Source organism: Limanda limanda, chromosome 14, assembly GCF_963576545.1.
Source record: "Limanda limanda chromosome 14, fLimLim1.1, whole genome shotgun sequence".
NCBI lineage: Eukaryota > Metazoa > Chordata > Actinopteri > Pleuronectiformes > Pleuronectidae > Limanda > Limanda limanda.
This window is the reverse complement of record NC_083649.1, coordinates 11878598-11950686: the sequence shown is the minus strand read 5'-3', so window position 1 is coordinate 11950686 and position 72089 is coordinate 11878598. Positions and strand designations below refer to the sequence as shown.

The window sequence follows — 72089 nt, the reverse complement described above, 5'->3', positions numbered from 1 at the left end:
CCTGACGGGGCTCCAGACCACTCGTAAGGTCAACTGCACTCAGATCAGCCACATCAGTGGAGAGGAAAGCTTTCAGCTCTTCAGAGTCGGTGTCTCAACAGTTAAATCATCATCAGCAGAGCGGCAGTCCTTTTCACATGATAAATATATAAAATATCTGCCTGTTCATCACATGAAGATGAGCAACATGGCAGCTTCCCAAAACTGAAGCCAAAGGATCTTGATCACTCTTTGCTGGATGGCTGTAGTGTAGGTCCTGCTCCCTCCATGTTAGTGAATGGGACATGGACCAAATTCTTAAAAAAACAGTATGCATCAAATAAACTTTTTGCAAAAATGATTTCTGTTTAGATTGTTCTTATCACACTGACGAATGTTTACTTTTTATTTTCCTGCTTAGTTTGGTTTGAGTTAGCTATTGTATGTTATATAATGGGCTAAAACATCCTGATTGCCACCTGGGACTAAAGGCTCTTATATACTTCTACGTATCCGTTTCTCGGAGAGGTCTCAGCGGGGGGCAAAGAGTCTTTTTGATTTTTACTTCTCCGACGACTATCCGTCTAAAAACAATTCCCCGCCAAACCCATAGGTGGCGCAACGGAAGACGAGCTCAGAGAAGCCTACCCCATTTGGGAAGAAGAAGTCCACGTGTCTCTGTTTACATGTTAGCCTGCCTCCCACACACTGAACCATGGCAACTAACAGAACTAAATAAAGTGACACCCAATGGGTCAAGATGCTGATGTAATCGTTTCTTAGCGCAGCGGTTCCCCGGTCTTGTTTCCGAACTGTGTTGCTGATTCCACAGCTTGAATCTGCTTGAGGCTACATGTAGCTAGAAGCTACCCGGAGCTAGCTCCCCCCCAGCTTCCACACACAGTCAGCAGGGACTCCCGGCACTAACAACTACTATCCAGTGTTTGCTTCTAACCTGACGGTATTATAGAAACAGTGTCATGATAGAAGTGGAATTAAAGTCGTGATGGCGGGTTCTTGCACTGTTACCACCGCAGTTAGCATGGTGGCTAGCCTAGCCTGCTAGCGCCGTTTTGAAAGCCCGTTATAACCGTATGTGACCGTGCACACATGCCCTCAGTGCTCTAACGAGCCACCGTCAGCCGGACAACTCCGCTGGCTTAACACACATGTCACATTAATCGTAGAATCATAGTTGTGTTCGTGTTTGTTGCTACAAGTAAACAAGAAGTTTGAGGTCCGGAAATACGGAAATGACGTCATACGGAAATTATGTCGTTCGCGGACCAATCACAGCCAAGAGCGGTCCGTCGGGTCTCCAACATGAAGACGGATAGTTAGAAAAATCAGACGTGTACGAAAAGCTGTCCGAAGCACTCGGAGAGGGCGTTTCACGACGGATAGGGCGGTCTTATCTGTCCGTAATACAAAAAACGGAGAGGCATAAATTGGCCTTTACTCATGATTGGTCGAACGAGTGTATTGGCGAGACCTTGATCCCAAGGCTCCACCCCCCCGATCGCTACTGTGCAGACTCTGGCTCCAAATGACGTGTTCAGAACAAGATGACAGTGCATGTATCCTGCATGTTTAGCTCCATTTCTGGACAGCTTCACATAGATTTAGAGTCTATGATTCATCCCAGGTAATTTACTTTATTTACTAAATGTTGAAACAGCTTCTTATTCAAGCTGTTGACTTATCAGAGTTTATCATTGAATCTATAGAAGTAGCAGTCTTTTAATCACTATATCTTTCAGGTTGTCAATGTGAAGGGCAATTAAGGATTAGTTCATTTGGAACAGTTTCCATAAAAATAACACTTGAGGTTTGATAAAACAAATTAACTGCTGAATGAACCGGAATGTTTTTCTGCCTCTAAAAATGTGCCATTTAGTTTTTTCCAAAATCAACACAGTTGAACTTTAACATTTTGGTAATGTCCCCTTTCGTCTGTGTTCCATTTGCAGTTGTTTAAAAGAGCAGTTGCCGCCCGAGAGGCTCAGTTCAGGGCGAGGTAATAACAGCAGTGTTTGGACATAAAGTGGATTTAAAGGAAATTTGACTGGTTCAATCAGGACTGGTAGGGTTGGTGCTGGATTGCTATTGTTAGACGGAGCGATCAGGATAATTGTTACTGTGTGGAACCACTGCACAGATTGGACTCAATTCAAGGGAATGAAAGGTGTCGGTTAAACTTGCCTGAATTAATTTCCTGTGCTACTGGCTCCTCTGTGCTCATCTTAAAGTTGAGCTGAAGTTAAAGGATGTCTCCACATCTTTGTACTCGCAGAAATGAAAAAGACAAGTTGTATCACAAGTTGAGAGTCCTGTGAAATTGCACAGAAGTCAAAGAACTAGTACGTAAAATTTTGAAAGTAGTCTGTTGAAGTCTCTGCAAAGGTTGCTGCCTTTAATCTTAATAGGCTGATTTTCCAACAAAATTATATATATATATTATATAACAATAATATATACACCAATAAAAAATTTATCTGGGTTTCTGCAGGTTTTAATTGAAGACTTTTCAGGAACTTTTAAAAACTATTATGAATGTGAGTTAATACATAGTTCATGTCTATATGAAGGAGTCCCAGAATTACTTATCTTTAATTTAATTCAATTTAATTTAATTCTTTATTCATATTCAACATGAATATGACTACAGAGAACTGTGTCTTCGCAAGGGTAATGAGAGAGGCAAAGTAAGTTAGGGTAAGATATGTTAAAGTCTGTTGAAGGAGGGGAGGATAGCATCTAAAGGGAAAAGAGGAGAGAATGTAAGGATAAAGTGGAATAGGATTACATGGGGATAAGCTTAGATTGACATGGGATAATATTCAGGTAGGATTCAGGATGGACATGGGGATATACAGGTTTTTCAAATGGACACAGAAACGGTGCTGGAGATTAAATATTCCTGAGGATTATCCTACAGAGAAGATGAAGAGACAGAGAAGATGTGAAAATATCACCATAAAGAATAAGTGGCCGACCTTGTCAATTAAAACTATATTTCACTCATGCAGACTCACTACTAAAATGTTGGAACCATTGCGAACATCACAAAATAGTATATCACACAGGGAAGCATGTATTTTTTTAAAGCACTTTCTAACCTTGTTTGTACTTTATAATGTTTTATTATTATTATATTATAAGAGGATGTACAGGGTGAAGGATGCCATAATGACACTTTCCTCCTCAGTGGTTTTATGAACATTAAACACTAATGGCGGTCAATTAGATCGGAGGTCGAGCAGAGCGATAAACAGCTTAAGTATCAACGTGTCACAAGTTGTGTGAGTGGGGCCATTCCATATAATGGCTGATGAAATAGATCTTTTCTAATATTGACTCTTATATAAACAGGTCAAAAGGTGTAGAAGCTGTCGGCTCAATTGGACGAATAAAGGTTAAAAGCATTGAGTCAACTGAGTCATTTAATGGAATTTGTCTTTCAGCTCCCACCCTCAGTGAATCAAAGACCAGAACTAAAAACAAAGCAGCACACGGAGGTTCATTACGGCACAGAGAACCAATTGGCCACGCTATCGTTTTTCCAATAGAGCTGGCTAACCACTGCTTTGGGTGATTATAGATTTATCTATCTTTGCTTCCTCTTCACCTCTTCACACATCACAGACTCTCGCTAAATGTTTCCCTTTGGGGATGTAGCGAGGGAAGTTGATAAATCATACTCGTGTACGAAAGGCTTTTAACTGATCTCTGTGAATATCTGGCTGCAGAGAGTCACCGGAGCATCGCCAATGGATTTCCCTCATTATGACTATGTCAATATTGTTGTTTATCATGTTCATATTTTTATGTAGAGTCGTCTAAACTTGGGTAGTCCCATGAAGATTAAATATCTCCTTTTCAGCTGAGATGTGGCAAAAAAAAGAGAGAAAAGAATCGATAACAGCAATAAAAGCTGCAGCCAAGAAACATAAACAACTAGAATGGTACTCAGTCGAGCAGAGAGCTCCACCAAGGCCAAACAATCCCACACATGATTGTTTAGTTCTGATCGTAGAAATATAAAAGAAAAAAGGAAATGGTCTCATCGTTTAGATTGATTTGTTCCCAAGTACCCAACGGTGGACATGAAACAAAATATGTCTCGATAAGCTGAAATTCAACAACAACATTTTCAGATGATTTTCAGAAATATGAAAATATGCAACAGTTGGCTTTTTGGAAATAATCTATATGACAGTTATCAGGTAAACAATAACACACCAAACTGCAAACGCTGCCCACTGCCAAGTCTGATATGAAACCAACAACCAGATACAGGTGAGGTAATGATCAAAACTGCAACTTAACAGTAAAGGCACCTGCAAAAATTTAAATTATAATAGGAGAATTCAAAGTTACATTTATCAATCTACAGTTCCCCCCTCGCAAAGTGTGTCAGCGTCTTTCAGCTCTTTTGTCTTAATATGTTGTTTTTACAGTTTGTGCTGCAATATGGTACAAAAACTAATATATTTTGCTTTATTAAAACAGCATCTATCTGATATCAAATATGTTTGAATTTATTTTGAGTATTGAAATTAGACAATTGATGATTGGACTGAGATCTGGTGTTATTTTCCACAAAGGCTTTATTTTAAATACCTTATTTTAGAAATCTTGATATAGCAGAATCTGTTATCTGGAGAAGAGAAATATAAAAAATGGAGTCACAATGTGGTTCAAACAGGTAAGAATAAAGGAGAGAAGAAAGGGTTATATTCTCTGATAACTATTTAATACTTCAAAATCTGTTATGTTACTATTTTGAAACCAAAGGTAATTGAGGGTAATAACTTCCACTTTAGCTCCAAAAACCCTCGTTCAGTGAAGGCAGCTCTCAGGATTGTGTAATAGTAAAAAACATATTTAGAATTATTTTTTTTCTCTCTTTGCATTTGAACTGCAGCAGAAACACTCGACCTCCTTCTGCTGCTGCTCTGCCATCGCCTCCATTATGAAAATGATACCACCTCCTCCACCCCTTCCTTCCCCGGTCTCCACCACTTTCCTCCCCTGCTCTCTGGCTGCCGCGACGGCCCCCCTCATAACTCTTCCTGCTATATGGCTGCCGTCAGGTGATGAAATGGATTCCTTGACCAGAGCAGGGCCTGGCAGTTGTTTTAGTGTTTGGTTTTTAGCAGAGCGATAAAGCATCGCTGGCTAACCCCGGCTGACAGAGAGCTATATCTAATAGGCCTGTCCCTCTTGTGCCAAATCGCTTGCTACATTTCAATTAAGGGTTTTTCTGGAGTGAAAAAGGCAATATGAGGCAGAGTGTGTGTGTGAGTCTCCATAAGTGCTACATGTACACACACACACACACACACACACACATAAGGGGGCTGTAGTTCCTTGTGAGAGGTTATGATGGTAACATCCAATAAAACAACAAACTTTGAGCTGCTGGGTCTGTTTTAGCTAGTGTAATATATATATAGTGTACGATAGTCATAAAGCTTTAGGTTGTCGGTGAGACACTCTGTGGGTCCACTACTTTCAGTACAGATAGTGATATTCTCCAGGTAACATTAACTTCCTCAATCCAGGAGGTTATGTTCCCCCCGCCCCCCCCCCCCCTATCCATGAAACTTGGTGGAAAACGGGACATGTGCACGTATCTGGACCCCAGGGAATTTTTGGGGAAATCCACTGGGGTATCTACTGCTCACATGGTCTAAGTTGAACATTATCTTGGGGGCTGGCAGGAGAAACTCTGGAGAAACTCTGCAGCCTCTCATTAGGCCATTTCTCTTTACACAAACAAGCCTTCTGGATAATGTCAAGAGATTGTTCATGTTCCATGTCTGAAAGCAGTTCGAAGGTTTGTAATTTGTTGCAGTTTGATTAAATTTAAGGAGAATGTTGTGCCTTGACGTAGGTTTGAGTATCATTCTAGCCGCACATTTTCTTTCTTTCTTTTCTTTACGTTGAGCCATAACAGTGAGCTCCTATAGTTTGTGGTTCATAAAGGGAAATTTATTCTAAGCTTGCATAGTGAACATCAGCAGCTCTCTCTCCTCTCCTCTCTGCCTCACTTAACCTTCGTTCTCTCTCTTCTTCTGATCCAGAAAAGCTTTATCCTCTGTACCTTCTGTTCTATTGTGCAGTGACGGCGCCCTCATCAAAGTGAAGCAAAGGGCGAGGAAGGGGTTCAGCATCCAGTACAAAGAACAGGCGCCGCAACAGTGTCGTGTGTGTGTGTGTGTGTGTGTGTGTGTGTGTGTGTCTGCCCGTGTGTGTGTGTGTTTCAGTCACACCATCCAAAAGACCTAATGCCACAATATTTTTCTTCATCCCTTCAGTCGCATTTATAACTGTAATAAGCTTGATGTTTAGGTACAAAGTTATATCTCGTGAGAAAGAAAAAAAACAGCAACACAATCAATAAAAGAACTATAGCAAAACAATACGAGTAATAAAAATGAAAAATAAAAGCAGGCTACAGAGAGGAAAAAGTAGGAAAAGAATAGAAACTTTGGGATATTAATCTGAAAGTCATTATGTTTATAAAATTGATCGTAGAGATGATTTGTCGTTGTTTAAATACTTCATAGCAGTGCAGTGTGTCAGAGTGACTTATAGTGTTTATTATGTTATGTAAGATGTGAGACTTTTGTTGTCACATACGGTGACAAATCTTGATTTGAAAATCAGGTTGGAGGTGTAACATTACAGCTTTTATTTATTGCATTTAAAACATATAAGATAACTTTAAAGTCAAGCCTGAACTTTGTCGGAAGCCACTGTAAGAGGTGTAGGTTTCACAGAAAGTGACAGGAGAAGAGAGAAGGAGACGTTCATTAACAAGACGTGAATGTGAGGGAGAGGAGGAGAGAGGTGCATCATGGGAGGTGTCCCAGGGAGTCGAAGCCTATAGCAGCATAACTAGTGGATGATTCAAAGCAAGCGTGAGCCAGCTCCAACCATCAAAGAAGAAAGTGTTAAGCCTACTCTTTAACATAGAGAGGGGGTTCTGCCTCCCAAACCCCACCTGGAAGGTGGCTGCATGGAGTTACACCTGAATTACTCCCATTCTCCTGTGGGAGACTTGGAGTCTTTAGGATATGAAGTGTCTGACCTTTAAGAGCTTTGTAAATGAGGAGTGGGGTTTTTTAGATTTTATACTGGGATTCACAGGGAGCCAGTGCAGTGAAGCTATGGAAGAAATCAGGTCTCTGTCCATGTTCTTGTCAGGAAAAGCGCGGCTTCATCCTGGATCAGCTGCAGAGTCTGAAGGAAGTTGAAGGTCCTCTAGGTCTCTAAGGCTTTTTCAGATGTTTGAACTGTAACTAACTGGGTGGTTTGCAGGCTTCACTGATACATTGGCTATAAGTTGCTTAACAATGATGGTTGATGAATTGTTTGCAAAAATAATCACATAGTGAATATAGAAAGTGAATAAAACTGGATTCCAGACCCCTTTGCTGAAATCGCTGCTGAGGATTTTAACCCTTTAATCATGTGACAGCTCCACGATTTTGTTTTAGCTTGAAAAACATTTGGTTGCATGAAGGACCATGATACCAGCACTTACTCTGATACCTCTTTTACACCAGAATTAGTGTGCATATGTGGTATTTTTAAAACAAAGCTAGGCCTGTTAAGAAAAAGCTGCTTCCTCTTTGCAAGAAGAGTAATTCTGTTGTTTCCCTCCAATATTCAATGTCACGTATGTGCCGGAACATGTCAGAAACCTCACTGTCATGCCAGTGTTGCATCTTGGACAATACAAAGAAAAAAAGTTGATGTAACAGGCGTACGAAAATACACAAACGTTCATAGCTATTTGCACGCAAATGCCTTGAAGGTCAACTGATGATTACACCCTTGAAAGTTCACTAAACAGATCCAGTGGTTTTCAAAGTCACTGACACTTGATTTAACATTATGAAGACTGGGATGACACACCTGTCGCTTTGCAAAGACATTAGCTTGGATGTTGAAAGAAAATCTACACATAGTGGCTGACAATTCAATTTAAGGCCCATTGTTTATTCGAGCAGATGTTTCTTGTGTTACTTTATTAATCTTAACAAGTTTTTAAAGCAGCCTTATTTTTCTTCTTTTATTTCAATAGATCACAGTCAAAAAAAAACATAAATGTCAAGTAGAAGTCAAAAAATCACAACATCTACTTCTTTACAAAACCCACTCTAATTAAAACATTGCCCTGACAGAGAACACGGTGTAAGCTAATGCGCCCACATTAATGAGTACTACAAAACTACTCGGCTAATTACCCAAGAGCAGAGATGTCAGATCTCCCACAGAACCATCTTGGAGATACTTTCATCGCCCTCAGCAAGGACTCCGCAACTGAATCCTCTCTCTCTCTCTCTATGTCTGTCAGAAAACTTGGATCGGTGTAACAAAAGCCTGGAGGCAGAAATCTCGTACAGAGGGAGGATAAAAGCACGAGAATGTTTCCTCCAAAGCCGAGAAGTACTGTGGAGAGCGAGCCTAATACAGGAAGGCCAATTAATGCAAGAATGTGACCTACCTCAAAATACACACACATGCACTCACACCCACCAGACAGGGGCCGTGTCCCACTCAGGACTGAAAGGACATAGTACAAACAGTTTCCCAAAATGAAAGCATGTCTGAAAAGATGTTGGTTTCGTCCACTAGTTTCTGGATTGTAGTTTCCTGTTATAATGTATTTAGTACACTCACAAAATTGTAATTATGACTTAACGTATTTTAATTACGTATTACGTATTTCCATGTAACTTTTTAACACAAGCTCAGGGTCACTTTAACTAGGGGCTTTCTAACATGTTGAGCTGGTGTGAATAAATCAAATTACTTGTAGGTGATTTGAATAAAGTTGAACTTATACGTTAACATATATTCAACAGAAAATGTATTTATTTCCATCACTCTACGTTACTTGATAAACTCGCTTTAACTAAACATTAAAACCCTTCATTAAATGTGACCCTTTACGTTAAACTTATGCAATAAAGTTACATGGAAGTTGAATATGTAATTAAAATACATAAAGTCTCAGTTTTAGGCTTCATTTGATGTTTATTTGTATTTACATTTACATATAAATACATATATATATGAACATTTTCTGAAGCACTTGACATTAGTATTTTAAACATTTACAAGGTTATTGAATAAGTTCCAGGTTCCTCACATGGTGACTTCCATCCTTCAATTGGACCTTCTCTCATTAACCACAGCTCGAGAGTTGAGCTTCAAACTAAAGAATTTAAGAGTTTGAACTATGGATTTGGGAAACACTTGCATCACAAACTGCAAGGAGCACATGCAGTTAGTAACTTTTTGAAACGGACCCCTGGTTGCTTTACAGAGGCTGAGAGAGGAAGATCAAAGTAGCAGCTGCAAAGCGTGAAGGTCTGAGAGGGAGACGGAGCTGCAAAGTGCAACGGCAAGGACAGGGAAAAAAGGGGGATAATGGAGGAGAGGCAAAAGACCAGAAGAAGATTGATAGAGACACAACAGAAAAAGAAAGAGACGGAGGCGTAATGAGACAGAAATGAAACACTCCAATCAAAACCGTCTGAGAGGAAGCCAGACAGTCAGAGATTTAAAGGGCGGGTTTGATGGATAGAATAATTCCCTCAAGAAGAGAAAAGATAGAGATAAAGAATCCAAATGACAAGAGCTGACAAAATGTTCGGAGTGCAGAGGGAGGAAAATAGCACAAAAAGCAGTGAGACTGTGACAAGAAAATGAAGAGGACTTGAAACAGTCGGCATAATGAAGGATCTAATGTGCAGAAAACCTTGAGACGTCGACGCTTTCAACTGCAGGTTCGAGCTCATTGCTGAAAGGGACAGGTGCACTTAAAACGTCTGTTTTGAAGATATTCAAAAAGATATTTTCTTGCAACTCATAACGCTCTGATTTTATTGTCATGGCTCATTTACCCAAGTCCTGTTTTTGAAGCCACTAGCCTGCGAGCAATCATCAAGCCCGGGGGGGGGAATCACGGCTGGATTTAAACGATTAAAGCTTATCGTAATATTTAGTTGTAAGGTGACATCTGGTGGTGTGGTAATTGTGAGGGATGTACATTTGTAAGTTGCTTCAGATAAAAGCATCTGGAAAAGAAATACATGTATGTACATATACAGTATGTACTGCAGTAAACATCATAACTGAGGTTTACATACGATAAAAGCAAACTTTTCACAGAGGAAACCACTGTTTCTTTCCCGTGTGAATCCAGTCAGCGTTCTTGCTTTTATCAATAATGTATCCACAACCTCAATTGCATATTTCTTATTGTAACCATGGCAATGGCAGTCCTCTACCTTTATGCTGAAAAAGGAAATGTATTTCATTGAAAAAAACTTAATTCACTTGTGTGTTACCAATTGAAGTAGTTCTTTAAGTTGTTATTGCAGTGTTTCATTTTCGGTGAAGCTGCTATTTTAACCCAAACCACAATCTTTTCTTAAACTTTTTGTGCCATAACTCAACCAAAGCATGCCCATCCCACAACCCTATTGTTACCATGACAACCATCTTGTACTTCTTATGTCTATTTTGACTTCATGAACAAAGTCTACCCCCTTACTTTATGGTACATGCTTCAACAAACACACAAACAATTACTGTAATCTAAGTGATGTAAAATGAACTTGGATCAGCCCTTGATTGGTTAAAGGTTTTAATCCCTGTGAAATATTTATGCAACTAAACCTAACACTGTATATAAACACAATACATGACACAGAGAGAGACAAACTGTTTCTCCTTCTCTTCCTCCTCACAGTGTTGTTGTTTTTTTTTCTAATTGGTTCCTCTGTTGGATCTAACCCGTTCTTTTTCCCATTTCTGGTCATTTCTCTGCCTCTCTGACACGTCACTGAGCCTCTCCCTCTCCACAGACCATAAAGATGATGGCCCGTGTGCTTTCTTCTGAGCACAGAGGCAAAAAGAAAGGAGCTTCCACTTTTAATGCCAGCCAAGCAGAAGATAAAGAACAAGGGGCGGTTAAGCTTTGTCAACACAGAGACACAAAACTCTCGGAGATAAAACAGAACGGAGCAAACATAAAGCCTCGACTGTGGATATAATGTGGTGCTCCTGAGAGACCCGGGGCCATGAAACTCACCGACAGGAAATTAAATATAAAGGAAGCTGCAAGAGGAACCCAGGCCCTCCAGAGGTTCTCAAAGGTAATGAGAAAGGAAGATACACTTCTCATGCTTGTATTTCCATTTAGGGGGAACTATGAGCACCAGCTCGGTGCAGCAAGACACGCTACCAAAGCTTGAATGAATCCCTGATCACAAAATGTCCAGAGGGACCTGAAAACGCAAATGTCCGAGTCAGCTGCTCCAGAGGTTTTCCGAAACTTTTCCTGCCAGCTACTTAGTACAATGTCCAGAAAATGTCAGAGTGAAACCATGTGAGGAAACAGGAAAATGTTCCAAGCATACAATTGGGCATGTGGATGAAATTTCTAACATTGGTCACAAAATAAAAGAAATTAAAAAAAACACCAATATATAGGATGAAAAGAGCTGTAGATGTAGAGGATGTAGACAAAGTTTCATTTCAGTGGATCGTTAAAATAAACGCATTGGAAGTTATACATCCTGTCCGGCCTCCTTCAGGCTCCACCCCTCACCTGAATGTTCCGTATATCTTTCCCACTGTCTTCTTCATGTGTGAAAGGTGAACGCTGGAAAACGTCATTTTGAGGAGATCACATCTGAAGAATCTTCACTTTGTGTACTGTGGCGAATCAGGAAGTTAGTGCAGTGGAAATCCTGCAGCAATTAGCAGAAAAGAAGTCCCACAGCTCACCACAATATGTAGGAAACCTGAGTCTTATGTCATGTGTTGCACCTACACTGTGCATTACACAGGATACAGTGAGATTAAAACTCCCACTGGAAGTGAAGTAATGAGAGCAACAGAATTTAGAGCTGTGGGGCTGAAGGCGTCAGTCTTTCATTACTAAAAGTGATGCTGGAGCTTTTATCCCCATGAAGACTTTCTTCTTGCACCTTGCACCAATTTGAGCCAAAGCCTCACTCTGTTATATATATATTTTTATTTCTTTATTTTTTCTTGGTTTCTTTAAAGATCAAATTTCATAGAGTATTGGGTGGAAAGCTTCAATAATAACGCACAAACACAGCTGGTAGCAGTGCACTGTAACCACACTGATGGCTGCAGAAATGGGATCAGTCGGGGGTCAAGGGCATCATGAGCTGATGATGGAAGCTCATTTACTTTCCTTCCCAAAAAGTAATTTTCCAGAGTAAACAACATAAACAACATTAGATCCCGTCCTGTTATTAGATAGAAGGCACAGTATCTTACATAGGACCAGATTCTATACAAAAACTTCTTTCCATAAATGTCAATTTGCTGAATTTGTCCAACACTTTGACACCTTTTTCACCTCCTTGTGTAAAACACTATCTTTTACCAGATTGTTAGGCAGAGAATCTGGTGAGAGAGACCTTTCGTGGAGCAGCGTGCAGCAGCCGGGAGGCTCCACCACACGATCTGATCACTACAGCGTGTGCTTGGATAAGCTCCGGACTTAACCTCGGCTGTTTTATCTGTTTCACCTCCAGCTCTCCTGCCGCTCGATATATCGACCTCTTTTTTGTGATAAAAACGGATACCCGCGGAACAGGGGATATGAGCACCGGGCCAATCTAATCCAGACAGTGCTGAAAATACAGAAATTATTAAGGAGGAGGCCAAGTCGGTCAGTATTTGTCAGAATTGTCCTTGATGGATAGTTTCATAAAAGCAGTGGGATTCGTCAAAAGTGCTTTCCAGCTGTGCAGATTATTCCCATAAACCTGAACGATGTATAATGGTGTAAACTGGTGCGTTTGCTGGTTTATTTATCTGGACATGGGAAGAAAATAGTGATTTGTGTTTCTGCTGTAGGGGAACATGTTCTGACCATAAACCTGCTGACGGTGAAGCCATAATTGAATTGTTTGATGATGCCTTTATTTGCCTGCCTCTTGTTCCTCCCTGCATTCCTGTCATAATGAAGAGGACTGGAGACGTTTTTTGCTGTAACTAATTAAAGCAAAGGCTGAGGTTGTGTTGCAGCTTTGAATTTGGGTACGAATATGGGAAAGTCTTTTATATTTAAACTAGACTGGCATCAAAAGAGCACAGACCCCAGTCCCTGTTTACTCAATGAAGATGCACCATATTGCACACACTCATAGATGTCACATTACTAGATATGCCAGATTCTTTTCATCGAGATCCATGATTTATTCTCTGGGAAATCAGCTAGAAACATCATCTCACAATGTACTTGTCCAGATTCACACCGAAATGTTCTTTTTCGGCCCATGAACCATCCTTCCACCATGTTTCCAGAAAATCTGATAAGCAGTTATGGGGAAATCCTGCTGACAAACCAAAAAACAAACCGACGGACAGGGGGTGAAAACGTAACCTCCTTGGTGAAGGTAGTAATTCTTTCAACATGAGGAAAAAATAACAACAAAAATGACACCTCCCATTAACTGGAATATATATCACATGTATAGTGAGAGTTTAATTTCTTTGTATTTTTAAGTGATCACTGATAAGGAGTTGATATTTTAAGGAATTATGTATTCATAGAAATTACTCTAAGAATAAATTGGTGAATGCACCAATAATCCTCAAAGGTTACTTTTCAATATATATATATATTTTAATTTGACTGAATTTCATTATAACACGTTAAACCCGTTTCTAACTTCACATCTGAAGATCAACCATCAGCGATGACTTATTTCTAATGACAGCATTGCATAAAAACCATTGAATAAGCAAATGTCATGACTAACCAGCATGTGTGAGCTTTTTACTCTCAGCGAGCTCAACCGGGGGATGTTGTTCTCTTGAGAATTAAATTTCTTATGAGAGTTATAAAATCCTTTTCAAAGAGCCACTGTATAACCATCATCAGGATAGTTCACCCCTCACTGATTTGAAGTAGTGTTGAGATTTTCCGGCTGGTAGATTTCATTTGCTGCCGTCTTTCAGGTAGAACTACAAATGTCCACAAAGCCTGGTTATCTTATCCGCTGATGGCAACGCCGCCGGCAGCCGAGCACTTCCTGCTTTTTTATCCACAGGTTTTACATTGAAGGGGCCTGACAGATGCTTTTATGCAGCGTGACCTCTGGTTATAAGCAGGTAGGAGTTCACTTTCTTCATTGAGATGATTTTAATGACACGTGGGGTAAAGCGGGTAAAAGCTGTGACAGGTTTCTGTCCCTGTAGGAACTCAGATACCATGTCCACGCAGTTTAAAAAGGCTTGACGACATGTAGCAGTTGTGTGTTACATCCAAATCCACCCTCAGTAATCAAACCAAATAAAGTTGGTTAAAGTGATTTTCTCTGATAGATTTCAGAATCAGAGACCATAAACATATCTTGTTTCCTTGTGAAGCATCTTAGTTGCAGAGGTCAGTTGTTCAACGTAGTATGAGGGTCATATAAAGGAAAAGCAGTCTGAGATTTCAAGAGTAAAATGAAATTTTATTTTATGTAATGTAACAATCCAAAATCTTGATAATGTATCTCATTGTTTTCTTGAGTAACTAAAGGCCCTTTAAATATCATGCGGATGTCACCACTGAGACAGTTAACCAAATATTTCCTTCAAGTCCTTCACTTTGGTGAGTGGGTTCGATTTCCTGTGAGAAGTGTGAAACTGACTGAGAGTCGCATATTAAATTGCTAGAATCAGGCCCAGCAAGTTCTGGAGTAATGCTGAACTGCAGATCAGTTAAAAAAACTTAGAAGTCATTACAAAAACAGCTTTTATCTCTGATATTCAAGGAGGAAACTTAAAATATGAAGAATTCTACACAGAGTTTGGTATATATGTTAAAGCAGCAGCTCCTCTGGTTCAGGAAGCAGAGAATCATGGGTAATACTCTGTTCAGATGGGTTTCAGTTAAGTGAAGGGGGGGCTATGATAGTTTTTGTTTTGAAAACCACGTAATGGCTCGGAGAATGAATCACCACATGTGGCTGTAGGGGGTGCTATTGCTCAGTAAAACTCACATAGTGTTGCTTTAATACATTTGAGGTGATAAAATATTTTCTAGTTGAATAAACCTTGCCGGATTGAATTCATTTATGTCACTCTGCAGTTTAAAATTGTTTAAATTTGTCATCTTCAGTCTTGACAGTATTTCAATCTAAAGGTCCGGAGTTTATTTGGACATATTCTGCTCAAACAACAGACTGTGACAACCATTAATCAAAACTAGACAGTTAAAGATATGCATGTGTAACTTAGTCTCTCTCTCTCTCTCTCTCTCTCTCTCTCTCTCTCTCTCTCTCTCTCTCTCTCTCTCTCTCTCTCTCTCTCTCTCTCTCTCTCTCTCTCTCTCTCTCTCTCTCTCTCTCTCTCTCTCTCTCTGCCTCTCTGCTGTTTAATACATTTAAAAGACAGACATGGCGTGATACACTTTTTATACTTTCACGCTGTAAAAGAAATCCCATCTGCTGTTGAACATCCATCTCGCTGGTGTTGTGTTCTGAATATAAGACACACACACACACATAGGGAGACTGTGTTTTTTTCTGCCCTCTGGGTAACCATGGCACATACCGCATGCTTCCTACCACACACTGTGAGAGAAATATTAAATAGTTGTAGAGGTTTTTCAGCTCAAACTCTCCTTTATTATGCTGTCCTTATTTGTGTCACACTGAGAGGAACAAGCAGAAGAATACCAAATTTTCAAATTGCATTTTTATTAGTGCAGGCGGAGCATCCTTGCTGTGTTGTGTCTTGCTCAGAATACGGTGAAACTCCGCAATCACAGTTTGTTACAGGACACAGCAGAAAACACAGGTTTGATTTATCCGCTGATTTGTGTGTGCACACTGCCTCCCTGTGGTGAAGTCCCTAACTACACTATTTAGCAGTCTGCAGTGCTCAACACATTATTGGAAAAGTTATGATCCTTTTACCCATCATGCAATAGCAGCTGTTTTTTTTCATTTCAGTTCATCCTTCAGTATTGAAGTTAGAGAAGTGCATATTCATTTTGTTTGGCAAATTAGAAATATGTCAGTTCTAAAATCTATTAATAGGTAAAAACTTTTAACCACTATTTTTTGGGCCCAACCTCTGAGCCACAGACAAAGTGAATATTTTTCAGATTCCTGTAGTGACGCCAACGTTGAGCTCAACATTTACCACAGAGAGAGTTGGATCCCAAACAATCCGACAGAGGACAAGGATGTGAGATTTATCGCCTGGGCTTGACAAACATGAAAGATAACGCAAGGCCTCTGTACACAATTTGTGCTTTATTGACAAAAACAAGATTGCACAGTTTCTACTGTTGATTGCAAGATCTGTCATCTCCCACCCTCGGCCCATATTCTCTGATGGCACAGTGCAAATCGCATTATCTATCTACCCACTGAATACCCCGTTCACGGACAAGACAGATGGAAACAACTGAGAGAAGGCGACAAAAGATTGATAACAAATATGAGGATTCATGTGGTGGTTACAGCGATTTAACTCAAGGCAAGACCCAGCGACAAAGAAATGGTGCTCGAGAACATTAGGCCACACAGAGCGTGCAAAAAAACAAACTGATGAACAACAAAAACAGTCCACCAACTTCCTACTTTGACGGAAGGTAACTAGTTCAATCTTTGTGAGCAGGAGGGAAAACAACGGTCGCTTTTTTGCCACAAGTATGATGAAGAATGGTTGATAGAGACTTCACCGAAGTCATAAAAAGCAAAGAGGGCCAGCCCCAGCATTTCTACATAGCAAAATCTGGGCAGAAGAAGAAGAGATACCATATCAGACGAGTTAAATATGAACTGATGAAGAGGGGAAACGTCTGGTCGTAAAAAAAAAAGCTTCTCCCATACACGATCAGTTCATTGAAACCTGAACTAAATACAGCATCTGTCTTCTTTGAAATGGCTTAATGAACATACCCTTCACCTAAAGACTCATTTTAACTTGATGCTTAATGCAATCATGAACTTAATGTTAAAGAAATTATAAGTTAAAAAATAATCTTGTTTATTTAAAACACATATATTTCAACTTTATATCTTTTTCAAATTACCCAGTGTTTTTTTACTTTAACTCCTGTATGCATACGTACACCTTACAAAAGTAGGTCTGACACAACAAGTGCTTTGAAAACGAGTCATTTCCCATCTTGGCCACTGACTTACAGAAAATCTTCATCAATAAATCTTGAGGGGAAATATTCAACTGCTTTTATTACGCATTATATTATGACCTAAAGGTTACATTAGTGTTTAAATCTTCGAACTCTTATTTTGATTATTAAATTATATTATGACAGAATGCAAGAAGAAAATATAGGTGCAGAGGGACCATAAGGCTTAAACCAAAAACAAAGATAAATATATTTCAATCCCAAGTTACCAATTTAGAAAAACAAAGAGCAAATCATATTAAAATATAAAATATAGGAATAACAGATGAAGAGTAAAAAATAAATCCTGCACATTATTCTATCCAAAAGACGACAACACCTCCTTCTCTGCAACTGGCTCGTAAAGCAAGAGAAAGCATCTATCAAGCTCCAGGACATAGCACAGCGTCGTGACAATGCAACCTGCCGGGAGGAAAGATGGCCGACTGGCTCTGCACAGGTCCGGACACGGGTCCTGAGAACGTGGATCAAAAAATGTAGTCACGGGTCATCTTAAGGGACGGCATGGCCTCGTTGACGTTCTGGTCCAGGCGGTGGTACTCCACGTTGTTGCGGGAACACAGACCGTCCTTCCAGCGCCGACTCTGAGCTAAGAGGAAGATCTGAAAAGAAGACGGGGGAATATAAGATAGAAATTAAATTGATGTGCAAGTGCTGATAAAGTAAAAATATTCCTTGGTTAACAGGCGAGCAGAAAAGTTGAAAGACTACATGATTGGAATCCACACTTCGGCTGTAAGATCCAACTTTACTTTTTATTATAAATTATAAAACCTTCCTCTCGAAAGAAAAATAACTTGTCCCTGTACTAGAAAGTAAAAAATACCAACTGCATGTTCTTCACCAGGATATTGATCTATAGAGGAAATAAATCAAACCACCAGGAGCTTTGTTGAATACCTAAGGAATGAAGTGCTGAGGTTGCTTTTATTATTTAGTGTTGTTGAAAAAAAACGCAGGAAAAAATGGTGTCATGACCAAATCTTAAGTCGTATATTTAGATAAAGCTGTATGTGGCAACAAAGAAAAACGGAAACTTAAGAGACATTTTTTAGATGTGAAAATATGAATAACACATCTTAGTGTGCAGTGCACGCTCCTGAGTCCCAGGATGAAATCTCTGTCTCTAAATAACAGAATACACAATTCCTACATGATTTCAGCTCCCTGCACCTTCCTTCTGATCACATGGAAAAGCTGTGATGTGCTTCTCTGCGTCGTTGTCCACATCATTTAAGCTTATGCTTACATTTAGCTCAGCTTGGACTGTTTTGTGAGTATTTTCTGACTTTAAGAGCAAATGAGTAATAAGGAATGTGATGCTCTCTATGATTTTTTTCGCCTTCTACCCCTGAACGGCCACTGTAGCGCATGAGGCCAATTTGCTGGCCAGCGGTGGCAATGCTAACACTCACCTTCCTCTTGTTGTGATAGGTGATGTAGATGATGGCCACCAGGAAAGCCAGGATGACCAGATGGAAGAAGAAGTGCGAGTCCTCGTCCTCTGTGTTGTAGCTCTCTACTTCGTTGTTATGTATCACCTCAATCCTGCCTGACTGCTGGTGCGTGCTCAGAGTCTGCTCTTTGTCCCCAACTGCAACATCAAGGTATTCGTTGTCAGTCTTCTCCATATTGTCATCGCTGTCGAGGTCGTCGCTCTGTCCATAGGCTCCGTCATCTTCGTCGTCTTTGTCATCCTCATCTGTGTAGGCATCTAAATCAATGGGTCCTTGCTCAGTGGTCTGCAGCAGGCCCGGTTCAGAGTCCTGCTCTTCAGTGCTGACGGGTTTTTGCTCCCCAGTGCTGACGGGTTTTTGTTCCCCAGTGCTGACGGGTTTTTGTTCCCCAGTGCTGACGGGTTTTTGTTCCCCAGTGCTGACGGGTTTTTGTTCCCCAGTGTTGACGGGTTTTTGCTCCCCAGTGTTGACGGGGTCTTGGGCCCCAGTGCTGACGGGGTCTTGGGCCCCAGTGCTGACAGGGTCTTGGGCCCCAGCGCTGACGGGGTCTCGGGCCTCAGCGCTGACGGGGTCTCGGGCCCCAGTGCTGATGGGTTTTTGCCCCCCAGCGCTGACGTGGTCTTGGGCCCCAGTGCTGACGGGTTTTTGCTCCCCAGCGCTGACGGGTTTTTGATCCCCGGCGCTGACAGGGTCTTGGGCCCCGGCGCTGACGGGGTCTTGGGCCTCGGCGCTGACGGGGTCTTGGGCCTCAGCGCTGACGGGGTCTTGGGCCCCGGCGCTGATGGGGTATTGGGCCCCGGCGCTGACGGGGTCTTGGGCCTCAGCGCTGTCGGGATCTTGGGCCCCAGCGCTGTCAGGATCTTGGGCCCCAGCGCTGACGGGGTCCTGGGCCCCAGCGCTGACGGGGTCTTGGGCCCCAGTGTTGACGGGTTTTTGCTGAGGTTTATCTGGAGAGGTTGCAATGACCTCAACTGGCATGTTTGTGTCAGCGGCAGGTGCCTTGTCGTCCTCGGGAGGCGTTGCTGGTGCGGAGTCTTTGTCATCAGCGTTTTTGGGCTCTGCTACAGTTGTGGGGCTGATCTCAGGCGGCAACGCGAGTCCTGTGTCCTGGTTAGCGATGGGCACATTTGGAGATCCAATTACCACCGTTTTATCTTCATTGGGTTCTGTCAAGTAAGAGGAGAACATTATTATGTCAGACTGCTAATATGTTGCTGGCTAACTACAACTTATTTCACTTGAACATATCAATTTGAAAAGCATAGTAGGAGACTTCACTCCCTACACTTTCTGGCTAATAATGCAGTTTGCACTCTCTCAACAGATACCCAATGGGATCACACCAGCACCTACGACCAGGAAATTATCTTAAAATGCTCGGGGAAAAGCAGTAAACATTCCAGCAATTTCAAGTGGACAATTGTAATAAACGGCAGCTTGATTGTGTCTGATTGTGTGAACACATGCCCTCCTCCCATGACCACAACCAACAATGAGGTATTGTGTTTTTCTCCTTTAAGAAACTACGTGACGTGTTATTAAATAGAATACTGTAAGCCCCCCACATCATTTGATTTAATTCACTGCGAGATAGTTCATCCCATGAAAGATCTTTTATAAAGGGGGTTTGAATAAACGTCAGTGTCAGCCAGGTTTTCCAATTTGTTAGCTGTTTACAAAGTTTACAGTCTAACTGACCTTATGTTTTCAGTTTCATAATAATTTTGGTTGCACCTTTAAATGAAAGTTGAAGTTGCTTGCGTGCATCTGGCCAGCTTTCCTGAATCAATGACACCATTGAACCGTGTGTCAACATTATTGCAGGATGTGTGACGAGGAGGCGTTGCTAAGGACGGGAGGACAACACTAGGGACTTGAGGTGCAGAGCAAGACGAACACACTAGAACAAAGGGACTATTCATATCCATGGAGCACGGGTAGCATGAATAATCAACGGTGAACAGGAGATCTTTGTGGCAGAGACACTCATCGGCTTTGTAACATGAAGCAGTATACTACAGCAAATTCAGTTTTGAGAGCTGGATCCAACCTGACCAATAATATTAATGAAAAAGCATGTTTGCACCATGTTCTGTAATCACACATCTCATCTCTCTTTAAAAATTGCACTTTTTAGGCTCTTGAGTCAGTTTTATTCAGATTGGACCACTGTGATATCTGTAAAATCACTTTCAGCACTAGCTTACTGCAAATAAACTTATAATAAACCCCTTAACAGTCAGCAAATTATATTTTTACTTCAGGCAAAATAAATGGTTAGCCAGTTAGTGGCTGATCAAGCGATCATCTTCCCTCAGTAGTTTTGTTGCGTTCCCTGCTCAACAGTGACAAAACACATGACGACTGTAAATTCATGAATCATGAACGAACAGAGTTTAGGTAATCGGTAAGCAGTTTATCTAACTTTAAATATTTAAACTACCTCTGATGTAATACCAGGAAACAAAAGAGATTGTGTGCCTTAAATACCCAATAAAAAAATTGTTTACTAATTCTACTGAAAATAGTCTAATCATGATCACTCGTTGTTTTCTGTGTATTTTTGTGCCTCAGTGCATTGATATCGCAATAACACTTGCAAAAACAAGATGTTTGAGTGAATAAAATGAGTTGTATCATGAAGAGGAAATACACCAGGGACTCCAGTTTTCCCAAAGGAGCACAATGCTGCAACCTAACAGGCGGTAACATGATATCCAGTCATTGATATGAAGAGAATGGACGCACACAGCTGACGAAATCCACCTTAACAGAGTTGGCCTACATACGCTGCTCAGCCAAAGTCCAGCGCCACTGAGATCAATTTTACAGGCGAGGCCGAGGCCCTGTTTGCTGTAATGAGCGTTTGGGGCTCCTGGACTGACAAGGGGTAAGTTCAGAGCGGAGATATATGACAAGAACATCTGGAGCGAGTCTCTGTCTGCCCACATCACTGCAGCTCGACCCAAGCGTCGCCTGAGGGGGATCACAAAGTACACCAGAGACTTAAGAGAACAAAGATGTTAAACTGGTCCCAGTGACCTTTATATCTCTCCTTGAAACAAAAGGTGATCAAGGTTCATCTATCGGAGACCCCAAATTACACAGGTCCCTTCCGTTTGAACTTTAGTTTAGTTCACACAGCATCAATAGAAAATAAATAAACGAACTGTCAAAGAGAAACCTATAAAATCCTAATTTTAGGTTTAGTATTAGGATTAAAGAGAAATATATTAGTATGAGAGAAACAAATAGAGAGGGAAGAGTATATAGAATAAATAGAGCTAATTTCCGATTGTAAATCTAATGTTTCAAAAGCAGAACATTTCCAAATCTCTTCATTATTAACTACGACACAGAGGAATGCGATACATTCTACATTTTCGTTCCACTAGTTCACCGACCTCGGGATGTTTTACACAACAACAGATTCTTAGCCTAGTTTAAAAATTCACGTGAATTTCTGCCAAACTAACATCTAAAGCAAGGAGGTGAATCTGAGTTTAAAGAACAAATGTGAAGATTTGAAATGAGTTAACTTAGACACAGTTCTCTAGCTCTCTTTCAAATCATTCAAAGGTCTTTCTTGACATAAAAGATTGACACAAAATAACATGTCTCTCTCTTACTGACACTGACTAATACTATTCAAGTATTATATATAAAGTTGTTTTATTATATTATCATTGACTACAGGTTTAAGCTGTAGACACATATTTGACTGCCTCTGTAATGGAGTCTCATTATGACTCAAGTGTTTCTGTAGTTTCCCCACAGTGATTTTAAAAGATGATTTAACTCACATAACTTATTTGTATTGAAATTTATGAAATATGAAGTTTATGAAATAACATCACAAAGACAGATACATATAGGTTAATGACGTGTTATCAAGTCAAAACATAGTGAGGAACCTTTTCCAAACAAGAACAGAGTCGTGACATTTGCCAGTTCTTCAGGGAAACACTTTGTCAAACCGAACTAAGATTCACAGATGAAGTATAAAGGTGGAGAAAAGTCAGATTTCATGACTTTCTTGGGGCTGTTAGCCTGACGTGCTAGCTAACAACAAGCTACACGGACGTCAACCCTCCGGCTAGTGGCTAGCTCGCTAACTAGCATCCCTGGTCGGTCGGTGGTTTTCCAACACGCTTCATCTCAGCTCGTTCAAACATGTAGGACCAACCTGTAGTGTCAACGGGAGCTGACAGACACCTGCCGGCCAGCAGCTGCAGGATAATCACCAGAGAGAGAGAGTACACGGTTCCTCTGCTGCGTCCCATCGTCCTGAGCGGCGCCATGTTGCTGTGTGAGTGAGAGAGTGGAGGGGCGTGGCTTAGCGTGGTGACACACACACACGCAGGGAGAGTGGACTGACAGGAAGTAACTTCACCCGGAACCTGACATTGTGTAACTTTAAAGTGTTTAAGTTGCCCAATGTAAAATCTTCAGCAAAATATAAGAGATAGTTTTATGAGGCTGTGTTTGTTTTTATTTGGAAAATGTACGTATTGTTCCTGTTTGTAATGTATCTATACGTCTCTATGCCATAGAGATGTCTATGCCACATATCTATATGTATCTATATGTCTATGCCATATAGATATGTCTATCATAGATCCTGTTTGTGATGTATCTATACGTCTCTATGCCATATAGATGTCTATGCCACATATCTATATGTATCTATGTCTATGCCATATAGATATGTCTATGCCGTATAGATACATTACAATCTAAAATGTGTAGATTGACTACACACATGTAATGTATCTATATGTCTATGCCACATAGATAAATTACAAACAGAAACGTTACATTAAACCCAATTCCTATTCCTATTTGGGGGCCATAACCCCCAAAAATGTAACTACGTGTTGAGGCGACGCAGAACGCAAGAGCTGTGATTTGTCCGCTTGCTAGCATCGTATCTCCAGCAGTCTCGCGCCAATTTTTAATTGAGTTGAACAATGTTAAATTCTTTTTAAGAAAATATATTGCTCTTCAACATCTATCAGCTCGATCCGTTTATATCTGGTTGCTGTAGCTATAGAGTGATACAAGTTGAAGTTATAATCACTGGATGCAGGTGTTTATCGGACAAAAACACAGGAACAAATACAATCAGAAACTGGTCCAGTTTGTTCTTCATATTTATTATTCAGGGAATGACAACACTGTCAAGTACACCAAGCATGATTCCCGTGACCAGATTTGGAAGACTACCATTTCCTGTCCAATATATTTGTCCTTTCTCCTGCTAAGTATGAACTTATCCAGAGAGTTTCAACTGTGTGCAGGATTCGTTTCCTTTCATTTGCTCCACTATAAAGGATCTGACCGGTCTTTGCCTTCGCAAGACTTAATAGTTAGATTTAACTCTGCAAGAATGTCAATAAAATAATATTATTTTTACTATATGTAACAAAAGACATGATTCACACCAAATGCACTGACACAAAAGACAAGTAAGGACGAAAACACAGGACGTACACACTGGGGTGTAGTGTCTCTTTGAGCTACTGACAGCCGCTTGCATCAGGGACAACTAACGCTTCCCGTTGTATAATGTGTCCAGACAAACACAAGAGCTCTCCAGTGCAATTGTGATAAAATTAAAGTATTTCACCACAACACCTGTTGAGAGGGGAGTGCTTACTGGCGCTATGTAACAGCACCACCTGGTGTTCTAACTACTTAACTGTACGTTAAAGGTATCAAACCCAGTTTGCATTTAGGGCTGACCTACTTCTGATCTTCCCTTTAATCTGCATAAGAAAAGAAGATAGAGACACACAAATTAAAACATTGTGTAAGAATGTAGTGCGATGACAAAGAGTGAGGCCAACATAGGTGTACTCCAGGCTACTTTTCCCTTGCAAGCTACACAATTCAAGATAAACGCTTGTAGTTTTGTTCTGAGCCGGGCTCTTTATGTTCAAATTATTCTGTTCCCTTAAAGTGGTCCTTTAACGTGGTAGATCGTCTCAGGAACGACTGAACCTTCATGATGTCTCGCTTCCAGCTGTAACAACTCTAGGGGAATCAAGGATTTTGTGAGGGCTAACTAATCAAAACAGATTTGGAATTTTTTTTTTGTTGGGGAATGCGTGTGTGCTGGGAGGACTGGAAGAGCATCAGGCCTCATCCTCCTACGCTTGGAACTCGAGGCCGAGACCAAGCTTGTGGCCTCCGGCGTTGATGTTCTTGCCGTCGAGGAGAGCAGAGAGTGTCAGCTTGATGCCTGCAGGAACACACATAAGAATTAATCATGCCAGACAGGGGAATTGTGATTAAATGTATAAATACTTTCAAACTCACAACTCTCCAAACTTTACTGAGCTATTCCAGTGCTAACTGAGTGAAGATCCCACCTCTACACTCAATCTTGATCCAGAATTCAATTTCTAATCCCGTCTTTCTGTGATGTATGTTGTTGCCGTTACCTCATTACTGGTGTGTCTCTGTCAACAGAATTATTCAAAACCTACTGAACCATGTCGGGGCAAAACCCCAAAAGATTTAAATTAGGAGTAAATTAAAGCATTTTTTCCACTTTCTTTAACATGGTGAAATAGGGCATTTGGCATTTTTACCCTTTTACAAAAAACTAAGTAACTGTTCTTTTTGCCATAATTTGAATTTGGCATTTGAACTACTCAGATTATGAGAATATTGTCTCAAGTAATTATCACTCAGTTAGCACTGGAATAGCTCAGTAAAGTTTGGAGAGTTGTGAGTTCCAAGTTGAAACATTGTTGTCTTTGTAAACATATTCAGTATTTTGAACCATTTATGCACATGACAAGTTTCATACAGTCTGCACTCACCTGGCTTCAGAGTCTGAGTGTAGCCCAGGCCCACGAGGCTGGAGTTGTTCACCTTTGCCTGTGTGAGAACCACATAAGAAAAACAATTATAGAGAGACAAACTCATATTACTAATAGATGACATTGATTATATTGGATCTAATTCAATGCCTGATCCCAGCTAAATGTCAGCAAAAACTAAGTAGTGATTTATGTGAAACTGAAACTGATACAGTGATTCAAAAGTCACCACCAACAGTTTCAGTTGAGAGAGGTATGCAGATGATGTTATTAACATGTTAATGTTGTTTTAATAAAATGACACTGACAAACGAAACCATTCACACTAATTGGCTCTGCTGCAATTGGGATTTTAGGACTAATGTGACAGACAGGACTTAATCAGCCTTTACTCTGGCAGACAGACTCCTCCCATGAGGCTGCTCTCAGACTCTGCTAAGTGTGATGTGCTCACATGGACTCATGTCCTTCATGCCAAGTTGGTCACCTAGGGAGGACATGCAGCAAAGACAGTGACCCAGATTTAAATAGGGCAACATGACCAGTCGGGGTCAATCTGTTTGTGCAGTTGATTCCCAAACTGTGTCTCTAAAACAAGAAGAAAAAAAAACGGAACAGCTAAAAAGGCCTAAACAAAAACAGGAAGGAACTGGTTTCATTGGCTTCTTCACTGTGTGACATCTGAGTAAGCATGACATCAAGCTGTCTACACCACAACTTAAGTCACTACTTGGGTTTAAAAGCACTACTCACAGAGAAGGCTGCATCAGGATCAATCTGATACTTGGCGGAGATGCCAAAGCGGGTGTTGCTGTTTCCAGCAGTCCAGGCCAGGTTGACGGCCGTCTCCAGCTGGTCGTTCACCTTTTGGTAGATGGAGCCACCGAACTCAGTACCATCATTTCTGAGACAAAAAAAAACCAGCATAATGTTAATTCAACAATAATGCTGGTGTTGTTCTTTTCTCAGGTGGACAAATAACAGTTATACATTTGCTACTCACACTATAGTGCAATTTGTAAGAATTATCTTTAACAGATCTCCATAGTTGACAGCACTAATACAAAGCCTGTGTTACACTTCATGTGAACTCACGTCACCACTTCAGCTATAGACTGACACAGAAAGACGTGTGCAAGGAGGATCACAGCGAGAAACAAGACTTAGACTGTCCCTCTCTCTCCCTCAGTCTGGCATTACCTCACTCTGCCTTTTAACTCTGGCCCTTCATGTCTGCCAACTATTCACTTCATCTCACTTGCAACCCAGCAAATCCCATCACTAGGGTGTAAAAATAACTGCCGGTCACCTGGGTGAACAGCAGACAGCCAAGAGGGCAACAAGTTAGTCGGCCAGACAAGGACAGGAGTAGAAACCGTCTGGCGATGTACGTCTCTGCCTACCTGTCAAGTTTTTTTCCCATTCTTCCCTTTCCCTTTCTGAATTATGGTGTTCAATAACGTTTAGAGAAAGTGTTTTTGCTGAACATTATGAAGTTACAGCAAAGTTGACCTTTTAGATATAAAATTACATCACTTCATCATTCACCCTGTTAGACATTTGTGTTAAATTTGTCCATCAATTCTTGAGTTATAGCTAAAATTATTCTTTGGGAGGTCACAGTGACCTTTGACCACCAAATTCAAATCAGTTCATCACCAATTGCGAGTGAAGGTTTGTGCCACATGTAATAAATCCCCTCCTGGCAGTCCTGATACATTGCTTTCAGGGAAAGGTGTTGGACGTGACTTCACACTATCCTTGACCTTTCACCACTAAAGCTAATTAGTTCATCCCGTAGTCTAAGTGAGTAAAATCCTTTCATGTTCACAAGGATGGGGCGGACAAATAGATTACCTATTTACATGAAGCCTTCAGCCTCAGCTGTCATTTACATGGAGCAATGATAACATAGTGTGAAGGCTGCAGTCTAGTCAAGACTGACTAGACTGCAGCCTTCTAGCCAAAGATTGGCTTGATTTAATTTTTACCACAAGACAGAAACACTAACTTAGCATCAGAATGTAAAAATCTATTTTTAGGCTATTATTAAAATGAAAAAACTAAAACATCCATGCATCTATAATGGATTAAGTGTGCAACTAAGTGTTTCACTAAGTGTGGCTGTATTGATTCACAATAGGAAACTGGAACTACTCTGTGTGGTCAAAGAACTTAATCATGTCAATCTGCTCATGTCATCTTACACATTCGTGTGGAGCTGGAACTCATCAGTCTTGTATCCAACTGCAAAGTTGCTCTGGGTGATCCTGTTCCTGCCCGCCTCGAAGGTCATCTGGTAGCCGGCCAGCCAGCCCTCATAGCCGACCACTGCCGCACCGTGGATGGCTGTACCGTTGATGTCATGGTTGACGTCACAGCCAAGGTTAATGTGTTCGCACTTGTAGCCTGACTTGATTTTGCCGCTCTTTTTGCTGGCAAGAAGCAAGGGAGAGGATGGAGTATTAATGCACTGGTGATCTATGACATTTTTATTTCCCAACTTTCGCAAATCATATTATATATCATAGCAAGCAGTTAAACCAAACTACATTTTCAGAGCCCTGATTTAATGTTCCTTACCCAGTGTTTGGTGAGAAAGAGGAATCAAATGTCATCTTCAGGCCCTTAGCCAACTGTGGAGAAGGAAAAGGATTTTACAAACAGTGCATCCACTACTTGAGTAACATACCTTTGTGAACATAGAAATGGGATGTGACTAAAGAAATTAGATTTTGAAGTTCGACATTAGACGTCTCTACAATTAGTCTAAAACATCAGTGCACCTTGCGGATGTATTGTTTTAGAATCAACAAATACCATGTCAACAGCGACACAAACTATATTTTTTATTTCAAACGATTTTCTTGGCCGTGTTCACCGTCACCAACCTGGTCTTCGACGGTGATCTCGGTCCCTAGGGTGTTGTCGGTGTTCCATTTCTCCGTGAAGGTCAGTCCATGCTCCGCCCACTTGTACTTGGTCTCCAGGGATCCTGCGACCTTGCTGGTCTCAGTGTTGGCAGAGCCTGTGCTGGTGAACTCCTGTATATTATAGAATAGGTGGCAGGTTGGTACAGACAGGTTAATTAACAGGAATGCCTTACAACAGAGAGGTCTTAGACAACAAATTACATGAAACTAGACTTTGGTGTTAATCTCAATCAGATTTTTATTCTGAAACTATAAACTAACAATAACGTTATCCCAAAAAACTGAGAAGGCATTTCTAAGGCAAAAAAAATAACTATTTGACAACAACAAATGAAATCAGTTTCAGTTTAAAAAGAAGCAGAAGTATGTATACCCTCACTTTTATCATCCTTATAAAATGCAAACATATTTTTCTCTGTACACTCTTTGAATGCATCAGTCAAACAGCAGAAGTCAGAGCATCCTGCAGCAATGTTAACGAGATCAGATAACCTGCCTGTCTACTATATGCCAAGAGCCTCTTAACCTATGATAGGACGGCTGCAGTCTGGGATGGCGGCTCTGATAATCTGATAATGACTGGCAACGACTTACCAGTCCATTGTCCGACTTTGTTTTCAGGTCCAGCTTGATGAGCCCGAAGCCTGTAACAGACAGGATTTAACAAAATTAGAGATTATCGAGATGATGTCTGGATGACAACAAAAAGATTAATATTAAAATGCAGCAGGCTTCTCTACCTCGTGAATTTAGATATATAGAGATATGTAAATAAAGAAATTGGTTGATTCCTAAACAGCTGTTATCAACTCCATATAACAAATAAATGTATTTGAGGTTTGGTATTCTACAGTTTAACGATAAACTTTATTATAAATTACTTCCTGCTGCTTCAACAAGAAGAAACTCTCTAGATATCATGTGGACATAAATAGAGCCACACAACCTTGTGTATACACAAAACACACCCCAAGGACAAGTGTTCTAACTGCAGGTTCAGTGCTCCACCTCAACATGTCTTCAGCTAGTAGTAGGATTTTGAGTAAAATAACTGGTTGAATTGCTTTCATTTGGCTTTCTGGTAAACGCTGAGAGGAAGTGCTGCACCGAATCTTGCAAGAAATCTCCTTGATTACTTCACAGTAAATCAGCAGTGCAGATGGTGCTGTTCTTCAAGGTCAAAGACTAATAAAACATGAAATATTTCTTCCAAAGGAAGAGGTTTTACAAAAAACTATATAATGCCTAGAACTCTATCACTGCTAACAAGGTTTATCCTCAGGCAGCTAGTAAAGGCTGTACAAACTGTTATATTATGATTTCTGTGACTTTGGAGGAGATTTATCGAGTCTTAAAGCCACAAGTGAACACAAGACAAGCTGTGCTTTATTTGCTTGAAAAGGGCAAAGACAACATGAGCTTGTGTTTCTCAATATGATCTCAAAGTCTGTGAAACTGAAAGAGTTTCATAATGTGTTTACTTCATAGTCTGACTGATTTCGGCTATTAAAAAAATGTATTGTTCTGTACCAGAGGTGTGTGTCACCTCTTCAGTTACACCGGAGATATTCAGCATCTCAGAATGACTTTCACGATAGAACTGTTGTGATTGTAAGATATCTATCATGGTTATTATTTTACTGTGATTCAAACCTTTTTTCCTTTACTGCTGTAAGTTGTGTAAGAGTTACAGCAAAAAGTTAAGTCATAAACATTCACGGGTATGGGTAAGGATAAACTTAATGCTGATCAGCAGCAGGCGAGAGCTGAAGTATGTGTTTTTTCTGGGTAATTTGAATATAAATTATTAAATCTAATTACTTAATTAGCTTATGTAAATCAGATGCAAGAATTTGTATTATTCTCAAATCCTACTACACCACCTGGACCCCTTCGCTTGAGCTCAGTAAACTTTCACTACCGACAACAAACTAGCTGGCAAAATGAGTCACATAGGGACAGCAAAAGTCAGTGGTGCATCTGTTTCAGTTGCTTTGCTGCTTGTATTAACTTTTCATAGCTGCAAGCTAAGCACAGTGTCACTGAAGAAACAGATCGACAGCTGCAGGGGCACCGGTGAGCAAAGAGGCCATAAACCATGTGATGTATGTGAAATGTGTTTTTAAAATGGGTGACGGGTCAGGTTGCAGTACACATGTTAAAGGGTCTGTGGGGGTGAGGATTTGACTCGGAGATAATTGGGAGTAGAGGGTCAGGTCCGGTGTGGACAGGTGCTGGTTTGGGCTCCTTGGTGCTTACCATATCCCTTAGTAAAAACATCCCTGGCGGACTTTCCAAGGTCAACGTAGGTGGGTGGTACAGCCATTATCTGCAAAGACAAAAAGAGATGATCAAGGCTGTGACAAGGTATAACAAGGCTGTGTCATAGCTTTAGGACAGCCAGCGCACTCAGTAACACAACAGAGGACAGAGGTCAGGAACAGACGGACGGATCAGATGTGACGTGCTTGGGCAGAGAGCAGCGCTGTTGAAAGGGAGAAGGCAAAGGAAACAGACAGATACTGATGGATTGTAAAGGTACAGAACTAATGAAGTTAGCGTCTCACATGATCAGAGGGACTCACACTCGAGAGAGAGCACATTCCTTCAAACCTGCGTCCCTGACAGAACAGAGAGCAGCTTGTACATGCAAATGTCACACTTGGCTTTAGCCCTTCATTTCCATTCTTATGATTTTAGAAACATATAAATACATGATCAATGCATCAATTGATTATTTCCTCTACATTCATTCTGGTTTTTAATTTATTTATATTTTAGAGAAAACCACTGGTCATTTTTGAGTCTATAATTTGTTTTCTCTGAGGGTCCCAGAATGAAGCACAAGGCAGACCCTGTTCCAACCCTCTGGATCAGCTGCTCTCGTGCACAGTCTTTGTCTTTCATTTTCCTGAAAAACCTTTGTGCAAGATGTGTGTATTTCATCATTAGAAGATATGTGAGCTCCATTTTTCAAGAGCACGACAGTTATCACGAAGTAGCAGTTACGCAGACTTGCTGATAACATACATAAGCATATTGATAGAAGATAGAGCAGGAATACTTGCAGTTTACCAGTTGAATAGGATCATCGGAGTGGATCATTTCTCAATGACTAAATCTAAAGCTACATTTTCTATTAAAATAGTTGAAAAGGAGCAGAGGCTTAGCTAATGGTAGCTCAACTTCAATGACTAATCATTACTAGTGCATCAAGAGGTTGTTTAAACATCCTTGTCCATTTATTTATTAAGTTTTAGAGCAAACTCACTTCCCTCTTTTACTACAAATATATCAGGACTCAAACACCTCCTGCATCGTTACCCCATCTCAAATATCTAACACTGCACCCACCACAGTTTGGGTTTTAGAAGCTGTAAAACATTATCTGCCATGGCACAACAGATGTACGTCTCTCCCAGGAGAGTGGGCGGCTGTGGGGGGAGGTAGAGGCCAACTAACCACACGGCCGTGGTTTGATCCTCAACAAAATACCAGTCAGCATTCAGAAGTGTCTTTGGGCAAGACCCTGAGCACTAAAAAAGTCCCCCTGAAGCGCTGTCTGAATGAGTGTGCGTGTGAACTTGTATTTTAAAGATCCTTGAAGAGTTTGACAGTGTTAAAAATACAGTCCGGTTACCATATTCTAAGGCCTCCATCCAAATCCACCCTCCCTGAACCACTCAAGTTACCCCCCACCTCCGACCTGCCATCTGAACCCGGTCATCGTGGGTAAATTACGGTCACAGAGAATCACTTATGGACTACGGAAGTTGACTAATGTAACGCATCTGCAATCTCCATTAACACACACATAAATAGCTGGCACACCAAACACACAATCTGCTAATACACCCTCCCACAACTGGGTGGTTTCATGGCTTTCATTCATAGACACAGGCAGAAGTGTCACAGGCCTCACAGGACATAGGACCAGGACTCTCTTCATATGTGATCGCCTGAGGACTGAGGGGTCCTTGGGTCAACTCTGTCTCTGAAGAGAACCTTTCAACGCCTGATTTTTAACTTGTTCAACCGGATGTTGTCCGTTTTCAATACTTTATTTTATCCTTCTTATTTTTGATCTGTTCTGTGCATTCTTATGAATTCTATAAAAGTTGTATCGATAAGTGTAATAGAATTGAGGTTTTGTTGATATTATCATCACGTATAACAAATGACTTTGAAAAGATGAGGACCATGCAGGACATGTTACACTTGAATTAGCATCTGTCTTCCTCCCCGTCCTTCAGCTCTCACTCGGGTTGCAGGCTAATTCAGGGACATCCATTTGGGAGAAAGGCCTATGATCGATAAGACCTATAATCGATAAGACCTGTGATCGATACTCTAATCGATCAGTAGAGTGAATGGTTATATGACTACGGGGGTTCCGGAGGCGGGGGCGTTGGCAGCATCCCTCTGCCCTCCACTGCTAACAGATTAGCATTAGCTGTCCGTCAAGGTGGGCAGCGGGCAAGTGGGTGAACCCTGCGGCAGGTGGACACACACGAAGCCGGTTCTCTAACAGGAGGGTGAGACCAGCTGAGCTCCTGTGACACCGGCTGCCTGAGCACCGTCCACCGCCCTGTCACTGCCCGATGGCCGCACCGCAGCACGTTAGCCGCTAAGCTAGCAGCAGTGGGCCTAGCATCCCTGCGGCAAGAGCTGCATCCGGCTCCGGGTTGATAGAACCACGGTCGGACCCGCGGCTCTGGAGCTCAGGGCCGGGGCGGAGCGGCGGACCGACCCGCTGAGTCCACCGGGTGTTAGGGGACAGAAACAGAAGATGTGAGACGTACCTCCGATGTGTCCCTGTGTCCCCGTCCCGGCAGAGAAGGAAGGAGCCTGTCAGTCAACCGCACAAAGAGGAGAGCAGGGGGCGGGCCGTGACGTCAAGCACGTAGCGAGTCCCGCAAACGGTCAGAGAGAGAAGTCCCCCCCCTCCTCCTTTGCTTCTTCCGGTCGTGTACAGCCTGTGGTCAGAGAGGAGGAAACAGGCTGCAGAGAACTCACTGTGGCTGAATGTAGTTTATGCTTAGAGATTTTACACTTTTATACACATATGTGACCAAACTTCATAGAAAATATAGTGAAATACAGTTTCGCTTATTCAGTTATTCATACAATATGTATAGGTTCAACATGACAAGTAAAATAAAAGCTGCATGAACCACAATTAACCATTACAACGTTTCAGCATCAATAACAATCCAATAACCTAGCCTTATAATACTGTTACTACTACTATAATTATAATAATAACAAAAACAATTAAAATAATTGTAGTTTTTATTATTAGTATTACTATTAATGGCTTTTGTTTAATGATGACATTGACGTTTGACATCCTAATTGATTGATTTTTTCTGAAAGACTAATCTGTGTGTGCTTTTATTTTAAATGTATCATGTAGGTAAAAACTACCTACTGTTTGCTGTTTTCTTGCAGGTTTATATTTTCCCTTAAGGGTGAATTAGGTTCTAATGCAGCCTTATATTAGTTATGAAAAGTCTTCAGATATTAAACGATGTTAATATAAAGACTTTATGGCCCAGAAAATTAAAGCATTGCAGATAACTACAAAAATCATAGAAGGGCTATAAACAAACAAATACTTCACTATCACTTTTGGCAACAACAAGCAGTTTTCTTATTTTCCATCTCTTTACCCTCTTGCCAGCCCTCAAGCTACTTCCGGAAATGCCAGCAGGTGAACCCTCTCGCTTCACAGTATCTCTCTGGTAGCCCATTGGTCTGCGTTACCTTGACGCAGGCGCAGTTCACTCCGGCATCACGCAACACCGGCAGCATCATCGTGATAAAACATCCTCTCCAGAAGCCGACTGCAGATCAGCTTCCTGCACCCTCACCCTACATCTCCTCCCATCATGCAGTTCACTCAAACTGATCCTGGACGTGGGGACACGCCTCACAGCTGTAATGTTACATCACATCTGTACAGAGCTGAAGGAGAAGAGGATGACCTCTACTGTTTTACAGAAAAACACAATTTACCTTTTACACAACTACATTTCTTTGGAGTTATATTTGATTTAAAAATATGTTTTGAATTAAAAAATATAATGCTACATATTAAAAGCACAGAGGCTTTATAAAGCAAACACTACAAAGTGGTTCAGTTGCATCTGCTCCAGCTACAACATGAGAGGGATGTTGACCTTACTATAATAACATATAATAAAAGTCCCATGATGCTATAGGCTTAGTTGGATTCTTCTGCTGCACAACAACTGCTGTTACTTCGATTTACACTTACAGCAATGATAATAATCATGTACTTTTACTTCTTGTATCGCCTGTTACACATTTGAGATTGTTTTGTAATCTAATAGATTAGATGGGTTACTGCTTTTGTTTATTTAAAAGGTCTGAATATGTACCTGTCTTCCTCACTTATAATATAGAGGTTACAGATGCATTTCCCTGATGTAATATACTGAGAAAATATCACTTGATATCACACGTTATACTCGATTATTTTTATAACTTAGATATTCACTGAGTATGAAGTGAACTAATCCACATTACATTTTTTAGACTGCGTAGTTTTATCGTATAAAATATGCGATACTGAGACTGACATCATTTAAAAAATATCAAATTTAAATGGCAGGTAACTAACCTGTGTCAAAACAAATTGGGATTGTAACTTTATCCTCTCTCAACCTTCTTTCTGTGAAATCGGAGCTGAAAGTTGTTGCAGTTCTGTTTAATTTTGTGTGCACGATTTTGCAGAAACACAGCGATTGTGGTTGAGTTTGGGGATCATTGCCAAAACCTGAAGGTGCTTTCCTTCGCATCGGGTGCAGCAGGCAGCAAAAAGTTACAGTGTTCAAACCGAACCACTTTCACCCATAACTTACCTATTTTTTTACCTTTCTCTGCTTCTTATTTTTATGTACAATTTTTTTGAAGTATTGAAGTACTTATACGATATTTACTTTGAGTCAAAGTGGTTGGAAACACACTTTTGTCATAAATGTTAAGCAGCTGAATGTTTTTATGCTGTGTTTCCTCGATAACTAGTGGTCACATATTTGTGTGGCCCCCCCTAAAAAAGTTTATACTTGAAAAATTCAAAGTTGATGTCTATGCAATACTTATCACAAATAAACTTTTCTAATGTTCTCTATAGGTGTTTGTTTCCATTGTCTATCTTATTTGAATCATACGTGTTTTATGTTGACAGATTATTTTCTACAAAGACACACAAACCCAACTCAATTTTTTTAAATTAATTAAATTAAATTAAATTAAATAAAATTAAATAAAATTAAATAAAATTAAATAAAATTAAATAAAATTAAAAAAAATAAAATAAAATAAAATAAAATTAAATTAAATAATAAATTAATCCTGCTCAGTCGGCTTCTGCGCAGGAAGTGCACACTCAGTTTCTGTGCAGAGTTAATTTGTTTTTAAATTTACATAATGTAAGATATTGTGCAATTAATAGATGGTTGAAGTCCTGACAGTTTTAGGGGTTTAGTATCTTGCCAAGGACACTTCGGAATGAAGATGGGGAAGGGTGGGGATTGAACCGCCAACATTCTTGTTGGAGAACGACTACAAAATGTCAGTTTGACAGGACTTTATTCTGGATATTTAATTTATTATACATCAGACTCAAAGTGGCCTGAAATGAAACAACCCCTGCCTGATGTAAAATAGCTCAATTAAATACCCTGATAGCTGAGGGTCATTATCAATGGATCGGTAAATTATAACCTTGTGCATTTTTATAATGTAACGTATAATATGTTAGAGTAACAGGGCTGATAAATAAATAGTCTATACAGCCAGTAGATGTCAGTGTTGGTAACAACCTGAAAAAAGTCACTTGCATCAGTAAACTTGAGGTATTTCGGAGAAACCATTGCACTGTGCAGCAGACGTCCTCTGTCTGTTTTAAAATACAATTTTAATTCTTAAATGTCTGATCCAAAGTTTCATCTAACGTCTCAGCTGCATTTTATAAACTGATTTTCAAATCTTTCAAATATCTTTGTCACATTCATATAAAAACAGAATTTAATAATTGTGTTTAGGAGATTTTATTTCTTTAGTTTTTCCCAATTTATATTTTCCTCACAAATGTACCCAAGTTGTATTTTGTAATTTTTTTGTCCCTCTCACATAAAAACAAGGCACTGAAAGTTTTCATTCCATTTCTATATTTCACTATTTCCTTTTGCTTTATCTGAATGTTTCCACTTTAGATAATTTATTCAATCAAAGACTCGACTGCGAGCAAAAATTCTGCTCAGAAACATTTTGTCAAAGAGCCACATATACTCGATTCTCTCTGGGAAGGGATTTAAACATTTGGTTTATAAGATTAACTTCAGCTTGAAGAGAAAAGTCAAGCCAGATATTTTGCATCATACGCCAGGAGGACTTCACGTTAAAAAATATACTTATTTGAATATTAATTACAGATTAGTGCATTTTCCAACAAGATATTGACTTATGTAAACTTTACCTGTGACAAGCTGCTAACAGATTTATCTACTTTTCAGGAACTTGAACGAAACACTGCAGGTTTTACTGCAAACCCTTGTCATGATGAATTTTATGTTTTCAACCAGATAAACCAAAGGCAGCTGTAATGGAAAACATAGTTAGTAATGTTAATTGAAGTCACAATTGCAAATGGCTCATAAATAAAAGGAGCCTGCTGCACGAGAAGAGATAATTTATCCTTTACTCATCCACAGCTTGACGTCATTACAGGAACATATTTAACTGATTTCCTCATATGTGTTTAGAAGTTTCCATTTGTGTTCTTGCATCACTTCATCTCAAATAACATTAAATCAACAGCTAGTGTAACGTGTTTGTCGCCCGCCGGTCGCCCTCGGAGGCCGCCAGGATCCATTTCTGGATTATCCTCCGGTTGGGTCTGGATGCTCTGCTTTCATCCCAGAAGCTTCAAAGGCGACGCCATGCTCACTTCAAAAGACCATCAGCGAACGCCAATCAAACCCCGCTCCAGAAAACAACAAACACCGCCGAAGAAGTTGATCAACCCGGGCCAAGCATCACCAAAGTAAATAAAATGAATTGTAAACAGATGTCATCATTTGAAACATATGGATGAATGAGGCAGCATGTCAGGGCTTTTTTTAATTCAGTGGTTCACACAGGGTCCAAACTCCTTCTTCTGCCATTTCCCTCCTTCCCAACCTTCCACCCATTCATCTCCAACCCTCTCTTTTGAGTCAATGACTTCACTCCGTTCTGCTGCTGCTGCTTTTTCCAGCTCCGAGTGGAAGACTGTGAGCCAGGGCCTTGTGGGTATAAATCACCTCGCTCGTGTTCACATGTGCTCAAACCGTCCGAGACCGCTAACCTTTTTATCTCCGTCTCTGTAGGACAAAACGCAACAATCAGCTGGCTTCAAAGTTTTATGTTAAAAAAGATTTAATGGCTCAGAGTTTCCACTTCTTCAGATTTGGAGGGATTTCTGCCATCGAATGAAACGCTGAAGGAGATGATAGAGTCCAAATGGATAAACAAAGAATTCTGTCACTGTAGGCACAGTCCAGGAGTGTCATAATGATTCTCTTTATCTATCTATCTATCTATCTATCTATCTATCTATCTATCCATCTATCCACCTATCCATCTATCCATCTATCCATCTATCTATCTATCTATCTATCTATCTATCTATCTATCTATCTATCTATCTATCTATCTATCTATCTATCTATCTATCTATCTATCTATCTATCTATCTATCTATCTATCTATCTATCTATCTATCTATCTATCTATCTATCTATCTATCTATCTATCTATCTATCTATCTATCTATCTATCTATCTATCTATCTATCTATCTATCTATCTATCTATCTATCTATCTATCTATCTATCTATCTATCTATCTATCTATCTATCTATCTATCTATCTATCTATCTATCTATCTATCTATCTATCTATCTATCTATCTATCTATCTATCTATCTATCTATCTATCTATCTATCTATCTATCTATCTATCTATCTATAGGGAGATAAATATAGATATAGATAAGCGTATGTCTACAACCAATTGAGTCAGAGTTGAAAGAGCAAATGCACATTTCTACATTCACTTCACACCCCACGTTTTAGTTTATTTTATCTTAGTATATCAGATATATCAGACAGTCAGTTGATGATAATGTGCTGATGCCTCTTTGTTCAGTTTAAATATCCAACCGCAGCTTGCTCTGAGACAAACCCGGTGATTTAACGTCTGGAAACACAAACAATGTGAACCTGTTTCCCTAAACAATGAAGATCTGTTTGTGTTCAGAGTCTCCTCCTCTGCATTTGGTTGAGAGTTGTATCAATGGGGCTTTGTTCCCCCGTGGAATCTTAAAATGGATAAAATATCATGTGAGGCTTGGAGGAGTGAGTTACTCTGAAAACTGATGAGTTTTATCAATAACATTGAGTTAGGGGGGTCGGCAGTTATAGAAGTTTACAATCAATTGGAAAACACTGAGGAAATTAAGCAATTTCTACTGTGGTTTTGAAATAATACAAGTTAAGTGTATGTATTTGTTTGGCTTTTGTGTGATTGTGATTAGAATCAGTGTTTATAAGTGGTTGACATGATAGGAAAACTGCAGAGACACGTCCTTCCTGTCTGAACTTTGGTAAATAGATTGGAGGCATGAGAAAATGTCAAGGCTCAACTGTGGTCAGAGCACTGCAGTGGAGCCGTGACTCACTCTGTGTGTGTGTGTGTGTGTGTGTGTGTGTGTGTGTGTGTGTGTGTGTGTGTGTGTGTGTGTGTGTGTGTATGTGTGTGTGTGTGTGTGTGTGTATGTGTGTGTGTGTGTGGTGTTGTACGGAGCAGATGTACTGTTCCTTATCTCTCATTCATGGCGTCCACATGTAGCGTAAGTCATTTTCTCAGTATGTGGCAGAGATGTGCAGATAATCAGCAGCATGTCGCCCGTGCAGACACCTGCTGCCTCGCTCTGTGGAAACTCAAGTGATGCTGCAGCGTTGCCCAATACTGTTTGCAATGCCCACGTACTCCTCAGTTCAATGAGGCAGAGTTGTTCTGTGTAAGTATTACCCAATACAGAAGCAGTGCAGGGTAACCGAGGGCAATTGAATGTGAAGTAAGGTGAGTGACATCACAGGGATGAGCATTTACATTACGATTTGCGGTATTATAAAAATAACAATGAAAAACTAATCTCAAATTAAGTAGAATCATTTTTTAAATAGGGTAAATATTTTATAATAAAAAAAATTGTAAGTGTTGCTCACATTTCATCAGCGTCTGAAGTGCAACCAAATGTTTGGTAGACAAATTGGTACGTTCACATTCTCCACATGTGGACGAGTGTTTTAATGACCTCAGTCCAAAATTAGGGCGCAGTCACACATACTTAAATGTTTCAGGAACGAACCTGTTCACCTCCAATCTGAGAGAATGAGGAGGCCAATCACAGTGTGGTTTTGCATGGAGTTCAACTTTGCTAAAGTTTGACTTGCGATACTCATACATTTGCGTATTTGTGATTGAGCCAATACTGAAAACGCATATCAAATGATTATTCACATAAGTTGGGCATGCGCTTGAAGTAGTTTCATAAAATGCAGAAATCAACTGCACAACAGCTGCTAGCAAAGAAAACCAGGTCAGCCACGTTCGCTGCCCATGTCGTTATGTTCTAGAAAACTTTAACGTGCTAAGAGCATAACAAACTAGAGAAGAGTACATTGTGATCCAATCAGGAAGTGAAGTTTGGTGGTCTTGAGTTCCTGAAATCTCAGTTTCTGCTCATCCACATCACCCTGATTGGTCAAAAGGTCTTTAAACACCTTTAATAGTACATTTTCATTAGGGACAAGGCTCTGGTGTAAATAAGGACAGGCCACCACTGGTGGTTGATCCGGACACTTGGGATGAAAGCATTCACAGACCGACACAGAAACCAAGGAAAGCCTGTACTTTAGGCCACACTGATCAGGAGAAGTTTATATTGTAATTCACATCTGCCACTGTTAATCACAACACAAGAACCACAGGCTTGGCAGAGCGAGGAGAGCTGCGGCCCTGCCAGCACGATTACCAAGACCTATCAAACCCCTGCCACACACACTGCACTCAGCATCGATGTGTGTACTGAATACTGGATCCTGTAATCAAAAAAAAATTAATATTCTCCATATTCTGCCCCTCAGGTGGCTTCGCGAACATCAAAGAAGGTAAAGGGTGGTGTGGTATCTCCGTGTGCCGGCTCCTTCTACTGTACGAAACCCCCCCGAGACGCAGGCGGGAAGCAGCCGAGGAAATTGAATTTCACAACGTCGACGCTGGTACCTGGCAGGTGAGGCTGTGGTTCACGTGCTCTGTAGGTTTTGCCTGCGAGCTGATCTGCACCAAACACATCTTAAAAGATCAGATATGAAAGTGTCTGTGCCAAAGATCCAACTTTTAGGATTCTGTACATAGCAGGGGTCGGTGGGACTGTTTTTAAATGAACAGTGTAAAAGTTCAATTTAAACTAGTGAGTGACCCTTTAAAATCAATCAATCATGTGAACAAAAAGTCAAACAATACTTATTTACAAACTGGAGTGAATGAAAGGGAACAGTTATGATTTTGAAGTGAAGTCCTAATAAACAATTTTACTCTTCTCTGTAACTGATGCCAAACAAAACTTATAAATTTGATTTGAGTCAAACGCACATTGTTGGAAATAAAACCAAAGACTTGTGACTGTACAAGTTCAGAAAAGCGTCTTGTTTACAAAGTCTTCAGTTCATGCTTCTATACTAAAGTGAACTCAACTTTTTATTTCTCCAAAAATAGAAGCATAATCTGTTTTATATAATTTATATTCTTCCTCTTTCTCTTGATGCTTTAGTGTGACAATTGAAACAGCTGTAGCATTTATTTTGTATTCTCTCATGTCAAAATAGAGAATGGAACTTACAACCCTCTGCCAAGGCCCCAAAATCCCCTGAAATTTGTTAAAGCTGCAAGATCCATGAATTATTCCCTGGGAAATTAGTGAAAATTTGAAAAAGGCCCTATGTCACAAAGAAAGAGAAAAAATTCACCCTGATCCTCATCCGCACCAAAATCGAATGGTTTCTTCAATGACCCAAAACATCCTCAACCAATTGTCACAGAAATATGTTTTGTATTTTCTCTGTAATCAAACAAACCAACAAACTAATGGTGTCAAGGAGGTTAAACCAAGGTGTTTGAAATCATTCCGCCTGTGGATATAAATAAATCAAGAATCAAAGCTAATGACTTGACACTTAACCTTAACTTGGAATCAGTATCAAATCATCCATCCATCACTTTGACGCTCAAAGTGACTGAGGTTATTTACCAGAGCGCAGGCCCACAGAGACAGAAAGGAAGCTGTGCACCAACTGAGAGTCCCTGGCACCGAACACCGAGCCCCGAGCGAGGGAACTCAGTGCACTTTTTGATCCTGACTTGAATTTCACTTCAGAAAAATCACCAAAACATGCTTTTATCTTGTGCGGAGCTCAGCCAGATACTGAAAGGCATACGAATGCTTTTATCACCAGAAGACTTGACAACTTTAAGGCTTTTCTTTTTCTTTTTTGAAAACTCTCTAGACAAACCGCAAATGCAAAGGCAGATGTTTCAGTGCTTGCCCATTAGTGGCAGATTTTATAAGGTTCTGTAATCGGTTTTTAAATCACGCAATGAACTACTTTTAACAAATAACCCATTCCACTGTATCAGTGGATTTAAGTTGTATTGAGATGGTGGAATTTAACAAGCTAGTCTCTATTGTTCACTGTATTTATTTATGTATCATTCCAATTTTACGAACCCTCCTCTGAGCTTTTAGAAATCCCTGTCGCATTTGCAGTTTGCATTTGCATTGACAATTGTTGTTCCATTAAATTACAGAATGTAGTTTCCAGAAGTCACATCAATCAATCAACATTCGACCAGAATGAGCCATAAACCCTTTTTACAGGAATATTTTGAAAATCTTTATCTACATGCAGATAAATTCTGTAGAATTGGTAGCAATGTTTCTATTTTACAGCTAACCTTAAATGCTAAATGTATTTAATGTTAAATGAAAGACAGAATAAGTCTAATCTAAGTTTATGGAAACAATGCATAGTGAATTAAAATCTGGAGCAGTGGAAGATTCTGTTTCTGTGAATCTGTGCAAATGTCTTTAATGTTGCATTGCATTGTTGCATCTTACTGTGAAGCCTTGACTTCACTGCTTAGGTTGCAGATCAATATTGTTTGTTAAACCACTTCTGAAATTCTATATTCCATTCACAGGACGCACCTGAGAGGACGTCACGGTTTGTTAAACTGAAGTGGTTAGGACACATTTTCCATCTCCAGCCTTGAGATCTGCAGAGGTTGTGTAATTCTGTGTGTTTTTAAGAAACAGGCCTCAGCATCTTCAAAAAGCTTCTTCTGTCGATATGAAGAGAGGTTTCCACAGAAAGAGATGTGAGGGAATCAGACAAAACTGTTTGTCTGGGCGTAAACAGGCTGTTTGTTGAGATGCAAACGGTTACATCTAAATGCCAGACCCACCTATAGCTGGTACAACCACACACACACACCCACACACACACACACACACACACACACACACAAACTCACACACACAAACACACACTCAAAGACACAAACTCAAAGACATAAGACGGAGTAATTTGTCTCTGACTGTGGATGAGCTATGTTTTCACCACTTTCAACAGCAGAAGTGTCTCCAGAAATACAAACAGATATCAAACTCAATAAAAGATGAGAACATAGAATCAAAAATCCTTCACAAATCCTTCATCTCTTTGCGCAGGGGGGGAAAACCCTCCAGGCATAGAGAATATAGTAAACAGTATTTTAGTTAATTCCCATGTTGCTGCCCTGGAGAGACGTTCAAATTACAGTTTCATACTCGCAAACCTGTCTGACAAAATCACCATGAAACACATTCAGTGGTGACACGTGTTGTGTGATCCACTGTATTATGGTAACACTGAAGGTGAGGGATCACAGAGAAAGCTGAAGTGTTGCCTCCTTTATGTTTACTCCTGTTTACCCAGAGACGCCGCAGTGAGAACACACAGTGGGATCTGAAAATGTGCCGCTGTGGAAAGTCAGAAATCATTACAAAATGTTTTCAAAGAGATTTCAGTGACCGCTATTAGTTATTGCAATGTGGATGTGGTATAATGCAATGAATCAAACGTTATTTGATTAACCACTTTTATACATGTCAGTGAAATGCAAAATCTTTTATATTTTCTCTTCTCATGTTCCTAAGTTTTACTCTCATGGGAAAAAAATTATGAAGCATATTAAACTATTAAAAGGGAATAATTAAAAGAGGATTAAATAAATAATGCCAATTTAGCAATTGCCATAAAACCAACTAAACAAATCTAAAGAAAAGGCTGAAGAGGTTGGTTTTACATTTAGATTGATAGATATAAAAATGAAAAAGTTGTCTCTGTTGCAGTTTGTAACAATTGAAAGACTTGTGTCAAACAACTGGACGACCTTGCCTGACTCATGCGCTGCAAGCATGTCAAACGAGTTGGCTGGTACAAGACCGTTAAACACTTTATAAAGTATAAACCAACATCGTTTAAAAACCAACAAAATAAATTCTAAATCTTACAGATAAAATGGAAAATATGTATGTTCTTTATTCATTGTTTGGATTTCCTTACAAAAAAAATCACAGACGCACACGAAATAGAGACATACAGAGAGAAAGTGAGTTCTGTTTATCAGATCTACTTTTTCAAACAAAACTCTTCAACTTAAAAAACTCTTCTTAACTTCTTAACTTCATATTTTTGGCTGTGTACTGTGGGCAGAGACTTATCACAGTACTTATAGTGTGCATTGGAACCAACAATCTCTCTGGGACTCGACCAACCTAAGGAAATCATTTGAGAAGTCTGGGGTTTGGTGCCTGTCTAAACTTCTCCGTCGTATTTATCTTTGCTCACAAACATCTTAACTGCATCCAGAGCCCGTTCTCTACATGGCAAATTAAGAAAAAAAACCACATCATGAAAAACGCATGCTGTTCAAAGAAGCCTTCTCACAGCGAAACTACAAAAAGACGGCAAATTAAATTAATTATTAAAAGAGTTTATAAAATGCAAACAGCCTTATGTAAGAATATGTTACTTCTGATGTTTTCCCAGCGCATAGGCAAACCAGTATTCTTTTCCATTTTTGGTTTTCAATATCATATATCTCAGTGAAATGTAATTTTAATTACATGTTATGACTGATGTAATTCATACGGTCAAAGTCACATCTCCATTCAGTCAGGCTCTGTCAGTGTGAAGTAATACATTATTATCCTTCAGCTCACTCACTGAGAGAAGAGCGGCTCCGCGTCGCCTTGATCCCGCCGACTTTACGGCTGATGATGCAACCTCAGTCCTCAGCTGCTCTCCCCGCACGCAAATACATTTTGTCAATTACAAAACCCCAAATAAAGGTTTTACACAACTGCCTCAGCAGCTACACAGTACATCACAGCGACATTCAAATCGGTCAAATCCTCCCCCAGAAGCCGCACATCAGGAAAAGGCCTCAGATTGTTTTCCCTGTGTGTTTATAACAACCGAGAGACGGAGCCGATGTCGGAATACGTGTGGTGACACATTTGTCGCCGTCGCAGCAAGCGCTCTATAATCTCTCCAATCAGGAAACCCAGAACAAATTAGGTTGTGCAGTGCTTCCAGTATCCCATCACTGTAAATCATCATCATGACCCCGGACATGTACAAGTACACTATAATGCAACAACAGGGCCTGGGAGAATAATGTTTGTTCCCAAGACTGGTCCTGAAGATATACTGTGAGAAGATAGAAGAGTCCCATTCACTTGTACTTCTCACCCACTTACTGTATGGTAGAGTGAAACTACAGGTTCCAGGATGAGCTGGGGTTTGGCCCTCTTCCTTTTTCATTACAGGGTTTCGTTGGCGGTGAACAAGCATCGGGCGAGTCAGGGTGACTGTTAACTGTCACTGTGAGAAAGCACAGAGCTACGAGTCCAAAACAAAGGCCTGACACTGGAAATCACTGAAACAGCAAATTATAGGTTTAGCAGTACATTGACCAGCGGACCACCATGTTCTCGCTGTGGCGATGCTAACATGCTGATGTTTAACAGGGATAATGTTTTATAAAACTGTTCTTGACATAAGTTGGTAAGTGTTAAGAGAGAGATAAAAATAAATAAAATACACAATATTCTATATGTCAAACATTCATAAAAGCTGAACAATTTTGTGTAGCATGCCCGCATGCTAACATTATCTGATTAGCCAAGCGGAATGAGGCTGAAGGGAATATTTGTTTGAATGATCAAACAGATCCTCAACAAACAATAAAACCCTTTATTCCTGTGAAACCTCTTTGAGAAGTTTCTGTTCTAATACTTTGATTAGCACATGCTATTACTAGCATAGCAACAAGCTCACAGGAGCAATGATAACTGGCAGATTCTCAGCAGGGATCACATTTTCCCCATTTTAGTTTAATGTGTTAGCATGCTAATATTAGCTAACAGCACACATGTGTTTGATGGGGATATTATTAGTTTTAGCTCCAATATAACAATCTGAAGTATTGGACACATTTTGTCCAGATGAGGGCTCTAGAGGAAACATCAAAGGATCAGCTTCCAATTCATTCAAAGGGGAACATGAATGTCGGGGCCAAACTTTGTGTGAGTAACCGATTCCACAAACCTGCTGGTGGCAATAAAGGAAAAATGGAAGAATAACTACAGCTTTATTTGGTATCATGAAATTATTTTTAAAAAGTGCAAACAGGTGAAAACATCTTGGAAACCAATGAATGAAGACACATTTAGGTGCCTGTCAATAGAAAAGTTCAAAGTTTAAAGGACCAAGGCTTCATCAAGCTGCCCCACTGCTAAGAGGAGATTTGAGAAATAAGAGAATTCCATCCCAGAAAAAAATACATTTCATAAACTTTTGGTTGTTGATACGTCAGTTTTAGATAATTGCCATCAAATGAGAAGGAACATTTTTATAAGTAAAATGTTTATTTAAAGTAAAGCTATGAAAGACAAACTTGACAAAGAGAAGATGCAAGAGTAAGACCCGAGAGCGAGTGATGACAAATGAGAGTGAAAAAGGCAAAAAGGGAAGTATTAAAGTAAAAAGAAAGAAAGCAAGAAACAGAGGAGGAAAGGAAAGAAAAATACAGAGAGAGAGAGATTCAGGCTCAGAGAGGGGGGGGGGGCTCCAGTTGGATAACCAATCTGTGTTTTCAGTCTCCAAGTCAAGTAGAAACCATCAAAGCTTGAGGTTTTGGGGACTCAAAAGTCAGTTCGATATCCAACCATTTCCCACAGCCTTTCAAGGGCTGCCAGACGTTTATTTGTTTTGGATTAATGTAATTAACCCCCCCGCCCCCCTCCCCTCTCCCCGCCCTTTCCTGGTGTCACACACACAAGAGGCGAGTCACAGTGAAGAGATTACGAGGCCGCAGCTTCTCATCCATCCAGCCCGGCCCAGCCCTGAGGCTCACGAGATTCCATATCAGGGGATTTTGCTTTACTTCAGCCTGACGTGTGAATTGGCCTTTAACAGTTCTGACAAGCTCATCAGGAAATACTGTGGAGGCCAGTGAAAAGATAAACCCTCATAGGGAATGACTTATGCAGTGTATTTGCCTATGAACCATTCTAGAGTTACTTTTAGAGGTCTCAGGGGGTAGAGAGGGTCGTGCACTAACCAGAGGGTCAGTGGTTCGATCCCCAACACCTCCTGTCTGGTGTAGGATAGAAAAAAGGAAGGGTATGGAAGCACTGTATGACGTTGTGGGTGAATGAGTGTATGTTAAATGTACTGAAAAGCACTTTGAGTGGAGAAGTGCTACATAAATACAGTACAAGTACACACAGTATATACACAGTTCTAGTAAAGTATGAGTATTTATTGTCCCCTCCATATTTCAAAAAAATAAATCAAACTGATATTGTTTTGGCTTTAGCACCAATAAAGTTTCAATATATAAGATAATAATATGCTTGTGAAAATAAAGTTATTTGAATTATCTTAGAGGTATTTTCTCGTATAACTTTAAAACGTGTTATTCTATTTGCTGCCCATATCTAACTACAGTACAACAAGCAGAGTTATCATTGTGTGTGGTCTCAACATGTCTCTCTGACGAATTGGGGTAAGTACAAAAACCCTTTGTGATTTAATAAAATAAATAATTTATTACTTATAAATAAGATTTCCAGTCCTGCACTGCACCATAAACAGGTTCATTGTGCAGTGTTGAGTTCTGTGAAACTCTTAAATCTCTGATATTAAACTATTCATGAAGCCATCCGAAACTATGCAGCGCTTTTCAAGTGGCTTTTAAAGGTCCTCGACTGGAATTATCAAACTAACTCACTTATAAGTTGTTCAAAGTATGAACCAGGTTTTCAGAACGCGACTCATCTGCATTTCCATTCAACCCGGAGCCATAACTCTGACAAAAGTCACAGTAAAAATTATGTGTGAGTGTGTAATACTCTAGTGTTCCAGCTGTACTAAAATGTCTCATAAATCCTGAGAGTTTTCTGTTTTCATACGCGAAGAAAAAATGTATTGGGAAGATTTGCAGATCAAACCCAGATGGGACCAAAATCGTTTTTCAAAGTCTGCCACGATGAATAATGTGCTTTCTGATTTTGCATAAGTTCGAATGATGAGATGATGAGAGGGTTTTCTACAGAGTGCGAGTCACATGTTAGGGTTTGACCTTTTTTAACAATCATTTGCATGAGGGCAGAAAATAAAGGGGGGGAATAAATCTTTTTACAGCCGCCAAAAATGTATCTTTGGATGAAAATACACAATCACTTCATGCTTGGATGTCCTTGTCTGTTTTCTACTTTTTCAAGAGAGGGGAGTTTTGCCAAGTCTTTTTTTTTTCAGTAAAGCAACTTTAAACTTAAAATAAGGAATAAAACTAGACGTGTTGTTTTGGTATTCCTCTCTCTTCCTCTTTCTGATGTAACCATGTGCTGGAGCTCACACTTCTGAGGACCTAGTTTAATTCCCATTTTACACCTCAAGAGGTCAGTCTAGCTCCCTGTGCCAGCACTGAGTGACCAGCAGAGACAATGACCATGTCTCAAAAAAGAGTCTGTTTATGTGTATCTCTGGACATGTCATTCAAACATACTATAGATGTTCTTCACTGAATAATACAGCACAATATAAAAGTACTTATTAATGTAGTTTAAGTCCAAAGGAGCAGAATTAAGACTTAAAAAATAAAACACTGTTAAAGATACATAATTTGTGGGTTTACATTGTACATAGCATATGGACATTTACTCAAGTGCTGTATTGTACAGTTTTGAGGTATTTTACAATAGTTCCACCCTGCTTCATTTATTTGACAAAGAATTTGATCAACATAAAATTACTTTTAAGATAAAAAGTACTTTTAAGATAAAAAAAAATAAACAGAAATATAAAGTAGTTAACATTAACTTTACCTCCACAAGATGCTTTAATGATAATAGTTAACCTGATTTAATTTTAAAATACAGGACTGGAGTTCTGTAATAGAAAATATTTTTGATACTTTTACTAAAGTTGCCAATTACAGATAATCAGCGTGCCAGGCGTGTCTGAATGAAGTTTGATGTTCAATATTCACACAACATCTGTATAGAGACAAAAATCCAATATGTTGATGTACTAGGTCAAAGTGAAAATGTATGACTTCAACTTCCTGACCATGTACAATATGTGCTGGCATTCTGGGAAATGTTTGACGTCACATGTGATATGACCCTCGGGTGCACTTTTCTTTTTATGTGGTGACTTTCAGTATGTGTAACCTTCTGCTGCCTACACCTCCATTAAACTAATATTTGGTTAAACCTTTGAGAATGAAGTATGTATAATATAAGTTTAAATGTGATTTTCTTCACTTCCTTGGCAGGTCAGTTGTGATTATCATTACTGCCGTCTTCACTCAGGGATGAAAAGACATAAATGCACTTAAAAAGTCATTTTTAAAATGAACCTCGTAACAAAACATTTATTCAACGAAATGTGAGTGAAAAAAAGGACCAGGATGTTTTCTTTGTCCAACACGACCCTCCCTACATCTGCCCTCAGCTTCTAAGGCTGTTTGGGCTCTTTGCTTTGATGCTGTGGGAATTTAAGTAACTTTAAGTCTATAAATTCTGTAATGTAGCAACTTTTTCAGTTCATTATTTCCAGTAAAATTCCTTTCACTGTAAAACAAAACATTTAAAACTTTTCTTTTCAACTTAAAGACATACAAAGACAATTTCAGAAAACGCAGTGGATAATCGCAGGAAAGGCGAGAAAGCAAATTTGGAGTAAAACAGCTAAACTGTAAGAATGTTCCAAAGTCAAAGTGCAACTAGGAAATATATTAATCCTCAGACTATTATATGCTCGTTTTGAAAGTCACTCTCAATAACATACATCCTTCCCCCCTAATCTTTTCCAGAATTCTAGTATTATGAAGCCTCATATAAACCAGAACAGAAACAGTGGCAGCTCCTGTTCCTGGTTCTGTTTTTGACGTATGCAACATATTTTCCTTATTTCAAGCCGGGTTTTCTCAAGTTGCACAATATACAGAAGAAAATGACTCATTCTGATTCGATAGATCAACTCTTTGATTGCTTTCTATGTCCGTATATAGGCACGAGACAGACTCGATCCTCCTCCTGACAAAGATACTTTTATCATCCCAGTCCTGCAGAATCCTTTGCATCGTTTTAGCCTGATCCGTGTTATCAGGCAAACAGCATTTTATGATAATGTTTACTAATTATAAAACTGCATTCAACATATCAGTCAAACATGAACATATTATAAAGATAAGAACAGCATCTGAAACTGTCTGCCCATGTTACATCTGTTCTTCTGACTCAGTACCGCAGCAGCAAGAATAGACGCCAATGAATCAGTTCGGGGCTCAAAACAGATTTCCTTGTAATTTTAGAGTTTGTCTCATGATCATCTCCATTTGACTTTCGCCAGATTTGTTTTGTGTTGATGCTGCACTGCTGTTATTTTCAACAGTGTGTGTCCAGCCATGAAGTCTGGCACTTTGTGCAACTTGACAGTCGGTGGGGAAGAAGAGAGGAGAAACTGAGACAAAGGGTTGGTCTCAAAAAAACATGCAAAATGGTGAAATGAGCATTTAAAGATTTTTGTAATGGCTCTGACACTCAAATGCAACTTTATTTTCATCTGGACCTACAACTTGCCATCTTTATTATTCCCAGTATGGAGCAACACACACACACACACTTCAGACCAACTTTATTTACTGGAATCGACATAACGATAAAGGGAGTATCTTTGTACGATAACCCTAAATTAAACCATATCACACTAAAAGAAAACCAAAGCTCTCTCAAACCCAAATTTGTGAAATAAAGAAACAGCCTTTTTTCAAAGTTTGAGAAGTCGAATGTAGTAAATGATTTAAAGGGCATTTTAGATTTTTTTCATCAGCCTTAGATACATGGGAATATTTTTCAATCCATATGGGAGCATTCAGTTTATCTGAAAACTTAAAAAAACTGACTGTGTGTGTGTGTGTGTGTGTGTGTGTGTGTGTGTGTGTGTGTGTGTGTGTGTGTGTGTGTGTGTTCAGTACATATGTTTGTTACTTCCATGCAGATGTTTGTCTGCACACATGTAGGGACGTAGTGTGGGGCCGATACTGAATCCTTTAACTCCAACTGCATGGACTGGCATGGTAACACACACACACACACACACACACACACACACACACACACACACACACACACACACACACACACATACACACCCATAGGCTCACACACCCACTCCTCAAACCTAAACAATGATCCATCATACGAATCCACATCCTCCTCTGGGCCACATCAATCCCTTTGCTGCGGAAAAACTGATCCCAGAATCGGCTGCTAACTGTCAACTGCAGGACTCTCGAGCCGCCCACTCACCACTAGAAAGAGACCACTGTGGACGCACACATTTAATAGGCCTGCCATTAGTTTGAGAGCACTCTGATGTCTCTCTGGATTTGTGACGCTCCCCTTTTTCTTTTTCTTTTTGCAAAAACCCCAAAGGGAGCGAACACAATGGCGGATTTGTCGAAGCTTTAATTGTAATTTTAGTGATAGTTTTGTTCCTTGTCATTGAAGGTGAATTGTCTTGGATGTCATAGCTGTCAACGAGGTTTATATGTGTGTGTGTGTGTGTGTGTGTGTGTGTGTGTGTGTGTGTGTGTGTGTGTGTGTGTGTGTGTGTGTGTGTGTGTGTGTGTGTGTGTGTGTGTGTGTGTGTGTGTGTGTGTGTGCATACATGTAGGTCTGTGCTCTCTCCGCTGCATGAATGAAACATGCCGCGGCTCGAATTGGCTGTTGGCAAACACCAAAGGGAATCTATTATGCTTTTTCTCATTTGCTGTCATACATAATGTTACGGTGTCAGATGTTCATATTAAACGTGGTCAAAGTTCCAAATAATGAGGGACACGTATGAAAGTAATCCTCGTGAGACAAGACTGGACTTTGCCACCCACAGTCTCTGCCAATTTACTGTAAAATATCAAAGTCAATATAATGGATCCTCAAAGGACTCTGCTAGGCTAAAATATTAGCATCGACACAATTTCCTCTTTTGCTTCGTAATAAAAAAAACAACACATTTTACAGCTTCTTTGGCTTCGGAGTTGACCGATGTATCGAGGTGGCTAAATTTTGATATTTCCCTAGATTATAAAGATACATATGGTTCATAAGGAGGGGAGGAGCTAAGCCTGTTCAGGAGAATCAGAATTGTACTTATTGACATGTTCAATATACAAGGAATCTGATTTAGTCTTTGGTGTATAACAAACCAGTAGAAAAAACAGGGGAAAGATAAAACCATTGGAGAAACAAGAACTGAATTACAAAAAGAATACATTTATATTTAATATAGAGATTATAGTAAAATTTGTAAAATGTGAAAATATGAAAACATTTGATATCATATTACAGATCATGAATGTATTCTAAAAACATTTTAGCCCTGTTGTAACTCTACCTCCGCCTTATAAGGTGTTAAAAGAAAGAACAAATAATTTGACACAAAAGAAAACTGCAGCTAAAAGCTGCAGTTTTTTATGATAACCTAAAAATACTTTGTTAAACTCTGTGTTTTTCTGCTCATATGGCAGCTGTTTCTATTTCAGGAACGAAGCAAAGTAAACATTTGCTTTATGTTCAGGCCAAAGAGGACGACTGTGTCAGAATGATGTTGCAAACCATCAAAGTTTTTGTCAATTTCACTGTGGTCGTCTTCCCATCAAAAGCAGATGACTGCGTGTTTTGCTTCTTCCTTTTCCCAAAACTCATTAGAGACCAAAACAACAGGGCGAAATTATGCAGAAGCAGTGCAAGATACACAACGTAAATAAAAAGACGGAATTAAAAACTGAGCTGAACTCTGATTTCAAAACAGTGAATAAAAGAGACAACTTGTGATTATTAGTGTCCTGTTTCCTGCAGTGTGTCGTGCTCCTCGGACATGAGGCCCCGGGCAGGACGATCATCAGACACACGGTCGAGCCTCTTCCACTGCGGTGAACACACAGACCACTAATATCAGGTTGGTTCAGCAAAGGAGAACAACTGCACGGCCACACTAACCAGACAGCTGCAGCCTCCTGCATCACAATATACTGGAGGACGGCTTAGCCTCTTAGCGAACATAATAACAACAACTACACCACCGATGACAATAGTAAAAATTATCATAATTACACAAACATCACTATACTGCAACATCAAATATCTCCTGCAGTAGAAATAGTGTATATTATGGTGTACACATAGACATACATACATACAAATGGAGATATCTAATATATTTGATACCTTTTGTTTAAACCAAATATTTACAAAATCACAAAATCAAAAATAATAGTGGCATTAGGGAAAAGGTTGGGTGATCGCTAACCTCAAAAAGTACCATGGATCCATCCATTAATCATCATTATCTTTGAAGAACCTGGAGGAGGTGGTGTTGGCTGTGACAGTTGCGGAGGCACCTCCCATGGTCGTGGTTTGAATTGTTTGCCGCCTCAACACCCCCCCTGCAGCCTGATTTCCTTCAAGACCATGACTTCAGCGCCACGTACAAGCATCGATTCTCCCAGAACTGGTACAACTCTGGTACAGCTTTCACCAAGTCAATCACGAAAATGAAGTTTGCGCTAAATTTCATCGCAATCCACATAGAAACACATAGAAATTTCAACTACTGAAAGAGAAACACACCTGAAGACACATACCGCATGGTCATACACACGCTGGCGTAAACAGGAAGGAGATTCTATTTGCAGGTGGTTTGCTCAGTTACAAATCAGTACGAAAGAGAAACAGAAATGGTGATAACAACATCATTTCTTTCCTTGACTAAGATGGAACTGTTACCGAGAACAACAGTTTGCATTTGCCACATCCAGTCAAGTTGTGACCGCTGACAGCCAATCAGGAGGCAGATGTGGGTGAGTGCGTCATTAGTGACAACATCTCCATGTTTGTGAAATCTTCAGAGTGTAGTGGACCTCAAGATGTAGACACGAGTGATGCATTTCAAGACTAATATGTGTCAGTTTGGATGTTGCCTATGACATCTACTACACTACACTACACCACTAATACAAAAATACCCTAAAACCTGTAACCGTGATCATGGCCTCTATGAGCCTCTATGAAGTGGTGCATACTTCTATGTACACCACACTTGATTGCTACTACCACAACTATACTGATTCTATAGCATCAAATTCAAAGACTTCTGCTTTTACAAGTTGAAATGACTTTTTTTCTTCCTGAAATAAAATGGCAGTGGTGGAAACTTACATCACCACACAGAGGTGAAAATGTGCAGTGCAAAAAAAAAAACTTGTTTGTTTCCATTGAGCCACGCTACAGCTTTGTGGTTCATCAGTGTGTGAGCGTGTTTTGTGTTGGCTGATTCGCATCTAATAGATCGAGCTTTAAATAGCAGGCACGCTTCCTCGACTCGGGGAGATTATGCTCTTTTTTAACATTTTCTGTGTTCGCAAAAGTGTGTGTTTGAGACGCTCTGTGGTAAGAGGCTGCCTGCCTGTGTGTGTGTGTGTGTGTGTGCGTGTGTGTGTGTGTGTGTGTGTGCGTGTGTGTCAGAGTGCGTGTGCGAGAGAGAGACGTGAGGAGTGAATGGCTTGGCTCCACATCAAAGGCCCCTGCGAGTCTCTGCATTAACGAGGCCCTTTGTTTCCTGCCTCCCAGATTACAACACTTCTCTCCCAGAGCTCCGTGTGTGTGTGTGTGTGTGTGTGTGTGTGTGTGTGTGTGTGTGTGTGTGTGTGTGTGTGTGTGTGTGTGTGTGTGTGTATGCCCATATGTCTGTGTGTGAGGAGGGCACAGTAACCTGTAGACTAGAGGACTGATCCTCCTCTTCCTCTAATGCAACCCAAAACCAAACTGATCCAAGGTCAGTGATATTCAGAAAAGAAACAGTCTTTGCACTGGCATGAATGTGAATGTGTGATATAGAACTACAGCATTTATTAACACTGGGTAAATGGCTGAATGTGAATATTAGTGCTGCCTTCAGACACTAAACTTGTACAGAGGTTTTATCATATATTGAATCCTGACAGGGGTTAAACTAAGAAAGTTAAAAACAGTTATTTCAGGTTTTCATGTTCACACAAAGAAAGAAAAAAAGTATAATTTGCCCTGAAACTAGAGACAAGTTAGAATTTTTACGACACCCTTCTATTTAATATTGACCTTTTATGATCATACCATGAATATTTGCAGGATAACTACAGGTTCATGTGTAAAATTCCCCACATTATTTTACGTGTGAGTCAGAGATTACTTGAAACAGTCAACACATTTTAAGCAAATTACCGGCGAGTGTCTCATAAAATGTATCTTCCAAACTCCAGTCACCTGATGCTTCGATCTGCAAATCACCGATGACACACTGAGATAAACCTTGTGATGTGTGTGTGTGTGTGTCTGTGTGTGTGTGTGTGTGTGTGTGTGTGTGGTGACGGAGCGTGACGCAGAAGCTCTCTCGCTGCTACTTCCAGTCGCTATCAGACCTTTTTCTCATAAGCTGGGCCATGATTTGTTAATGCACGCCTGAAAAAAGTTCATGAACTGAGACAGGCCTGAGCGGAGATGGAGCTGTTCCAACCACAGCTCGCTTGTTCTTTCCTCTGAACACAGGGAAGAGAGAGAGAGAGCGGGCTGCGTGCAGGCATTTGAAGGGTTTTTGTTGCACACAGGCAAACGTAGACGGTTCAACATTTTAACAAATGGTAATCTCTTCTTACACAGCGACAGGAAGCACAAAGTGGGAAAAGGAATGATGGGACTTTAGATCTGATGATCCTTGGAACAGAGTGAAAGCTAATTTTGGATCCTGGTTTTGGATTCCAATTCATTTATGTTCCCTTTGTGCTTTAAATTAGTTTTTGTTTTTTTGTCATTTTAAAGGTGAGTTAGTCCATTAAAACATGCAGTGTTATATCAACAGGATAAATGAATTGGAAGCATTGGTAAAGATGGACAATGCGTATCCTATTCCTTCCACTATCGGTGCAGAGTCGGCCCAGTAATGAATGTGGTGTCCATGTCCATACACATTCTCGACCAATCGTGAGTCACTCTCAGCTGTCAATCATGAGGTTTAGTAACTAATTAAAACCAAACTTACTAGAAAAATGAGCAAATATCAGTATGATAAGAACTACCTAAAATTACAGAAACCATATTTGAAACAAATGTATTTAAAATTTACTTTGACTTAGCTTGGTCCATGTCCCAACCACTAACATGGAGAAGGTGGAAGTGTACGATCTATACTGCAGCCAGCCACCAGGTGGTGACCTCGAAGTTGTGGCTTCACTTTCGGGAAGCCATCGTGTCTTCTTGGCGTCCATCTTTAAATACATTTTATGTATCGAAGCTGATCCTTAGCTTTTTTGACCTCCATGTAGAGGGGTGTATGTTTTTTCCCCTGTCCATTTCTCTGTTGGTTGGTTTATTAGTTTGTCAGCGGGATTACAAAACAATTAAATTGGTGGAAGGAAAGAACATGAGCTAAGAAAGAACTCATAAAATTTGGGTGTGGATCCGGAATTCATTATTTTCACTTTCTTAAAAATTGCAAGATTTTTCCTTTTTTTTAACATTCTTAACACTTTCCGTGAGAATAATTCATGGATCTTGTAATCAGGTAAGTTGAAGGAACTGATATTTATGTGTATGTGAAATTCGGTGCAGCTTGACTGAATACACAGGGGCTTCTGGGGCTGGGCGGAGGTATGCACCAACTTCAGTGCTTTTGTCATGTGATCTAGATTAGCAGCATTATATTTTTAAGCTATTTCAGTTATATGCGATATGTTTGATGAAGCTTCTGAATTCACAGCTGGACATGTTTTAAGTTGCTGAGGATGAGATAACATCGACATTAGTTCACTTCAGATCTTGTGCGAGACACAAAGTCATAAATAAAGTGTTTTGCAACTTGGTCCACGGACCAGCGATGTGTTTTCAAAGCTCTTTTCCTCCAGTGTTTATGTTTGTTGATTTCACCCCCAAAGCCCTGCGCAGATCTGCGGTATCAACTCATAAATCTTTGATAAGGAGCTAACGAAGAGGTAAAGGGACTGCATTCTGCTAAATCAAAAGAGAGACATATTCAAATCAGCAAACACTCAGCAAACTAAAACTCCAACAAGTCTCATTATCTGGCACAAGATGTTAAGTTCTCAGCCTCTTTTTTCTTTTTTTATTGGGGTTGTTTTGCTGAGCCAGGGTTTTCTCTTTTCATCACATTCAAACAGTTTTCTCTGTGAGAAATATGAGAGCTGACATCGGTCTTGGATTGTAGGCCACTGTGTCGTCTCATGTAAGTGTCTTGTTTGGAGACGTCTTGACAGAAGCTGCTTTAGGAAAGGATCGCGCTTTATTCTCCTTGTTCTCTTCTTTACTTTCAAACTGATGAGCTCCTTGTCTCCAGGCGGCTTCTGTTACCTTTCATCATGATTGTAAAACTGTTGCTACTCACTTATTAAATAATTGTCTGATCATTTATAGTGTAGTGTACTACTGTTCGAATAATTTGAACTGTCCGGACCCAATTTTTCGAGACGTGTTCCCAACGACAGGAAAATGTTCGGTATATTCACCAGGTAGATATCTTTTTCTGTGTCTGACATGTCTTGTTCATCTTGATATTTGTATTTTTCCAGTTTTGTCAACAACACGCCCACTAATTCCCTGTGAATTTTTCTTAATATTTTCCTACCATAATCTCCATTTTCCAGACATTTTACTTCGACGTCTGACAGGAAAAGTTAGGCAAGATGTCTGGAGCAACTGATTCAGAAATTTGTGTTTTCACATACAGCCACTCTCCAGCGCATGTCTGAGAGGGCAATCCTTACATGCACACTGGGGATTATCCTGGTCCACCTCACATTTAGAAAACAATTAAGTCAGTCATAATCTTAAATCTCACTAGAACCACATTGTTGTCGAGCATTTTATGCGTTAGATTGTTGTTCGGGTTGCTCACTGTTTCATTGCAGAACCTCATACACAACATAAAACTGTTGAGAAGATTTGTTGAGGCTCCACATTGCTGCTGGGATGCTGCGTTGAAGGACATGGTTTTGATTGTAGGAAAACTACCAATAAAAAGCACACAAGTGGTTCCAGTTAAGAGCTGTTTGCTTGGATGTGGCTTAACCCCAATGAAAGGACATGATTTAATTACTCTGCAGCTTTAATGCGCCTGATGTTTCTTTAGAAAGCACAGTATATAATCTTTCTTTTTTTTAACCGTCTGTGATTCATCTCTGTAGGAAAAAAAAACCTGTTAAAGAAAGAGCATTTCCCCCACTAATGATTGAGCAATGGAAAAGCACTCATTAAAATTATCTTCACATTTTAAACTAGTTCTGCGCACACCGACAGTGGAGATGAAGTTTGCGCTATAAGTAGAATCATAAATTCGCCTTTTTCTTTTTCAATCACTGCTGTGTGTTGCTTTCCAAACTTTTTCTGGAAAACAAACATCCAACATGGGCCTCAATGCATGTGTCAACCAGTGCAATAAAAGAATGTCCTTTTTCCATGTTTAATTTGCAGATTGCTTTAAAAGGATTGAAGAGACATTCTGAACTCTGGAAAACTGGGCCTGGACAATTACAGGAGTTTGTCTTTCACATATGAGGAACACAGCAGGAAACTTTCCGGAGTGTTCAGGCGAGTGGGGGTGGGGGCCTGGGTTCAACATGTAGGAGGCAGGATTTAATTATTAATTCTGTTGCACAATTTTTGCCTTTTCACCAAAAGCTCTTGGCTCTTGTTGTCTCTCTGAGTTGAAATCTTTGTTTGTGTTTCAACATATATTTCACGTATTTTACAACCTGAGATATTTGTATTATCCCAGTTTTGTGTTGGAGATGTCATGAACATTTTCCTGCTCTGGACATTTTACATGGGGGACAGCAGGAAAATCTTAGGCAAAAGTCTGAAGCAACATTAAATATACATACCAACAATGCCTGATTTACTTTCTCACATAATTATTTCTTGACAATTAATTTTTACTGCACAGAGTCACGTGTTAACAACTTAAAAAAATGATGATCTTTGGAAAAAACATTTCCTTTATCAGAACAACCACAGTCTTTGTCATGATGAGATACGTATCTTGTACTTGTGCTGCAGAGACACTTGCGTCCTGGTGTCACAGCTTTCAGTGTGGGTCCGCTTATCTCTGCTAGCTGCTCATGTTCCCTTATTTGGTCTTTCCTGTCAACAGATGATGTCTCATGTCACAACAGTCATCAGGGTTCACGATCAAATTTTATAAGAAAGGATGCACAAAGTCTGTGTGTGTGTGCGTGTGTGTGAGTCATACAGTGTGAACCTAAAATATAACTCTGATCTGAGAAGAATGATCAGAGACAGAGAGAGCGTGAGAGAGAGAGGGAGAGAAATATAAAAAGAGACAACGTGTTGTATTACAACGGGTAGAAAACATGAGTAGAGAGGGTGGCTTCATTTCTGTGCTTGTTTGGTGCATGTGCCTGTGAGAGAGACAGGCAGGAGCAATACAGCCGAAAGCCTCGAGTGAACCTCTGAACCCATGTGATGAGCATGTCTCACCATCGGCGCAGACGTTCATGGGAAAGTGTTCAGATCAGAGTGCGGCGATCTCGTGAGGCAGTGGCCCACATCGGAGAGGTGCTGTCTCTCTGGAAAAACAGCTGTCTATATTTAATCAAGGCGAATAAACAAGGAGTTTAAACAACTCATTTATAATTTAGATTTGCATACATTAAAACCGCTCATTTTAATCTTTTTATTAATATGCATCGACGATATTGTATAAATATGCAGTTTTATGCAAATACCGGGCCGATTTTCTGTTTGTATTTAATTCTGCTCCTCAGCTGTGGATCATCATTTTCATTCAAGGCAACCGACTCAGATTAAGTCAAATAAGACACTGCATGGGATTGTATAAATATTTCTCAATTAAAAACTCAGAAGACCAGCCATGCTACTGTATCAGCATTAAAAATGCATTGCCATGGGGAGGAAAATGGGGGAAGGCAAGCTATGAGTTTGATAAGACATCAGAACTTTAAGTCTACATCTTTGAACTTGTGTTTTTTTCTTCTTCTTTCCCTCCTCCGATCACGCTGTTGCAGTAGCTTGCACTATTTTTGCTGTTATGGAGACAGTTACAAAATCTGGGGGATGTAAGGACCAGCCAAAAACATGCTGTGCCTCCGTTATTGATGAGCACGCCGTGCCGTCTGATGTTGTTCACAGAATGTCCTACATTTTTGTTTCCTGCCTCAGCTGTCCATGCAAATGACGAGTTTTGTTCCACAATGTGAAAACTACCAAGTGAACAGTTTGACAACAGCCACTACTCTGCATAATTACCAGTTAACGTCTAACTGGATGATGATGATTCTCCCAAAGTGTGGGGCATTTTGAACACTATAAATATGGATACATTGTTCTTAATACAGCAATATGATTGTTCAGAATTAATAAATGTGTGTACCTCAATATGAAGATGACAACCTTTAGGATACGTGCTCATCACAAAGTACATATTCTATGTAAATCCCTCACCAGAAAGACATGGCGGGTTTTTAGGTATAATAAGCAGCTGATAGGATCCAGTTTCTATCATCAAACCCAAAACTGGCCCAAATCTCTTTAGTAAAACAAAGTATGCAATGGTGTATGTGATATTTTGTGTGTGGAAGTGTGCGCTTTTGTGTTTTGTGTGTTCAGTGTTGTAGATACTTGAAAATACTTAATGATACACAAATATATGGTCAATCAGTGAATGCAAACACCAGCCAGTCCAGCTGTCAACACAAACCTTTACAACTCCTGAAGATATTAACAAATACCAAAATATTCAATTTATTCAAAGGTAAGACAAGAAAGAGCAAGAAATTCTGACATTTGAGAACCTGGAACAATCTAAGGTTTAAATGATTAATAAATTGACTATCAAATTATTTGCAGGTTAACATAAAAATCGGTTAGTCGGAAGCCAGGGATTTAAGCACCAAGCCTCTGAATATGGGATGACACGTTCTACCCCCTGATCCACAACCTTAGAAAGAGCCTCAACACGGATCTGCTATTTTTCAAAAATGTCATGATCTCACTGCTGTTTATTCTTTTATACCTTCAATTAAAATCCAAGTAAATCAGAAATCATCACCAAAGAGAAGTTCAGCTTGATAAAAATACAGTGAATAGACCACTTTTAGAGAAACTTTGTTAAGAATGTTGTATAAAATAATTAAATGGATCCACATTAGAGAACAAAATCTTTTTTTAATGCATTTTCATAATCATCTGGAGATAATTTGGTATTAAACCAATTGATGACAAAAAGAAAAGTAAAGTAAAGATTCTGTGCAAACTTTGATTAAGGATTAAGGCTGAGCTCCAAACTAATGAGGACATAATTATTATTTCAATATGGTAAATAAGAAAGTAAATTTGACTTAATCTTTGAGAAATTATCTTTTTTAATTTAATTCTTTTAAATGAAAGAAGCAGTATATTGTTAGAATACTGAGAAAGCTTTTTTTTTTACTGCTAATAAATGATATAATATACTGCTGGGTAATTTTTTTATAATAACACCTACACACACATTTATATATATAGCATATAACAGCATTTTCAAACTAAACGATCTCTGTCCACACAGTGTTTAAGCTCCATATATGCGTCCTACTGTAACACCTGAAAACGCAAGTCACATGACTATCCGTGTAGACCGGGCACGGGTGTGCAGGTGTTAACAGGAAGCTGACTACTCTGCAGTCGGCTGCTTAGTTGCAGAAAATACTGCGAGCCACAGCAAGACAAGTAAGACAAGGGATTTCAAACTCTGCAGAAGTGTGGACAACAGGCATCAAAACGTGTTTCAAAACTAAGACATACATTACATTCCTTTACAAACAAATCATGTTTCCTGAGACCATAACAGTAATGAAGCAGCGCTGACTACAATACAGAGCTGAAATACAAGGATCCACTGTATCTACGAGGTGGGGCTTTTTCTGTCATTTCATGTCCACCCTCTGGAACCGTCTTCCCTTCGTTAGAAAAAGTCTGTCAACACTTTTTATCGGTCGTTAAAAACTCACCTATTAATTAATATACTATTCACCCCAAGTCAGTTTCTTTTCGATCTAACTCCTGAAGGCATGTACACAAGAGACCAAGAGCACTTGTTACATATACTCTTGATGACTGCTAGGAAAATGGTGACAATAAAATGGTTGAATCCACAGCCACCTACAGTGGCACAGTGGAAACTGAAGCTAAGGGAGGTGTATGGAATGGAGGCTTTAACTGCTCAATTACAATTAAGGTCTGATGTTTTTGTGAGGAGGTGGCTACCTATTGCAGGATACCTCTGTAACTGAGGGGAATCCTGTGGTACAATGGAATGTCTTAACTGTCCACTTATTTCTTTATTTCTTTATTATTTTTCCCTAATCAGTCTGTCATATATAATTTGTGATGTTGTCAAGGAATGTTTGTGTTTCTCTTCAATAAAGTTCTAAAAAAAACAAAAAAACCTCACCTATTTGGTAAATATTCTAACTTGGTCCAGTCCTCATGGTTCCATTGTTTTTGCTTGCCCTCTGTGTAGTTTTTAATCTTCTATTATTTTGTGTTTTACTCTGTTATTTCCCATTTTTTATCTCAATGTATGTTTTGTACAGTACTTTTGGTTTTGGTGCTTTATGAACAAAACGTACTCACTTACTAACACATCTGCTCTGTCGCCCTCCGAGAACATTCGTCTCACAGCCAGGCCCACTGTTGAGTCTAAGCCACGATGCTACTTACAATTTAAATCAGGTTTTCAAACTGAGCTCAAAAGGAAGGGATGGTAGAAGATGTTTTAACAATAATGTAAGAAGTCAGAATTGGGAGAGACATAATTGTTAATGTCACACAAAATTGTCTGGTGTTTTTAAAATGAATTTTTCATAACTGAAGTGAATAAAGTAAAGCTATGGAGTCTCAACGCCCTTTAATTTTTTTTTGCGTTCTCCCCCCGAAAAAGAAGTTTCGGGGGGGCAGAAAGCAGCAGCAGGGTTCCCGCAGCCCAGGGGACCGTGGAAGGCTCGAGCACGCCCCTGCTAGAGTCCCGCACTGTGCCCGTGGAGCAGAGCTGGAGGAGGTGATGTCTCTTTAAGAAGCCGAAACAATCGTACAACCCCCCCCAACAAGTCATCGGACCTGTCAATCATCCGGTCGGCGCCCTTTGATGTTGGGACTCCTCACCATGTCTCAGCCGGGCTCAGTGAGCAGTTTGCTGTAGCAGGGACACACCAGTCCACCAGCAGGGACACACCAGTCCACCAGCAGGGACACACCGGGACACACCAGTCCAACAGCAGGGACACACCGGGACCCAGCAGTCCTCACACCAGCCCGGGGACGCCACATCGCAACTTTCCTCCATGTACGTGGAGACACTTTCTGCACTTTGGAGGACAACCCCACGCTCGCCGAGGAGGAGATTTCAACCCAGAAGTCCTTTGATTTAGTTCCCCCCCTACACTTTTCTTCTCCCTTGTTACGCGTATTTTCTTTTGGTTCTTTTTTTGCAACGAGCCACTGAGCGAGGGTTAGGGGGACAGACAGAGACATGCCTCAGCTGAGCAGCGGCGGCGGGGACGACCTGGGAGCGAACGACGAGATGATCGCGTTCAAAGACGAAGGGGAGCAGGAGGAGAAGATCCAGGAGAACGCGTTCACCGAGCGGGACCTGGCCGACCTCAAGTCCTCCCTGGTGAACGAGTCCGAGACCAGCCAGAGCCCCAGCGCGGCGGTAGGTGCCACGGACTGTGTGTGTGTCTGTCTGTGTGCGTGTGTGTGGATATACAATACAGTGCGTGTGTGTGTGTGTGTAAGTGTGTGTTTTATTCTCCACGCTGCTGACAAGCCGCTGAATGAATTCCCTCCTCAGGGTTACAGTAGTGAAATTCCCACCATGTCTTTTCTCCACCTTTTGGGACCCTCATAACCCATTCTCACCCCCCCACCCTGTGCTTGTTGTCGGTCCCTCCAGGCGGGCAGACGGGGACAGCAGCCGGGCGAGCAGCGGGGCTTCGCGGACAAACACCGGGAGCATCACGACGGAGGTGAGAAACACACGGAAAAACATTCGAAAAACATTCACACACACACACACACTTGGCTACACAATCGCTCTCATCCGGTTCCTGAAGCCGCTACTGTCTCAGCTGAGAGGCGATGAAACAGACCCCCCCCCCACCCCCCCTATTGTGTCAAAGAGAAGAGCCGGACGGTCACCGGGACACGTGTTGCTACTTTAGAGAAAACTTCAAAGAGTTTGAGTTTTCAGGTGGACACTGTAAAAAAAAACACAATAAACTCCACGTTGTCAAATTTTTCTCCTGAATCAGACACTTGTTGGTTATGTCTGTTTCAAGGAGATTCGAGTAGAAAGTAGCAGCTTTAAAATGTCGTTTTAATAATAAGTATTTGGGTCAATTGTGAGAATAACGTGCAGTTTACCATTCTTAATAGAGCTGTTTTGAAAATTGACAGTCCCCATTCTGGAGTAAAATTCGGTCATAACCAATTGAAAGATGCCTTGCTGCAAAAAATTGAGAAAAAACATGCTAATTTGTTTGTTCAACCCTGATTTATCAACTACTGTTTGAAAAAAAACCTTCTTATTCAGAGCAAATCTGACATGCTATTAAAGATAAATCACCTTTGTTCCACTAAATGTGTTTTTAAAGTGAAAATATTGGGGACGTTTTTGCTCATTTACATGTTCGTAGCATCCTTTGTTTAAAAAAAGATATGAAAACCAAATATTGGTCTCCTAAATCTCTCTTATAACATATCACATGAGTTGGTTTAACATTTGTCGTTTCATTTTAAAATGGTATTAGATTGTTATAAATGGTGCTTGATACCTCTGTAAAAGGGCTGACCAAAGTAATTATATTAAAGATGTTGGCCATACAGCCCAAAATTATATCAAGAAAAAAAAAGTTCATATAGTGTCAGTCGATACAGGTAGTTATTATGTTAAATGTCAGATTCGTATAAGTATTAAGACTCAGTTTTGCTCTTGAGTGACGGTGTGGTTTGAAACTGTTCTTTATGGCCAGAGAACGACAATTATTTGATCAACAACAAAACATTTTACAAATCCGAGGTAATCTCTTCACTCTGCCTACAAAATGCATGATCGTTATATCGATAAATTGGACATCTGGTATAGTCTTATTCTCATCCAACTCTGGTTATACTGACAGTGTGATCTTCCAACTGCTTTCATGTATAAAATCTATCGCCCTTATTTTAGAAATAAAGGGTTTTTAAAGTGTACCCCTGGACATTTTATACAGTGTAGCCTTTGCCATACTTTGTCAAACCTGGTATCAACCTGGGTGCTTGAGAGGTTTATTTAAGTTTTTTTTTGTTTAGGTGGCCACCCATAAGAACAGCAATTTCACTTTCCCTCCCCTTGGGCGAATTGCAGTTTTAATTAAAGGCACCACTCTAGACTTGTAGTCAGTCGCAAAACTTAATTTCAGTCATTTCTGAAATGAAAAATGTTCTCACATTGTGTTCCTTTGAGCACAATCCTCATCAAATGTAAATCTGTGGTTACAAATGCGCCTGTTTGGGGGGTCTTGAGGAAAAAGAAATGACACCCACAGGTAACCGGAGAGAAAAAGAACCACCCTGAATGATGCTGATTACGTGATTGCATTATTTCAGGTTCTGTAACTGTAGTTCCGGGCAAATTAAAAGTTGTGGCACCTTTGTAAAAGTTCAGCAGTGAGGAGTGATTTGACTGGAGCACTAGAAAACTTTCTCTCTCTCTCTGGGTGTTTCATGCAGATAACCTAGTTCTACCTAGCTCTACCTGAGCCACAGAGAGGCCCCTGATGCTTATTATGGGTGGTGGTGAGAGATAGATTAACACATAGGCTACAGGAGTTCACGCCTCTCAGGCTAGGTGGCGGTTGTTACGCTTTTGTCTCAAGTGTCGTCGTCTGTGCTCATACGAGGATATAACATGTAGTGACTAGAGCACTTGTAAATAATTGGCCTTCTGTGTGCGCACATGTAATTTGGATGTCAAGTTTTAGTTTTTAATCTGAAGCCGGAAGTTGAATCTTTTACAACATTGTGGGAGTGAGTATCAGTTTTAACTTGATTTCAATCCTTTTAGAGAGATTCCATTGTTCATCCACAACTTCTGTTATTCTCTAAACAACTAAATCAACTTGAAAATGTCTCCACACTGATACCGGTCACCTTAGAGACCAATGTAAATGTAATCTGGACAGAAATTTAAAAAAAAACTTCTTCAAACTGCTATAATAAATGATGCTATTACACATTTATTGTAGTTTTGAGTCTCTCACCATTATTTGTTTGTTTTTTTCAGTGTCGAAGCACCAAGATGGAGGCATGTACAAGACGCCAGCGTATGCCGGCTATCCCTTCCTCATGCTGCCGGACCCCTACCTCCCCAACAGCTCAGTTTCTCCATCTGTAAGTCTGCTCCTGTTTCAAACCTTCTGCTGGCTGCAGTGCACATTGTCACTGCTGGTTATCTGTGTGTGTGTGTGTGTGTGTGTGTGTGTGTGTGTGTGTGTGTGTGTGTGTGTGTGTGTGTGTGTGTGTGTGTGCTGCTTGGTACACACACTCAGTGAACACATGGTTTTGTGCTTCAGGAAGGAAAATAAGTTTTATTCGATGAGCGATTAAAATTATATTCAGTGTAAGTGGCGATGCTCTCATCACGGTCGCTCACCACAAGGAGGAAATGTGACGAAAGAAAGCAACGTACACTCAGGGATGGAAATGTCAGTAGTGCGGGTGGCCGCTGGCTAGTATCTTTTATTTTTGGCAGAAGCAAAGACATCCTCTGTCAGCAGAATTCAGTCATAACAAACAGAGACGGCGTGGACCTGACAGATCACTAATGGGTGGAGATTCTTCTGTGCTTTTCGGGATAAAGACATGAAGATGTTTTTGTGGGTATTTCAGCTTTTTCCAATTTTTTCTGTGCATCTGATGTTGGACATTTATAAACATTCAGTTACAGCAGCCTAGAAATCACTAAGATCCTCTCTATTAGATTCGATTCGACAGACTGTGGTTTAAACTATATAGCCTCTTATACACTTAATTCCTACAAAATGACATTTCTTTGGTTGTATACAGATTTTCTAATGGCTTTTTTTGATACATACGATTTGCATTGTGATTGAGTATTTATAATAGTTAGGCTATTTTAGAGTTAAGCTTCTTTTGAGCTACTGAGAGATATAATGCGTATAGTACAGACCTGTCAATCAAACCAAAGAAACGCCTCCCTCGCCCATTCAAATTAGTCAGTTTATATCGGTGCAGTGAATAAGAGTGTCTGTAGTTTAATGCAGTGAAGGTAAATGTTGGTTCGATGCTACGAGATTCTCTGTCAGTGTCAGTTCGCAGTCGCAGCCTCTGCAAATCAGTCCCAAACTTTACACATGTTCTTATTTGGCTTTGAACTGAACTGTGTTGTTTCCCCTGAAACAGCCGTAGAAAATGAAGCACGGCGTAAAACGCAGCAAAATTAAATCAAAGCGCTGCCGCCTCACCAGGGAACACGGCAAAAAGATCCTGTTTTTGTTTACGCCTTCGTCGGAGTTGGAAATATGATTGATGTCGTCACCCTGAGTTTTTTTTTTCAACTCTAAGAGCCCGGAATGAATGACGAGAGGTTTGTTGCTGCCTTTAATGGCTGTTCTAAGTGTTAAACCGCTAAAACAAACATCAGAAAGACTCATGGAAGGATTTCAAGTATGCAGTATCACTCATCCAGCCAGACAGCCCTGGAAAATTAATCATACCATCCCTTCAAGTCACTCATAAGAACCAACATCCATGGATAGGCTGACTAATTGCACCAAACATGAGCAGTTGTGCCAAATTCATTTTTCACGTGCTGTGTAATCCTGTTGCCTGAATTAACCCCCTGCTCTTGTCGGCGAGACGTTGCTGAACAGAAGAGACAACTGTTTGCGGGATCACATGAACTGTGGGCTGATCTAATATGAAGCACGGTGAATTGGGAATCTGCTTTATGGCCAGAAAAATGTGATTCCTCTAATGACACCTTGAAGTTTCTCACAGTGTTTTGCACCGCACAGTCTGGGTCAAGGCCCGGCTCGGTTAGTCGTGGGAGATTTTGACTGGGTCACGGAAGGGTCAAAAACAGCTGACTGCTGTTTCTCCCACTACAGAAGATTCTCTCTATAAATCCCTCAGGCTACCACATAAAAACAAAAACTGTTATCTCTGGGAAGATAAACTTTGATAAAATGTCATGTTATTTGTGAATCAATCGCTCCACCACAGTTGTACAGTGTATAGTTGAATTAAATGTCAGTCTTTTAAAATAAACAGGGGAAGCACACCTTATCTTCCCTATAATTAAAATCCAATCTTCCAGATTCTAATGTTTAGGAAAAAAAATTATCGTGTGTTTTTGTTTTATTGGTGAGAAAAAGTGTGACAAAATGTAGCTCCTCACAGGCCTAATTGAATGAACTGTGAGTATGATAGAACGTAGTCACATTTCCCTATACATGCTTATACTCTTTGTTGCATAACATCGTACATCCGGCATCGCACTGCTCAAACATGGTGATCAAGTGTGATGGTATTTGTCATTTATCAGTTGGTCTCCTTCTCTTCTCCTCTCCTCTCCTCTCTTTTCTTCTCCACTCTGCTCTACTCTTCTCGAGTGCCATCCGCCGAGCCTCTAGGAGATTGTGTTTGTTGAGAGCGGAGTGGAGGAGGAGGATGGAGGGAAGGAGTGGTGGTGGTGTTCGAGATAAAGAGCACTTTCTTCCCCTGTGTGTCTTCGGGACTCCACACAATGCTCACTTGTTGCTGCTTCCCTTGTAATTAGCCCACTGGTTGTGAGGCGGTACAGACGCATCGGGCCCCGTCTACCTGCCACTTGAAAGGGCTCAGAGTGCTGGTTTAGGGGTTTTTGAGGTGGGTGCTGATGATTATGGATGAAAGGGATGGATTGGGAACTATAGGTCTGGGAGACGTACAGAAGAAAAGGGGCTGTTTGGTGTTTTCCTCGTGTTGTGGTGTTAGTAAGGGACATGGTGATGCATGTTACGTCTGTGTGTGTCCATGTCTTACTGCTCTCCTGTCTTCTTTTGACTGTGACTTTAAAAGTGTCTTTACTGCTAGTGTCTTGTTTCTTCTTCTAAAATATCTTTGAGTCATCGTTAAGTTCTTAAAAGGTTACGCCCCCAAGCTATTTTTTTATATACAACTAAAAAATCAAAACGTATTCAGTGTAAGCACCTTAATGAAGATGAAATCATATTTACCTGCTGAGTTTTTCTCATATCAGTAATTTAATTATCAGAATTACAGTATACATGATTTTCCCGTGAGTTTGGTGATAAGAACGCAGAGTTTGCTCATGTGATTCATTCTGATATTTATCAACAAAAACTTAAATCTCTTTATTTATGATCTGTAAATTAAACTACCAAGTTTAAAATGTTCAGATTTCAGCTTTTGAAATGTGAAGATCTTTGTCTCAGCGTGTTTGTTGGACAAACCTGTGACATTTGAAGACTTTGCCCACATCGCTAGAGACAGCTTCTGATGTTTTAATGGCCAAATGTTGATTCAGGAAAGTTACAAGATAAATTGAATATGACTAAAGTAGATGATCAGATGCCCTACTTCTATTATTATGTTACTGAATTATTGTTTATCTATACATCAAGCTTGTGTGGAGACGGTGATGGTTATAAGTCTGTGGGAGACTGAATGTTGTCAGAGTTCATCAGCCGAAGTTTCCTAAAAGCTGCTGCTGCTGTTTTCCCGTAAACAACTCTAATCTGTTGAACTCATTGTGAGATCATTGGTGAAATGACAGATAGCTAAATATTAATTGTAATATTTGTATTTCCCCTTTCTATCCAAGGGCAAAACCTGGGTTTAGATTTCATTGTACGAGTGGGTTCCAGAGTGTAAATATGTTGTTACTCATGCCCTTTGAATACATTTTGTGTGACTGATGCTCTGGGGATTTGAATGAGAATCTGTCAGAAGGCATTAACTACAACCATCAAAACATTTCCAAGAGCTGTTGTTGTTCTGGAAAGATAAACGTGTTATTTTCCATGTTCACCCTAACCAGATTTTGTGAAATTGACAAAAAAAGCTGGATTAATCACACCCCTCAATTCTCTGGACTTATTGTTAACATCTCATATAAGACGAAAAAGCTTGTAATCTCCTATGAGAAGGCATTTGTACAAAGCGAATACACACTGGAGGCTCCTTCTCCCATTCAGCTGTAATACTGGTATTACAGTGTTTCATGGGGCATTTGGCTGTTATATTAATGGAGATATCAGGCGTCCTCTCAGAGGAAGTGGCCAAAGACAGAGATTTGTGGGATTCAGCGATACGACTAAACTCCCTCCGCTTGTTGTCTTTGGATAAAGCTTTATCCACTGTGAGTAAGACGCTGCGTATTGTGTTAGTGTGTGTGTGTGTGTGCGTTATTGTGGCTTAAGTTCCTTCCACTAAGTTATTTGTGTGTATCTAAGGGGCATTTTGTGTGTGTGTGTGTGTGGGTCTCTCTGTTTATCTGCATGTTTTTTCCTCAAGTTTGTTGCCTTGGGGTTGTGTTTGTTTCCAAGGTTCATGGTGCATTTTGTGTGCTAATGTTTTGTGTGTGTGTGTGTGTCAGACCCTCACTAGCTGTGAGTATAATGCTGTGGATTACCAAAGTCAGTGTTTCTGAAGCGATAATCACTCTTTGTTGTCAAACCCCAGCAGAACGGAGATTCTCAATAATGAATAACTCACAATTTTTCCCTCCATCCTTCTCCCAACTCCTTTTCCTTTTGCCTCTTTTCACTTATCCAACTCTTTTTCTTGTCGGTGCTATTTTCATCACCCTAGCTGGAATCTAAGCATAGGGTTCCTCCGATTCAGCTTCCTGTCATAGTTTTTTAACTTGCATAAAGCTCCAGAATCAACATTAATCTACTGCGCAGCATAATAAGTACCTCATCACCACACCTTACCTGGAGGACCTGTATGCTGGGAGCAAACACGCTGCTGAAACGTTTTAGAGAATCTTGCAGAATCTTTATCAGGTCAGGGAATGTGGCAGTGTAGATGAGTGAATATAGAGTTCACCATGCTGATGTGTTGCGCCACAGTTTCAGTGGCTGCTGTTGTTCAGGGCTGGATTATGGCTTGTGAAAGGGTTTTCTTAGAAAGCAGACACACATTAGACTGAAGAAGTGGATGAGGAGAGATGAAGAACAGAGTGATGAACGGTCTCATTGTCTGTTTGTATTAACCTGAGTTTATAATAATAATCCTAGGACCACACCATTATGTTCTCTCTGACGGAGATTAACTGAGTTTCCCTGGAATGTGATGGACTAAACTTCTTACAACAACATGTTGTTCTCGTCTTTTATCCAGTCATATATTTCAAACTGGCTGGAGTGTTGAGAAAATATCCACTAATTGAACAACGATTTAGTAGTCCTCAATCTGTTTCCGTTGCTTAAGCTGCCTTTCCAACTGCTTCACAATAAAAGCTTATCGTTGTTATGCTAGTGGAAGGTTTTTGATGTCTGATTGATTTGATTGATTGACGTGATGAACCCCATTCATTTTAGCTGTGTGGCTGTGGACTCAAGCCCTGACAGAAAATCATGAAATCCAAAGTAAGAGCAGGAATAAATTGGGAGAAGATGTGACGTTATCTGATTGTTGTTGGTGATTGGTTGAAATTAGCCCTTTCCCCTAAAACAAAAACAGCCACCATGCGTGTTTTGAATACCTCCACCATGGAGGATATCTTTCCAAGTCTGTTTGATGTCAGCAGGATTATGTAAAAACTATTGAACTGA

The 72089-nt window shown here is 40.1% G+C and overlaps 3 protein-coding genes across 10 annotated transcripts in view; 1 reads left to right on the top strand and 2 right to left on the bottom strand.

Moving 5' to 3' along the window:
* Positions 1 to 16281: 16281 nt before the first annotated feature.
* c14h5orf15 (chromosome 14 C5orf15 homolog) lies at positions 16282 to 22977 on the bottom strand. Its single transcript, XM_061085633.1, has 3 exons — positions 22850 to 22977; positions 18622 to 19829; positions 16282 to 17808 (listed from the first exon to the last, which is right to left on the bottom strand). The coding sequence occupies exons 1-3, from the start codon at positions 22962 to 22964 to the stop codon at positions 17674 to 17676; spliced, it is 1458 nt and encodes a 485-aa protein (XP_060941616.1). The 5' UTR covers positions 22965 to 22977; the 3' UTR covers positions 16282 to 17673.
* Positions 22978 to 23798: 821 nt separating this feature from the next.
* Positions 23799 to 33301, bottom strand: vdac1 (voltage-dependent anion channel 1). The gene is made up of 9 exons (XM_061085454.1): positions 33229 to 33301; positions 30686 to 30755; positions 29021 to 29070; positions 28385 to 28537; positions 28077 to 28129; positions 27701 to 27928; positions 26247 to 26397; positions 25494 to 25551; positions 23799 to 24907 (listed from the first exon to the last, which is right to left on the bottom strand). The coding sequence occupies exons 2-9, from the start codon at positions 30750 to 30752 to the stop codon at positions 24816 to 24818; spliced, it is 852 nt and encodes a 283-aa protein (XP_060941437.1). The 5' UTR covers positions 30753 to 30755; positions 33229 to 33301; the 3' UTR covers positions 23799 to 24815.
* Positions 33302 to 63411: 30110 nt separating this feature from the next.
* tcf7 (transcription factor 7) overlaps positions 63412 to 72089 on the top strand; it is a 59542-nt gene continuing 50864 nt past the window's right edge. For all 8 annotated transcript variants that reach the window (XM_061085716.1, XM_061085715.1, XM_061085713.1 and 5 more), the window contains exons 1-3: positions 63412 to 63958; positions 64199 to 64271; positions 66569 to 66675. In XM_061085716.1, coding sequence (XP_060941699.1) covers positions 63776 to 63958; positions 64199 to 64271; positions 66569 to 66675 — 363 coding nt within the window. In that variant the 5' untranslated portion in view covers positions 63412 to 63775. The remainder of the gene's footprint in view (positions 63959 to 64198; positions 64272 to 66568; positions 66676 to 72089) is intronic.

Coding starts and splice junctions, on each gene's coding strand:
- c14h5orf15 (XM_061085633.1), bottom strand. CDS start 22,964: ATGGCGCCGCTCAGGACGATGGGACGCAGCAGAGGAACCGTGTACTCT. Junction 19,830..22,849: donor AGCTCCCGTTGACACTACAG/GTTGGTCCTACA, acceptor CTTACTTGACAG/AACCCAATGAAGATAAAACG. Junction 17,809..18,621: donor CCTATCACAACAAGAGGAAG/GTGAGTGTTAGC, acceptor TCTTCTTTTCAG/ATCTTCCTCTTAGCTCAGAG.
- vdac1 (XM_061085454.1), bottom strand. CDS start 30,752: ATGGCTGTACCACCCACCTACGTTGACCTTGGAAAGTCCGCCAGGGAT. Junction 27,929..28,076: donor TCTTTCTCACCAAACACTGG/GTAAGGAACATT, acceptor GCTTCTTGCCAG/CAAAAAGAGCGGCAAAATCA. Junction 24,908..25,493: donor CACTCAGACTCTGAAGCCAG/GTGAGTGCAGAC, acceptor GTGTTCCTGCAG/GCATCAAGCTGACACTCTCT.